The sequence below is a fragment of the Xenopus laevis genome, chromosome 3S (genome assembly GCF_017654675.1).
Source record: "Xenopus laevis strain J_2021 chromosome 3S, Xenopus_laevis_v10.1, whole genome shotgun sequence".
In the NCBI taxonomy this organism is placed as follows: Eukaryota; Metazoa; Chordata; class Amphibia; order Anura; family Pipidae; genus Xenopus; species Xenopus laevis.
This window is the reverse complement of record NC_054376.1, coordinates 24,121,068-24,193,156: the sequence shown is the minus strand read 5'-3', so window position 1 is coordinate 24,193,156 and position 72,089 is coordinate 24,121,068. Positions and strand designations below refer to the sequence as shown.

Below are 72,089 nucleotides of genomic sequence, written 5' to 3'. Positions count from 1 at the left end.
ACCATAGGTCGGCCATTAGCAGAGCCCTTAAAGAGAAACAATCCACACAACCTGTAGCTAGACATTTCCTCACTAAAGGCCATGGGTTGCCCACCATCAGATGTATGCCAATCGACCACCAGGCGCCCCTAAGGGGCGGCGACAGAGACCCTGCCCTTTTATTGAGAGAATCCCGGTGGATTCATAGATTAAATACTTTGTCCCTACCCTTGGGTATTAAGCCTTTCACTGGACTATTTTTCTGGATATATGGGTGGATCTTCCCCTTTCGGCCAAATGTCCCCTTCTATGCCTATAGCTCTCTGAACTTTTCATATTGTTTTTAATTTATATGTTTACCGATACTGCACTAATACATAGTCTTAATGCTACCCTATGTCTTTAAAAGCCTACATTGCTTTGTTCTCTGGTTGCTGGGCACAAGCCCATGTATCTAATTTTGCTTATTAGGATAATATGTACAGTGTATCATTGGCCCAAAGGCTGATGACAAGTTCCTGCCACACGTCAGTTTAGTGCTGGACAAAGGGCGGAGCTTCCTATTTCTCCTGCCACTCCAGGAGGGAGTGGATGCACTAGAAGCCTGGAGCTTAGGCCATAGTAAAGGGAAAGCCCAATGGTGGCGAGGCCCTTGGTAAAATCTGGGATACAGGGACCCTGTGAAAGAGGAGTAGTCAGGACAGGGTAGTCCTCTGGAGAATGCAGCAGATAGAACTAGTGAGCAAGAGCAGCCTGACTTCAGCTAGGAGGGATAGCAAGGGGGGTAGATCTCCCCTCAGGCAAGACTGGACTGTAGTGTAGGGATCACAGCATATATTTAGTGCTTTCCCTGATTCCTCGTGTGGGTATCCAAGTCACTGTACAGAGATCCTGAAGGTGCATCTATCCAATGTGGTACGCTATCTCCCCAAGGATGTCAGAAAGTGCTGGCTATGAAATGCCATGATTCTACCTGACATGTTTGTGATAAAACTCAAAGGATTATGAGTATAAAACCCTGAATAAAGCATGTTACTATTTGTTTTGTTCGAGAATCTTCTGGCATCCAAATCTTTTATTTAGTCATGCAGCACAAGTGGGGTGTAGTTGCACACCACCACCCTTTCATGTAGCAAAGGCCCATCCAGTGGAGAGAGGGTCAAATGTAACTGGTGCTCTGACTGTTTCCTAGCCAAACAAGGTCAAGGGGTTACATAATAATAAATTAAACATTCATATTAATGTATAGTCTTTAAGGCAGTGATCCCCAATCAGTGGCTCATGAGCAACATGTTGCTCATCAACCCTTTGAAAGTTGCTCCCAGTGGCCTTCAAGCATGTGCTTATTTTTTAATTACTGGCTTAAAAGCAAGTTATATAAAAAACAGGTGTACTGTCAAACAGAGTCTCCCGTAGGCTGCCAGTCCACATAGAAGCTACCAATCAAAGCCCTTATTTGGCACCCATGGAACTTTTTACATGCTTATGTTATGGTCCAACTTTTTATGGGTAAAAACAGTTGGTGACCCCTGTTTAAGGAAATCTATACCTTGATTTTTTATTTCCTTGCTGTAAATAACATGGAAGGCCAGAAGTTGTATTTACACAATTTCCAAGCTGGGATAATTTCCAGTTTAGGGGGAACAGGGGAAAAGGATAATTGATATGTCATTATGTTCAGCAGGATTTAAGACTCAATATAAAGGAAGAAGTGGCAGTGGAAAATGAGGAGGCTAAAGCCTTATGGGTCAGAATTTCACAGATTGCAAAGCATCAGACAAATTAATTGTAGTTGTATGCTATAGACAACATCATGTAAATAAAGGTTTGCAAGTCAATGAATTTTAGAGATAAGCTACATCTAGGATCTAGTGATTTTTAATGTCAACGGGGACAGACAATTCTTTTAAATAAATATACTGTAAATAATACAGCAAGTGCAAAGCAGCAATTAAGGAGGTAAAATAGAAAATGGATAGCTAATTAAATGGCAGGAAAAGATTAATCCACAAAATGTTTGGAAATATACCAATAGTAAAGAGATGCAGGTTGACAGTGTGGCTTCATTAAAAAATTAAATAATTTGGCTTTATAAAGGACAGATGCTGTCAAACAAATGTAATTGATTTTATAATAAATTAAGCAGCAAGTTAAACAGTGAGGTTGCAGGTGATATAGTTTGCAAATGTGTAATACAATGTGCATAATCAACTGGATTCTATAATAAGGTCTGTTGGTATTAGTACTGCTGTTTGTACATGGATAGGAATCTGGTCAATAAATTCCATCCAGGATGTAACGTCCTTGCAGCTGGATTTGGACAAAATCCGGGCAGCAAAGTGGCAGATGATGTTGATGAATGTAAGGTTATGCAAAGGGGTATAAAGATATGCAAGTCACTTATACCCTTAATGGGACTTCACTAGGCAAAACCATGATGAAGCATGACTTTTGAGTCCTTGTGAATAATAAACTTGGCTTTAGTAAGCAACGCCAGTCAGAAGTGGCAAGGGCTAACAACGTTTTTAATTTTATTTTTAGGAGTATCGATTAATCGGAGGAGAGGGCAATTTTCCCCTTTTACATATCACTAGTAGAATATGCAGTGCAGTTTTGCTCTGCAGTACTTCAACTGGATATTATTGAATTAGAGTACAAAGAAAAGTAACTAAGCTGGTAAAGGTTATGGAAAGTCCCAGTTATTAGGACAGACTGGTCAGGGGAGATATTATAAACAATGATTGAAATATATATATATATATATATATATATATATATATATATATATATATATATATATATATATATATTTATTTATTTATTTATATAATCTACAGTCTGGTCATTTCCCTATGGGACCAGACTGTAAATTATATCCTTATAAACGGCGCGTTCTGACATCAGAACGCGCTGTTTATATGGCAGAGACATTTCCGGCTGCTGCTCTTGCTCTGCAGCCTTCCCTTACACTTTTGCCTCCCTCCCGTTTCTTACTGCCAGGCTCACCGCTAGCACACTCCAGCTGTTGCGCTCCCTCTCAGCCCCTGCTTTAACTTAAAAGGTCTTTCTCTGTGCTGCTGACTGTTCGCTCCGTGCAGCTTCTTCCCTCACATGCTGCCTCTGCAGTCTTCCGGTTCCCTTTGCACGGTCTCTCGTCAGTCTTGCTCCTCCTCCCTTCCGGGCATCCAGATTCTCACATTTCACTCCAGCTCTGTCGGTTTCTTCCCGTCATGCTTCTTCTCCGGTCTCCCTCCCTTCCACCCACGTCTCAAGTTTCGCTCCCTCTTTCAATCCCCAGTTTTAATCTCACTCCAACTCCCCCTCCACCAATCTCAGCCTGCAACTTAAGTAAACCATGGCAAGCAAGAAGGAAAGGGGCAGAATACAGCAGAGAAATAAAGGTACTTAACTCCAAAAAAGAACTACAAGGAAACATAAGGAGGAAACTAAAATCAGCAAGGGAAGGGGGGCAAAAGCATAGCCTATTAATACGTGTCATTTAGAAGTTTGTAAGTGAAGCCATTGTAAAGCACATAAAAACTGTAGATTATAATGCATAATGTACCCCCCTACTAAAATTTATAAAGATATTAGTAGTCACCTCGGAGTTATGTGACCTGTATAAAAGCACTCGGCCTGCGGCCTCGTGCTTTTATATGGTCACATAACTCCTCGGTAACATAATATCTTTATAAATTACAGTAGGGGGTACATTATCCACTATATAATAAACAAAAGCTATGAATATCTTGTGAATTATATCCTTATAAATGGTCAGTTCTGATGTCATGAGTTATAAACTGTGAGTTCTGATGTCATATCTGTCACATGACTCACTGAAATTTGTGTATTATAATGAATAAAGTACCCCCAGTTGCAAAATATGAGGATATTAGAAGTTACCTCGGAGTTCCACGCCATATTCATATATTATAATCCTTACTTTATTTTCTAAGGCAATATGTAGCCTGTCAACTTTCCTGCATAGCTTTCTGGATTGTTAGTTATTGCTACTACTATTCTTAGCTTTGGCTGATGTCACTGAAGTTCAAAGTCCGTGTGCCTCCTGGAAAATGTTTTTTTGAAGAAGCGATGACACATGGGTCAGAAGATGATACATCTGGGGTCAGAACATCTAAAAAGGAATCGGCTGATGCCCACAAGAGTAAAGTGCTGGGGGAGTGATGTCACAAGAATGTGCAAGTATTTAGCAAGTACCACAAGATAATGTAACTATTCAGAGCAGAGAATATTTGGGGTTCTGGTGCAGAGGTACATTAGCGCTTGGGGGCATAACAGTTAGACACAACACAATGAAGAGCACCTTTAGTGATAATATCAAGGTAATACCTTTAAAGCTGGTTCATGGCTTTTGTGCATTATGATAAGGATTTACATTTCAAAACACTTTCAGGGAATCCTTATATTGTCAGGAATATAGTAGATCAAAGGCTTGGAGTCTACTGCAGTACAGGATGGATGAATGAAGGTTATGTAAGGAAAACTTGCATGAATCAAAGTTCAGTAAACTACAGTTTCTTTTTAATGTGAGATGTTCCAAAAAAACGTGTACTGGTCATTGACTCTGAATACCAAACACTGTTTGATGGAACATTTTATAGGGACATTTTCTTTAAAATAAGTGTAAAAATATCCAGAAACTCTTTTTCAATTGTTTTGGATATTTTTTGCATATAAATGTCGGATTTCAAGAAAAGCTTATAAAATACGTTCTTCATTAAAGAGTTCACTTTATGTTCTATGGGAGGACGAAAATTTACTTTGGCAAAAAAGTTATATGTACCAACTCATTGAAATAACACCAGTAAATGCCTCTAAAAAAATAGGATAGCAACATAATCTCATAAACATTTTACATTTATGATGTAATTTCTAGTGAGAAATGGATCGTGAATTCACTTCACAGCAATATCAACAACATTATTTTCCATTGCAGCAAAATTCATTGAAATGCAGTTTTTCATTTTGACCATTTACACAAGAGTTCTTGGTAATCTTGGAACTTGTGTCTTAAACCATAAAAAACACACTAAGGGGCGCATTTATCAACATTCGAACTCCAAATTTTAGCTCAATTCAAATATATGTTGCTCTTAAACTCACTAATAAGATTTAGTGAAAACTTGAACGTTTGCTAATTATAACGTGCAAAAAAAAACTTTTTTAAAAAATACATAAAAATATTAGGTGTTAGGTGGCAAGTTTTTTTTTTTTCGAAATAATGTTCAGGGGGAAAACCCCAGATCGGCAGGAAGCCAAGGTATTAGAATGAAAAAATCACAAAAGAGATTAAAAACTCTGACATGGTTTTAGTACCCGAAGGCTTGAGCATTCTTAAATCAGTCCCCAAAAGTCACAAATGTGATTTTTGATAAATAGACCTCTAGGGGGCATCGATTCTAGTTTTTTCATCAAAATTTTTTTTTAAAAAAATTCCTTTTTTTTTTTTCAAAAGTCCACCAAACTACTCCAAATTGGATTGTAGGAGGTCCCACATTAAACACCAATTTGGCAGGTTTTAGATGGTGAATAGTAGAATTAGAATTCTTAAAGGGACAGTACATGATAAATTTAAAATTTCGATTTTTTTTTTTTTTTTTAAAACTTGAATCGAATTTGGTCTGTTCCCTAGTTGAATTACACTAAAATAAACTTGAAATTCAAATTTAAAAAATCTAATTTTCAATTTGACCCTTGATAAATCTGCCCCTAGAGGTGCTTGCATCCAAATGTGCTCCTTGCACGTGTTCAGCACCGCCCACTGTTCCAGGAACCTCGCCAACTCAGAACCAGACAGTAGCCCCAGGGTTCCTCAGTCACCACATTGTAGCTGTGCCAAAAGAATAGGGTGCACGTGTCATGCTCATGATGAACACTGGAAACATTTTCAACTGGACTGGAAATTTTCAGTGTGATTGCATCCAATTCAAAGTGCAAGTATTTAGCAAGTACCAGTGTCAATATCTGCCATTTTCATTTGATTTCCTTCTGCCTCTATCTACTCTTTGGATCTTTATCCATCAATTCTAGGTGGTCCCTCCTCAACTTCCACAGTGGACTGCATCATGCTAATGTAATTCATATACTATGGGGCAGATTTATTAAATATTGTGGTGAAATGGAACCATGATTTTACTGCAAAAAACAGCAAAGACAGGATTTGCATATTTACCATTCAAGCAAGCTAAAAATTGTGGGTTTTTTCATTAAAGTCTCATGATTTGGGATTCATCAGATTCACTGGGGCAATGTCACCCTTGGCCATTTCACCCACCAATAAATTTGCCACCCCTTCCAAGTTACTTGAAACCACTTGCCATCCAATAGCCATCAAACACAAATTACAATGAAAATAGACTTTTATTACATTAACAAAAAAGATTGACTATTTTGTAAAATAGTACAACAAGCTTAGTGTAACGAACATACCTGGTGGTCTAGGGGGGGGACGACAGGGACGCCTGTCGCCCCCTCGGCGGGGACGGCAGCCTCGACGAGCGGCTCTGTAGGCCGCAGGCGCCGGCGTTCTAGGGCGCGCGCGGCACGCTCTGGATTTTCTTAAAGGCGCGCAATTCAAACACTATTTAAAGCCCATTTGGGCTGTGGGATTTTGCCCGTGATAGGATTTCGTTCCTGGTGCTTTCTGAGCTTTTGCTGTATTCTGAATCTGTTTGATCCCTGTTTTGACCCCTGCCTGGCTATTTTGACTATTCTGAATTCTGGATCCTGACCTTGCCTGCTTTCGACTACTCTACTGTTTAACCCTTCAATTGACCACCCGGTTTTGACCCTTTTGCCTGTTTGACTATTCTTGTTATCTGCCTGCCTCGACCCAGCCTGTCTGACGATTCTGTTGCCTGTTCCATTTGTACCGTGACCTTCGGCCCAAAAGACTCTGCTACCTGCCGTGCCCCTCTGCTAGCCAGAACATCTTGCCTTGTACCCCTCGTTAAGTCCAGGTGGCACCCAAGTAAGCTGAGGGCTCCTCCCGAAGCCCAACGGTGGTCACACTACTGGTGAAGCCGAGCCGAGACCAGGGTACTTGGCACCTGTTCTGGTATTGGGTGCCGGCCGTGACACTTAGGCCTTACCCCACCATGGTGCTGCTTCCTGCTGACTGCCTATAAATGCTCTCTTCCTTGGGCTTACTAACTTTCCATGAAACTCCAATAATCACAATCATAACATACCTACTTTCCTGAGCCCTAAATCTCTAAGTCAGGAGAAGCCCACCCCCACTGTGACTATATAACCTCAACACAGTTAAACCATTCCTACCACCACATCTCAAGGAGTGGAAGTGCTGTTCCAAAGCTGAAATGTAGCCCACTCATTAATTTCCATACCCTTAAATCTACCATCTTTTCCCCCAACTTATGTCCAGCCTAAGTTTGGCTGGCTGACTCCTAACCCCGTCATGGCTCTCTCTCCCTGGGGCCTCCTTCTTGAAAATGCATAGAAACATTTTCTCTCATTCTTTACTTTGAATTTACGTGATCGTCATATACTCAATTGCCATAGTTTATGATTGTGCACAAAATACATGCACTTTTTTGAAATCTGCAATCACAATTTTTTACTAAATTTCACTCATTGATAAATAAAGTATAAAGTGGGTGAGTTTTTAGGTGAGCTCTAATCTCACTTCAATACATTTGTCTCATAAAAAAATCAGATGTTTGCTTATTTCTTATAAAATAGGAATATAAAATGTTGAATTAATTAAAATCATGATAAATAACTCAAATAATTTAAATATGTAATTTATTTATCATTTTTAATGGGTTGCAAAATTCAAAAACTTACATTGAAGAAAAACACTTTCAATTTGCCATAGACAGCAACAATTGATTTTGATATAATCTTGTTACATCCTGAAATGTTACATTAACATTTTTCATATTTTTGCACTTAATAAATATCATATATTAGCCTTTTTTTTTAAAAAAAAAAGTCGAATTTGGGAGTTCTGGTGCACAATAATTTAAATCATGGCAAACATTTGAATTTTAATACTGATACCCCCCCCACCTTATTTTTGTTTATTCTATAGCTGGATATTATGACAGGTGGAGAATATCTGGCACGTTGAAACAAATACAGTATTTTACGATTTTTTTGATGTAAAGCCATTTGTCAATTAGCATAAGTCAATTAGCAAGTACTTTACCAATGAATTGGGAGGTTCAATAATTGCTCTCTCTGTGCTGTTTATTTGTTTATAACGTGGTTAAACCACAGATCCCCATCTCTGACTCTCCTTTAACAAGGTTTCTGTGTTATTTGCATAAGACACAGCTTCCTATTTGTTCACTTCCAAGTAGTCGATTTACACCACAAATTTGCTAAGAAATCTCAGTTGCATCTCCAGAGGTTTGAGCAATGCAACAAAGATGTCCTGACATCTGCTGGCTGTTTGCTTTGGACTTGAAATAACCTCCCGTGCCTGAAATATTAAGTGGGAACTATTCTTAGAAAGCCATGGCTGGTATCAATAAGAGAAATGATGAGAAAAATGTTTCAATCTATAAATGTATTTTAACAGGTTCTCACATGCAAATGTTTTCTCGAAGTTGTTTACAAGGCGGATGATTGATGGGAGGTCGTATAATATGACATTTAATATCATCCGGTTACCAATTATTTCTGGGGAAAACAAAACTGGAATTCTAATCATTCTCTAAAAAAATCCTCAATACTGTACATGGTAACATAGTAATAACATCATTGCTATTTTACTACTGACTATAAATGTTGATTTTTTTATGTTATACTTGCCTAGAATGGGGTTTATTTAATTAGCTTTTTATTGGAAAGTTTATGTGCCATTACTAGGAAGCATGAAATCCTTGTAATGGCATTAACATAGTAAGTAACATAGTAAGTAAGGTTGAAAAAAGACAAACATCCATCAAGTTCAACCTATTTTATATTTAATTATTATTATTATTTCTGCCTAACTGCCAGTTGATCCAGAGGAAGGCAAAAAAAACCCCATCTGAAGCCTCATTAGCTATACTGTTTTATTAAGGGTAAAAACTGTGTTTGCAGAGACCATTGCTTCTCTTCATGTATATAATTACATGTATATAAGTGCCATAATGCACACTTAATCTGATCTATAGGTGGCAGATATATAGGTATGGAATGCTCAGGACCTGGGGTTTTCTGGATAAGGGATCTTTCCCTAATTTGAATATCCATATTTTTTGTGGAATGTAATATTGTCGCTAAATAATTTGCATTTAGTTTGCAATGTGAATAAATGTTCACAAAGTGAACAATTTTGCCTTTGCGAACACTTTGCCCCTCACGTGACAGTAGAATAGTGATTGCAAATTTTTATAGTTTGCGATAGTGCAAAGTGTATGAAATAAAACTTCTTAATGATAATGTTATTACATTTCCTCTAAAAGTTTACGCCACCTTCAAGCAGGTGTTAAAGGTTTGCAATGTGAAATTCAGATTCGCAAATGCAATAAAACCTAATGAAGATTACATTGCGACATGCAAATTTTTATTCTTATTTGTGTGCAAATTTGTTCTCTTTATGAATTTTTTACAGTTCCCACTTTGTCTACTAAAAAATAATTTATACATTGAATAAACCCAACAGTATTGTGTTCCCTTTAATAAGAATTCATTATCTCTTAATTGGGATCAAGTACACGGTACTGTTTAATTATTACAGAGAAAAAGGAAATACGTTTTAGAAATCTGAATTATTTTTTTAAAATGGAGTCTATGGGAGATGGCCTTCCTGTAATTTGGAGCTTTCTGGATAATGAATCCTATACGTTGTATGTTGCTATTGGTGTTTATGGAAAAGATTTGCCTTGAGAATCCTTCTCAATAATTATGGCAGTAACCCAAATGATTACTGATGAGTAGTGATGCGCACATTTTTTCACCTGGGATGGATTTGCAACGAATTTCTACATTTCAGCATTGCAGCAAAAATCCACAGCAAAATTTTTTGCCATAACATAGTTGTCACGACAAAAGTTGCCACTAGCAAAATTCCCATTGACTTTAATGCATTTGGAGAGAGAAAAAAGTATTGGTTGCTTAAAAATTTTGACATCCATTGACTTCAATGCGGTTCGTATTTCGTTTTTTTTATCAGTTTCACATTTTTATAGGAAAGCGGGACAAATTCACTCATTCACTACTGATGAGCAAAACTGAACTGAAACAATTTGCAGACAAACTGCAGAAAAACTTGCAAAATGGCAAAATTTACCAAAAGTTTGCCAAATGCATTGGAGTCAAGGGGAAGGAGTATTTTCCTGGCATGAAAAAAATCCTTCTTTTTCCAGCAAAACAAAGTGAATGGACAAAGTCTAATAATTACAAATTAGGGGTTTTTTTCTGCACAAATTTTTTTTCCCCCCCCAACAAAATAAAAATGAAGGGACAAACTCTAATAAAAGCACTGCATGGTGTGCCCCTCACAGCTCTACCCCATAGTCATATATAATTATGGCTAGGGTTTAATGGTTTTAAATACTTTTAAATGCACTTTTGTACACAGAAGGCAGTGTAGGACTGACAAAATGTTTCTACAATCTTTGAAAAGTGTGTGGGGACTGGCAAATGAGTCTCCCAGTATTATTTAGCAGACAGTCCCCTAGTGTTATAGACGCCTAACTGGGTCCTAAAATACAGTTAGGAGGGGGACCTATTTCCTTATCCTGCTGTAAGCTATGCCCCTTGGTGTTCTCACAGTGCCCAGTAGATGGCACTGTGCTAAAGTATAATATCCTGGGCAGCTATGTGCTCATGATCCATTTTGTGCTAGCTCTAGCCTGAGCAGGCAGGCAGAGCTCGAGTGGAACCTAGACAGGTCAGGTCTAGTAAGGATAGGCTACTCATCTTAAGAGGTCACTCTAGGAGTGACAGATGGACAGGCTATTTAGTTGAGCAGTTTGAAGCTTCTTTGAGGATTATGAGTGGGATAATGATCCTGGGTACCAATTACCCAGAAGTAGGGACTAAGTGTACAGACCTTGGGATGTGAGGTTCCCCTCAGGTTCCACTTAGGGAAAAGTCTGAAAGCTGGTTGTACCCCGAGCATTGCTGCTGTACATTTTCTCTTTCCTGCAGGGACTGATACTGAACAAAGGTGCTGTGAGTATATGCCAATCCACTTTTGCTGTATGATCTTGCTTGTTCTGTATGTACACTCCTTTGTGGATCTTCCTGTTCAATAAATATGTTCTTTGGTTAAGTTATAAGAACCACTGGCGCCCAATTATTGCACCCTGCACCCAGTTACACTTGTACTACACCCTGCCTCCACACCATTTGCTTACCCCTGAATAATTAAGGTCTCATCTAGAGCACAGTATAGTGGTGAAGTCTATAAGGAGAGAACTGTGCACTCAATATACTATAGTGCTACAAGTGTATTTAAAGGAATTCAAATGGGCTTAATTTCAGCACTAGAGTTTTTTTCCTTTTTTGTATGTCGAAATACTGTAATGACTGTATTTTGGGTTTATCAGCTGGTCAACACCAGAATGTAGGTTAGTCTGAGCATTGTAAAAAACTGGTTGCCTTTACAGCAAGGGTTAGACTGAGTGCTCGCGATTATTCTTTGTTTTTTTCTGGCAAAACAGTTGAAGCGTGCAACATGAAACTGCGCCCCCATGCGGTGTAACAGGGGAGAAAGCACAGAGGGGAGGGGGGGGGAGTGGAAGAGGGTAAGGGAAAGTGTCAGAGGGGAGCAAAAATGTTCTATTGCTAGGAAGAAGACCCTTTAACAGGTACCTGCCCAGCACCCCAATCCCCTCCCCCATTGCTGCACCCTAAGTAGGTGCCTCTTATACCTAATCCAATTCTGGCCCTCACTGTTGCCATTCTTGACATACTGAAGTATTTTTTCAAAAGTTTCACAGTGGCATAATTACACCATAAAACTTTCATCAATGCAAATTTAATACACCAAAATTGTGCCGTATAAGCTGCTGATGATGTGGCATAGTTTCGTTTTTGGCATAAGTTTGGCAAATTTGACATTTTGCACTTTGGCAAATATGCTACACCGATTCAGACAAACTGCATGAAGAATAAATATTGTTTTTAATAGCAATACCATTCATAATTTTATGGTATGAAATAAGATTTTGCTTGTTATTGAACAAAATATTTCTCATTATTTGGGTGGAGCTCCTCTAATATAAATGTGCTGTAAAATAACTTATGGGGCATTATAGCGCTTAATACAGTAAAGACCTTTTAAAAGAAACTGAGTCAGTATAAGCCATTGTGTCATCTGCCAAATTTCAGAAATTTCAAAAAAGCAAAGGTGATTAGCTACTGAAAAATTAGCAATTATCAGTAAACTTCTCAAACATTGGAAGGATCAATAAACTGCATCTGCATGGAGTAAGTGCTCAGTTCTAGAATAATGAAGTAAGAGCATTATATTGCAGGGTCTGATGTGGTCATGACCTTTACTTCATGGTCACGGTAAATTAGAGAGACACAGTGGCATTTTTGCCCTATGTAACCTGAGCCGGAGCCTGATTATGTTTGCCTTATGATTAATGGCATCTGTAAAAAGCACCAATATTTGGAGAATACAAAGGGCTACAGTGGCAAGTTGGGACAGGTCTGGTAATGTAAAGCCTTCAGTCAACATTATGTTACTCTTTGCTGATGTATCCTTTTTTTTTTCTTTACCCCAATGATATTTTGAAAATGGATTCAAAGTTATTAGGAGTCAATTAAGACTAGCATAGTTGTGATCCTTGCAGTGAGTACCAAAAATCCCATGCATTAGGTACTGGACTTCCATATAATTGAGCTCAGTCCATCTTGCCTCTTGTTCTTAATTGAGCACAGTTGTGCCTCTACCTAAGAACCCCGAGTCAATCAGCACAGCAGAGTTGCACCAACAGAATACCAAGCATGTGTCACTTGCGCATTGATTTCCAGAAATGATGCCAGTCTTGATGCCAGTCTTAAAAAAAAGTTCAGGCCTGTTGTGATATATTACATTTTTACACTTTGATTTTAAATTACACTGGTGACCATAACAACAGTGGAATTCAGGGAATAAAAGCTGTGGGAAAAATCAGTGTTGGGTCCTGATACTGTTTATGGAGGATAGCCATGATGGATATCAACACATTTGAATTGTTTAAACTTACCTTTTTTGGTTGTAACTTTTTATAACCTTTATTTTAACCTTTTAAGGACTTGCATTTTTCAAGGTTTGTGAACCACCAAGGTCATTGTTTTTGTCCATTGGCCTCCAAACTGTGGGCTAGCACCCTACAGTTTGCCATGGAGTCCATTTAAAGTGGGAATAGCCTGAAGGAATGATATGCTGTTAATGATTATTTGCAGTCTTAGATGCTCCTGGAAACGGGGTGTGAAGTCCAACAAAAATTATGGTATGGTAAAGTCTTAAAATAAAATGCAGGTTCATTATTAAATTCATTACTTGAGATAGTTAGTTAGATAGATAGATAGATAGATAGATAGATAATATAGAGTATAAAACGTTTAGGTGTAGTATGATGAAATAGGTGGGTCAGTGTAAGTAGCAATAGCCAACGGGCATCCTTCTATGCCACAAAAAATTTACTAACCACCTCATCAGTTTTCCAGAGTGGCATGGTCCATGATATGGCCCATTTTCTAGCATCATCTCCAGGTGCCCAGCTTTCAGGGCTCTACTCCAACTGTCCCAGTTCTCTCCTGTAATCACAACAGCCACATTTGCCACCTTCACCAGCTTTGCGCCCTGCTCCCCCATTGGCCTTTCATCACTGTTATATATCTAAACATTTTTTCCAATGTATCTAAGATGGCAGCTACATTATCATTGAACAGTTATATCAATGCTTATTGGTGTATGTTTGGAGAATTGTTTGGTATCTTTATGTTATAGTATTTCTATGATACTAAAATAGATTAATGCCATAGACAACTATTAAAGGCAAAATTTGGTCTTACAATAGACTTAGGCTTTTTATAGGCTTTGAAGACAATAAAGCCATTAGAACACGTTGGTTCTGGAGAATCTGGTGCCTTAAATATGATTTTATTGGTGCACTTAGTGCAATGTTTTCTTAAGGACATCTGCATAGTGCTGAGGTGACCTCAAACATTGGCTCATTGCAGTGATTATTGTTGCATAGGATTTTCTGAGGTCCATTAAAGTTCAGGTGTCTATGGAAGAGAGAAACAAAGGTTGTTTGACTCTTTGTCATGTCTCCAGACATTCCTGGATACTTCTAATCTATCAATGAAAGGTGTTATGTCTCTCGTCTAATCACTCAATGCCTGTCTGAAACCTGCTGCCTTATTCTGCCACAACATGTCTTCAGTACTTCCCTTGGCTTTGGTCCTGGAGTAAATTGTGTTTGTATGAATTATATTTATATTTCTGTATGTTTTGGTATATCCAGATAACTATGACCTTTGAGTATGACAGTTTTTTAAAATGCATTATGTTAATTTTAAGTAGTTTTTCGAAGGGCAGTTCATAAAATTATCTGTAATTGCCCATTAATTGTTGGGGACATAACCTGTGGGAAAAGGAAAAAAAACAGGCATTTCATATTTAACTATTTCTTTTCTAATGTGTTCCAGCATGGAAATAAATTGGGTACCATAATCCATATAACTTTTTTGTTTTGAAGCTCTACAGTCTAGAATTTAAATGTTAATCTGGTCGCTAGGCTCTCATTTACCCCAGCAACCAACCAGCGGTTTGAATGGAAAACTATGAGATAAATAGGAGAGGGTCTGAATAGATCAGTAGTAGTAGTAGCCATTTCTTTACCAATGAAAATATGCCCAAGGGGAACACTCCATGTGTGACACCGAGAGGAGGACAATGTTCTACAGAGCAATTGAGGAAGACTTACCAACCTCAATAGTTGCTCAGGTGGCCTGGCAGGGTCCCGGCTGATCTTCTGCCAGGTTCAGTTCTTTGTGGGCCCCAGCCAAGGATGATTCTCATCAGCCATTTCTTAATTCATCCATAAGTTTAAGATCTATAACATTTACCATTGTCTATGCCCAACCGGTGTGAGAGTGGGCCCCAGACGTTGGGTTCTCTGGTAGACCCAAAGAGGCCCAATCCAACATGGAATGAACATGCTGAAATAGCAACCGCTCTGTTCCTTGCAATGTCTATTTTTGTGCAACCTATAAGAAATGAAAACTCAGCATCCAATTGTTCTTTATGAATATATTGCCTAGAATGAATGAATGAATACTGTGATACTGTTAGGTAAACAAAAAACAGCTATGTATATATTGCTATATTTATTAATGATATCAGCTTTCATGTCCCATTATTATCCCTAATATTCAAATGTTATGGAGCTGTCTTACCATTTTTTGTTAACCAGATTATGGACAGTGTATAATTTCCTACTGAGCAGAAAGGTGGCCTTGGTTTGTCTAACTGAAGCTGCACCTTCACCTATGGGATAACTGACTGCAACTAAGTAGCGGAAAGTGTAATCTGTCATCTGCTCTGGCCCTGTATCTGCTTTTTGTGCAGGAAAATATGAAATATCCCTGGGGTGAGAGCAGTAGCAGTCATGACCTCATACAGTTTGGTATTTGAGTTCAGTGGCAAATTCCAGGGTCAAGATCATGAATCACTCCTAAATGCCACCGACAGAGACTCTATGGAGTCCTATTACACAGCACGCTGTGCCCAATCCCTAATGCACTTTGGATGATTTCACTTTTACATGTGTTTCATGGACGGTGCTATGTTGTAGACTACAAAAAGATGATATGGAATATATCCAAAAAATGAAAAGCAAGAAGATCAAGGAGGCAGTTGTATGGGATTTCTAGAGTAGAATAGAGTAGTGTAGCCAAGAGACAGCAGGTGTCTAAAGGTAAACTAAGAGTAGACTGGAAAAAGGAAAAATGGGTGATGATCTGAAGAGACTGGAACAAGATGGAGAAGTCATAGAACAGGACAGATTGGAGCAGAAGGTACAGGCAGACCCCTAATGCTGCCCATTTGTACCCGTTAGGACTCACTTGCATCCTGAGTCTCAGTAAATTTCCACTTAGGTGGACTTTCTCTTTTGAAAATATTTCAATTATTATGAATGAATATGTTCTTTGTGCTAAGGTTCTTCCATTCAGGGCTGCTCTAATGCAGGTGCCCCAGAGGCAATGCCAGTACCATAATCAGAACACACTGAGCCCCAGAGCAATCATTTAAGGTCCCTTTAAACTTTGAGATAAATACATTTTTTCAGAGCTGTTTATCACAGCCCCCCTGGGCACCAGTAACTCCTGAGTCCTCTAAGAGGAAAGATATGTCCACAACCACTGTTGAAACTATTTAAAGGGCCATGCAGAAATGTTGCCTTTGTAGCCTCATATGGGCAAAAAATCTTAAATGAGGGATATCCTATCCCGTTGTATAACTACTAAGGTGCACCCTGTCCCTCACCCCCTTGCTGCCCACAGAAGCTTTTCGCATGCACATGTTCAGAGGGGAAGGCAAGGACCTGGGCAAGGGATGCCCATAGGGGGATGAGGGACGCTGATTGGCTCAATCTGGGGCTAACCAGAGCTTTACATTAGACAGGGCCAAACTGGGCCCTCTATTTGCCTTTAGGACTCCAGTCTTACCCTCCCCCCCAATCTTAACTCTGCTGCACCCCTTGACAATGGTCTATGCACCGAGTACCAGATTTCCGCTGGGGCGCATGAGCTCGGTACATGAGGCATGCTTTTGCACCCCTAATATGCTCACCTGACCCTGCTATAAGGTAGAGGGACTAAGGGGCCCTTTCATAATATCAGACCTCTATGATACATTCCTAACACCACAGCATCAGTGTAGCTATAATTCAATATTTATTACAATATATCATTAAATAATAATGTTGCTTAATTGTGTCATTAGTTAAATATTATGACTGAAACTGTGTATTAATTAATGAAATTGTAAATCAATGTACCCCCCCACACACATTGTTGTAAAATATAAAAAATAAATGTATAATGGCTAATAACATTACATATTACATTAAAAAGTGCATAATTCCTATATAATTTAACACCTTTTTGTGATAAAGGAGCAAGTTTAGGGGTCAACATTATTTTTCCTTATTTTTCTCCGCAGTTGATAAATATGTTTCCTTAGCGATTTAAATAAACACTGGGTACAGGGCATTATTCCAGTGGACTTTCTCAGAGAGATCACAAGCTCGGCGCTGGCGACTGGATGCCAGGAAGCAAATGTATATGGTGGCACCATTCCCACCGGCCTTACAGTTTACAAAGCACTTCCTGGGCAGCAGCTAATGGGTTAAACACAGTATTCTGTTTGTTTATAGCCAAACTGGAAGGGGGTGTCATATTGAATTCATGTCTCAAGAACATCAAAGGCAGATTCCTAAGGCAGATACTAAAACTATTGGGAAAATCAAGAATTTTAAATGGACTAATTACCCATAGAAGTTAAAAGCAGCATCGTGTGAATGATCCAAAACTACTGCTGCTGCTAAGTGCAACTTCTCTTTTTAGTTGCTTTTTTTTATTTAAGTATATTATATGATATACAGTATTGTATCGTGGGCTGGAAGGAGAAATAACAGGGGCCCCAGTTTCCCAACAGCTTTTGAACTACCTCCCAGTGTCCCACCAATAACAGTAAAAGGTGAGTAAAAGGCAGCAGACTCTACTGTCCTAATACAGGTATGGGATCCATTATCCGTTATTTGGAAAGCTCGGAATTACGGGAAGGTTGTCTCCCATAGACCCCATTTTATCCAAATAATCAAATTTTTTAAAAACTTTTTCTATGTTCTCTGTAATAATCACCTTGTACATGATCCCAACTAAGAAATAATTAATCCTAATTGGAGGCAAAACCAGCCTATTGGGTTTATTTAATGTTTAAATTATTCTTTAGTTGACTTAAGGTATCAAGATCCCTTCTCCTGAAAACCCAGGTCCTGAGCATTCTAGATAAGAAGTCCCATAGCTGTATATACAGAAATCATTTAGACCAACCCTCTGTAAGGCTGACCACCACACCCATCAGGTTACATTCCAGATCTACCTTAAACTACATCCATTTATCAAACGGCATCCATATGTAGTCTTCTTGCCAAGACTGTCCCAACAAATCGTGGGTGGTTGGCTAGGACGGCTCTACAAAGTTTAATTCCAAAGCAAATGTTGAAAACACCATTTGCATCCAATTCACAGGGCATGAGTCTGATGTGCCTATTAACACAACCCCCTGTGAGAACCTACAACTGCCGCCGAGACCAGGGTGCTGCTGCTAGCTCAAGGGTTTCCCAACAATAGGTATAGTTGCACACTGTTCATAAGCAGAAGGGTGTGCAAGAGCGTGTTTGGTTGTACCAAAGGGATTATGTCATGATTTTTATGATGTCGTTTTTATTTCTAAATTACACTGTTTACACTGTAAATAATTTACTCTACAATATAAAATTCCTGAACCAGCAAGTGTATTTTTTTTGTTGTAATATTGTTGTATAGGAGCCATCTCCGGTCATTTTGCCTGATCATGTGCTTTCAGAAAGAACCAGCACTTTAGGATGGAACTGCTTTCTGGCAGGCAGTTGCTTCTTATACTCAATGTAGCTGAATGTGTCTCAGTGGGACCTGGATTTTACTATTGAGTGCTTTTGTTAGATCTACCAGGCAGCTGTTATTTTGTGTTAGGGAGCGGTTATCTGGTTGCCATCCCATTGTTCTGCTGATGGGCTGCTGGGGGGGTTATATCACTCTAACTTGCAGTACAGCAGTAAAGAGTGACTGAAGTTTATCAGAGCACAAGTCACATAACTGGGTGCAGCTGGCAAACTGACACTATGTCTAGCCCCATGTCAGATTTTAAAATTGAATATGAAAAAATCTGTTTGCTCTTTTGTGAAACGGATTTCAGTGCAGAATTCTGCTGGAGCAGCACTATTAACTGATACGTTTTGGGAAAAAAACTTTTTTCCCATGACAGTATCCCTTTAATGAATTATTCTTTCTATTGGGTGCATTTTGGAGCTCCCTCACTGAGTGTTCGTAAATGAACCCTATAGGTTTTTTCTTACAGATTCCAAAATATATAAGAGTCATTTATAAAGACCCTCGACAGTTGTGTAAAAGTTTTCCCCTTAGTCAGAGAAAATTTCTTTCCAGTATCTGGCTGCATATAAAATATGCAGCAGAAGGTGCAGAGCGGTGCATCGGCAACCCACCTGGCATAGGGAAGGGTTTACCCTGTTGTGGACTGTGATCCACCATCACTCACTAGCTTGCCCATCTGGATAACATGATTATTAGAAGACAGGTGGGGGGCAAGAAGGAGGACACCTAGGCCCCCCCCGCTCCTGTCCCTCATGAATACAGTACAGCAAAACACAAGGCGAAATAGAGTCCAGGTGGATATGGGTTGGGAAAGGGCAAGTTATGGTTGGGTACAGGTCAACTTTTTGTTGACCTATGCATCACTAATGCCTAGAAACTGCAACTGGTGAACTTAAATTTCCACCTGGTTGGGTACTGTGGTCTTGTATGCACTGTATTCCCACTGACCACTACTGAGGTTTCATTTATGCCTTTTTTTAAAAAAACGTTCTTGCTATCTAATCTTGTTAAACAATCAGATCATAGCAATATACTGATGACCTTTATAGCCAGCTGAGAGCCATATTGGGCCCATAGGCGTCACATTACATGCCCCAACACAAGTTAAGAATCTAGCATCAGATATTAAATCAAAACACCTAGATATTGCTCCAGGTATATAGGTATACAGGTCTATTATCTGGAATGCTTGGGGCCTGGGGTTTTCTTGACAAGGACTCCATAATTTGGATCTCCTTAAATCTACTAAAAATAATTTAAACATGAAATACACCCAATAGAATTGTGTTGCCATCAATAAACAAGGTACTCTTTTATTTTTACAAAGAAAAAGGAAATTGTTTTTGAAAATTAGAATTATCTGTGTAAAATAAAGTCTATGGGAGTTGACCATCCCGTAATCTAGAGTGTTCTGGATATGGGTACCCCATAACTGTATAATTATTAGGAGCATCAATCACAGTTGATCCACCAGTCTTATTACAATAGTGCCACTGCCCGGGACTGTAAACAAGAGGAAACTATTTAATGTGCAGAATATGCCAAAGGAAGGAAACCGCAATGTTTTTATTTTGTTATACTCTGACCTTTGTATTCACTGACTAGGAACAAAAAAAAAAAAGAAAGAAAAGCAACCCTTTGGGATACTGCGTTGCCCCCTTGTTAAGGGAAAGGATTTATGCAGAATCTGAGATCACCATTTTGCAATCCACATCAAAGTCATAATTCCGTGTGACGAAGGGATGTTTTTAAAAGCAATTCCTACAACACAATGAAAGCTGGTTCTCCTGAGAGGGTGTCACATGCCACTAATTACTGGGACTATATGAAGCCCAACAAAGGAGATGAAGATGCAGATAAGATGCGGTTACATAAGGGATGTATACAAACAAACACACCTACGACACAAAGAACGTCTGATCTATGTAATCGCCTTTATATCTCTAGGGGGGGGAGTACTGCAGTGAACATCACTGCCAGGTGATGTTGTGATGGCTGATTCAGTTAATGCCTTTAAGAATGGCTTGGATGATTTTTTTGGGCAGACAGAATATCAAAAGCTATTGTGATACTAAGCTCTATAGTTAGTATAGGTATGGGTATATAGAATTTAATTAAAAGTAAAAGAGGGGTGTGTGTATGGATGCTGGGTTTTCATTTGGAGGGGTTGAACTTGATGGACTTTGTCTTTTTTCAACCCAATTTAACTATGTAATTATGTAACTACCGTATGTAACTATGTAACTACGAAAGCTCTGAATAGATTGTAAGTTCTACTGAGCAGAGCCACCTTTGCCTCCTGTATCAGTCAATGCTTGTATCGAATCTCTGATTGATTTCAACACTCTTATATTGGACAGCGCTGAAGTACATGTTGGTGCTTTATAAATACATGTTAATACTTATAACCCCTATACAAACATCCCAGAATACAAATGACTTAAAGGAGAACTAAACCCTAAAATAAAGATGGCTAAAAATGCCATGTTTTATTTAATGAATTTATTGCACCAGCGTAAAGGTTCAGCTTCTCAATAGCAGCAATGATCCAGGACTTCAAACTTGTCACTGGGGGTCACCATCTTGGAAAATGTCTGCGACACTCACATGCTCAGTGGGCTCTGAGCAGCTGTTGAGAAGCTAAGCTTAGGGGTCATCACTAATTATCAAGCAGAAAATGAGGTTGGCCTGTAATATTGTGTATGGCAAAAGGAGAGTATCTACAAGATTTTAACTTCTGGTACTACACCACAGACAGACTACACAAATTATTCCAGAATCATTCCCCCACTTGCTGGAAGAACTGTGGTGCCTGAGGCACTCTTCCACACATCTTCTGGGATTGTCCACAAATACAATCACTTTGGACAGAGGTGGCTGATCTCATAAGCCAACTTATAGCCCGTCCAGTACCTTTGGACTCCATTATCCTCCTTCTAAGTAAGCCGATACCTAAACTACACAAAAGTGGCCAAACTCTGGTCAATCAGGTCCTAACGGCCATCCGCCTAGCCATAGCATCTAAATGGAAAGACCCTACACCACCCACGAAAGGCCGAGATAATTAAGAGAGTAAACAGCAATAGAACATTTGAGTCGGGTATTGCCTTTATACAAAACAGAATGGACCACTATCTCAAGGTTTGGTCCATGTGGGAACTGCAGGGCCTGGCCTCGTCGCATTAAAGAAGCTAACCTTAGATGATCTTCCAGCGGCACACCCCAAGACTGTCTGCCCCTAGCTGCAGATCACGTTTTAATTGCACTCACATGCATAGTTTTTTTTCTTAGTTTGTTTGTTTATTTGCAAATATAAACCTATAATACTGATACATTTTGATTGTAAAATATGACCACCCTCAGTTCATTCAAAAATTTACCTCGACCTTTGATAAATCTGCCCCTAAAAGTTAACTTAAAAGTGAACCACCCCTTAAAGGAACAGTAACAGTGTTTCAAAGGAATGACAATATAATGTACTGCTGCCCTTCACTGGTAAAACTGGTGTGTTTGTTTCAGAAAAACAACTATAGTTTATATAAACAAGCTGCTGTGTAGCCATGGGGGCAGCCATTCAAGCACAGGATACACAGTAGATAACAGATAAGTTTTGAGGAATCCCATTCTATACTACAGATCGTATCTTTCTTCTGCTATGTATCCTGTGTATTTTCTCCTTTTTCAGCTTTGAATGGCTGCCCCATGGCTTGTTTATATAAACTATAGTAGAGTTTCTGAAGCAAACACCTCAGTTTCACCAGTGCAGAGCATCAGCACTATTTTTTAATATTTTCATTACGTTAAAAAATTCTAATTTTTTGGTGTTACTGTTCCTTTAATGTTACACACTTTACCTTTGCCATATTCGAATATGTAACAGATCCTGATAAGGCTCCAGACCTCAAAGAAAATGCCACCTAAGAGCAAATTTTCATCATTGGGTTCTTACCCAGTTTGGGTTGGGGAAACCTGGCCAGTTTCAACGATACTGCTCAATGATGTGTGCATGTCTGGCTATTCGGGAATCACATCAAGAAGAATTTAAAAATGTTAATATATGTTATAATATATGTTATGCTAAATGAAACTCAAAACAGCCTAGAATCACTGTAAATAAGATATACAGAGAGTATAGGTATGATGGAGTCAAGTTCTTTTTATCTTTGGTTATATAACGTAGGTAAAACTCATCGGCAGGTGAATCCGAGGGAAGGCTTTCAAAGCACTTGAACAAGTTACTGATATGAAATCTCCTTTTATATGCTCTGCTGTTAGATATATGATAGCATGCATTACATACATTATAACCATTATTAAAATTCCTGACATCACTGGATATTATTTATATTAGGAGACAAAGAAGAGGCCTCCAGATCACAAGACTGTTGGATGCTTGGTGCATTCTGTTCAACCAATTCCATCCAGAATGACAAACTGGCGTTCTGGGCAGCTAAGTGGCAGATGAGATTCAATGCTGATAAATGTAAAGTCATTAACCTGGCATGTAAAAATATCCAAGCCTCTTATACCCTGAATGGGACTGCACTAGGCAAATTATGGAAAAGGACCTTGGAGTCATTGTAGATAACAAACTTGGCTGTAGCAAGCAATGCCAGTCAGCAGCATCAAAGGCAAATAAGGGCTTGAGCTGTATTAAAAGGGACATTGATTCAAAGGAGGAAGTGGTCATTCTTCCACTGTATAGAGCACTGGTAAGGCCCCATCTAGAATATGCCGTACAGTTTTGGTCTCCAGTACCAAAACAGGACATTGTTTTATTAGACAGTCACAGGGTACAGAGATGGACAACTAAGCTGGTAAAAGGTATGGAAAATCTTAGCTATGAGGAAAGACTGACCAAGTTAGGGTTGTTCACAATAGAGAAGATGATAACTATGTATAAATATATAAGGGGATCATATAATAATCTCTTTAATGCTTTATTTACCAGTAGGACTTTCCAGCTGACATGAGGTCACCCATTACGATTAGAAGAAAGGAGGTTCCAGCTAAATATTTGGAAGGGTTTTTTTTTTAATGGCGAGAGCTGTGAAGATGTGGAATTCTCTTCCTGAATCAGTTGTACAGGCTGATACATTAGATAGCTTTAAGAAGAGGTTGGATGGTGTTTAGTAAGTAAGGGAATAAAGGGGTATGGAAGACAGCTCATAGTACAGGTTGATCCAGGGACTGGTCCGATTGCCATCTTGGAGTCAGAAAGGAAAATAGAGTTAAAATGTTGAACTTACTGGACGTGTGTCTTTTTTCAACCTAATTTACTATGTTATGTAACCACTGGCTCATTTCTCAGTAATGTAACCTCAGACCATTGATGCTCTCGCTCATCAGTTTTCTGCTTATCATTTGTTCCAACTTATTCCAAGAATCTAAGATGTGCTCAATTCTGCCTTGTATATGGAATTACAAATTTCAGCCTCAACACTGGATTTTTTTTTCTTTTGTAATGGAAAATCAAATCACTTCCTACTGGATCCATTAGGTTCAAGTGTTATTTTTCATGGCCCGGAGGGAACATGAATCTGTGTACAAAAGGCAGATGTCAAAATTTTGCCAACACACAGCTCCACTACCATCCAATATATTTTTGAAATAAATTAATATACACAATGTTTCTTATTTATAGATTACTTGTACATTAGTACAGTTATTTGTGAATTCTTTGAATCATGATTATTCTATAAAAAAAAAAGCACTGGCAAGAGCAACCTACAGTAAAGGGCGCGCAATGGAGGAAATCCCAACCAAAACACAGAAAACACAACAAATCTCCAAAGGAAGGAATTCCAGTAATGAGAGTTTTGTAAAGGGATGCCTCCTTTGCGTAAGTGTGAACATGTTATTAGGAAGGAAATGGTTCCTACTTGCTAGAACATTAAATATTTCTCTGTAGAGCAATCCACACAGACTGGGAAGATTTCTCTCAAACACAAAATCAATTGTTTTCAGCTAAACAGGTTGAAAGAATAATAAAAAAGGTTTCTAGATTTCAATAGCAACAGTGAGGTAAAAAAAAGATAGTATTTTCTAGTATACATGAAACAGCAGAATTATCAAAATTGGAAGAATTCTTCTTAATTTTAGTGTGAAAAATGCTCCTTATGTTTTTGCTTCATGGGTATAAAACCCCTTCCCTACACCCTTTCTTGGGACTGTTTGTTTCCAGGAATTCATTATGCAGGGGGATTATCTGTAGCACAACCATAGGTGGAACTGAAATAATTTGTGATTATAGTGTGCCTTGCTGCCAGTGTTTCCCAGATACCCTTGTGCCATGGGCACTCCAAGACACCTTATGGTGAATTTTGTAAGTCTCCTGGTGCAGAGATCAACCAGGATGAAATTAGCAGCAGTCCAGCGTGTTTCAAACAAATAACTTCTTTACTGGACAATGGCAATTAAGGCAATATAGCGCTTCAAGTATAATCACAGTGGAAAACCTTCACACTTCAAGATATTGCCAGTAGATCCCTCTCTGGGGTAGTGCAGTCTGTTTTGTTGATGTTCCCAAGCACTAGGGATGCAACAGGGTATCTTGCTCCTTGGCACTTTCCCTGCTCCTGTAGTAGTAACCTTGGAGTTCCATGACTCGGCCTTCGGCCTCGTGCTTTTATATAGTGATGGAACTCCTCGTGACTTATAATATCCTTAAATTTTACAATAGGGGGTACTTTATTCGCTATATATACTGTCATTCTTTTAAAACACTTTTTGGTGTTACTGTTCCTTTAACCCTCAGGGTCTCTACATATCTATTTGAATATACTCCATGCAAAGAAGGAGGTACCAGAGGGGCAGCATCAGCAAGATCTGTTTAAAGCCTACACCTTGGGGTTGATAAGCTATTTTGCAGCAATATTTAAATTTATGCCACAATTAGTGATGGGTGTATTCGTGGCGAATTTGCACGATTCACAGACAAAATTCGTGAAGCGGTCGCGAAAATTCCCCAGCGTCAAAAAAAATGGCGCCGGGAGCCGTTTTGAGAATTTTGCAGGAAATTCACGAATTTTTCAGCGAATCGCAAATTCGCCCATCATTAGATATGATCGCCACTGGGGCCTTTCTCCTTCTGGTTCCAAAGCAATTTCTGGGTCTGCTATACCTTCTGTTAAACCCCTAATTATATTTACCAATGAATCACTAGTGATGGGCGAATTTATTCGCCAGGCGCGAATTCGCGGCGAATTTGCGCGATTTATGAGATTCGCCGCCAGCAAATAAATTTGCGAAACGCCAGCGAAAATTCACGGCAAAAAATGCGCCGGCGTCAAAAACGGGCGCCGGCGTCAAAAACGAGACGCCGGCGCTGTTTTGCAAATTTTTCGCCGTTTCGTGAATTTCGCTAATTTTTCCGCGAAAAGGCGCAAATTCGCCCATCACTATGAATCACCAATATATTACATTTCATGCATTACAGATTTACAGTATATAGTAAGATTAATGTGTGTGATTAATGCAAGTCCAATACTGGCAGTGCATAATTACTACGGGAATCTGCAAAAAGGAAAATAGATGTATTTATGTTCTCTAGATTCCAGTTGTTTCTTAATTACTGAAAAATAGCCATCAGGGCAATTTTGATATTTTTCGTGGGAAAAGTTCTTTTTGAATTCCTATAATTATATGACATTTATGACAACACTAACAATAGCATTTTTATAGGGAGTAGACAAAAAAATACACTCTGGTGTCTAGTTTTAGAGGCATATAAACTACATCTCTGAGGTATTCTGGGATGTCTCAATGACAAAGAAAAACTACCAAAGCTAATGATGAAAGGTAATGAGAAATGATTTTGCCGGACAGACTTTCTGTCAGATATGATAATTTTGGCCATCAGGTTGAACAGAACAATTTAGCTAGGATAAATTATACATCTGGCCAACCAGTGTAGGGATATCCCCAAAAAAATAAAAAATTAAAAACAATAGAGATCTATCTTCAGCAAGGGCCTTCTTCAGTTTCAGCTGCCCCCCAGAATGGTATAATAGAGTTTTGTCACCGGGATGTTTAAGCTTCATGTTTTGATCTCCATTGCCCTCTTGTTAGAATGAGTTGCCTACATTAGACAGATGCAGACAGTACCACTTAAATGCCACAGTGTGAGGAACATTCTGAGTGTAACTAGATATTACTGGGCCCCACAGCAAATTATTTTTCAGGCCCCCAAAATGTTTAGCAGTTGACTTGTTTTAACAATATTTATTGAAACTGTATATGAATTATGGACTCTGGTGGCCCCTATACCTCCAGGGCCCCCCTGCAGCTGCAGGGTCTGCTTCCTCTATAGTTACGCCGCTGATCGTGAGTCATGGCATCTGTTTTACAGTAGAAAGAGGTTATCCAATGAGATAAAAGCAAAGTCGATTGTATATTTATAAATAGGAAGTATTGTTTTTAAAAAGACTGACAAAATGCTAGAATTCTCAGCCAGGAATTCTCTTGCCACATTAATATTGGATGGCAATGATCACTGGGGCTTTGATATTTAATCATAACAGAATGCCCAGCATGGAGTGTTTAGGCAGAGGAAGGAGAACCATTTCGGCTAAAAGTATGATTAATTATTTCTGAGCATCACACTGGGACATAGAAGACCCTCTTTTCATTTTTTTTAATACCCAAAAAACTGGTCCTCACCCATAATGTTTTATTGGCCGCCCTGTAGTACTGAGCCCCAATAATGGCAATACGGTTACATTGTTTGTGTTTAAAAACCCAGAGGGTGAGCATAAGGTTTTAGTGTAGTCTATGAAAATGAAGAACCTGAGGCAAATCTTGAACATGTTGATTCTAGCTGTACATGTTTAAAATAACAGAAAGACTTCCAATACCGCTGGAATTCAAGCCAAATGTGGCTATTATTAGCTAAACAAACTTTGTAAAAAAAATTATTTCTTTTCTTTCATCTGGAAATAGTATCAACCAGTGTGGCTGCTTTCTGTTTTACCATGGGAACCAGCTATTGATATAGACTATTGCCCACTACAACGAAGATGATAGATTTTACATGCAGTGCAAATAAGGATACCATGGAAGAGATGCTGTTTTATTTATTTTAGTCAAGAAATATAATATTTGCATTCTACATATAAAAACTAGAAGATTGAATCCCAACAGAAGCTACTCTTTTATTAACCCTGCCCAGATTTGCCTGGAAAAGGTAACTCATAGCAATCAATTGCCATACTCCAGGCAAATCCTTATTGGTTGTTGTGGCAAAATTACCCAGTGTAAATCAATGAGATTGTATGAATGTTTTACACTTTCAGTTCCCAAACATAAGGACTTGGAAGGTCTGAGACTAAGGGCAGGTTAGGAGAGCTTATCTTCTCCCTTAGATGTTCCTAGAAGGAAAAAATGGGGATGAATTATTTTAATAACTCTTATCTGGTATCTGAATAGCTGAAACAGTTATGTATACATATTTCAAAATCAGCAACTTGCTGGATTAGAACCAGGGACCTGCTATGTAATGTCCATTCTTGCACCTTGCTTGAGCCACAGGAGGCAGTGTGGCTTGAATCCAGTGGAGATCATCTATGGCTGTTTCTGCTGTCTGTGTTCTCTAGTAACTGCCTATAGTTCACAGCTGCAGGCAATAGCCCAGTGAAGGGTGTATTTAAGCCTGCCTCTTCCAGCTACTTGAGCTGGATCTTTAACCTCTCTGTTTTGCCCAAGCCTTCAGAATCCCAAGTTCCTGTCCTGTAAATCGGTTACTGGCCTTGTCTGCTATTCTAATTTCCTGGTTCTATCTGCTTGACCATGTTTTATAGATACATATAAATAACTGTTTTTCTAGGGTTCTTGCTCACTAATGCCCAGGCTTATTCAGGAACATTTCCGGGAGACACAAGAGACTCACAACACATGCTGCAAGACAAAGCTCAGGTAGTAAGTGTTGGACTGTTCTAAAGTGGAGGGAAGAACATGTTTCTAAAGGTGACCATAGACCCACCGTTGATGTTTTACAAAATAAATTTTCATACGATATTTGGTGCATGTATGGTGTGAGACGAGTCAACCGATATTGGCAGAAGATTTAGATATCAGTCAACTCATTGATCAGCTGGCTGGAAAATTGTGATTGGGTGCCTTTGAAGACACCCAGACATCGGCCATTGTTAGCTCTGAATATCAGATATAGGTTGCATTCTATTGTTTCTACCTGTATATCTGGTGATTCAGCTCAAAACGTGTGTATTGAAACAAACAATCTTTCTTGGTAAGATCTATTCCAGGAAAGATCATAATTGCAATGTCAATGGCCACCTTCAGAGTGTTATCGCTGGGGTGTATGTTAGCAAGAAAGGAATTTCAATTCTACCTGTCTTTGGCCAATTTTGCAAATGTGCCCCATGCTTGCTGCAAGGACTTAAGTTCTGCCTCAACTGAATGCCACCATATCACTCTAGGCTGGCCTCTCCCCTTTCCATCCCATTCGGTGTCCAATAAAGGGCAATGATGGTGGTTGACTCTGCATTACAACTTTGTACATATCCAACCCACTCCCATCACCATTGCATTATGACTGTTACTATGTCGCCTAGATGTCACTGAGTTAGTCATCATTGGAAACCTTCTGTGGACAGGAAATGTGAAGATTCCTTCTGAGAGTTGTAGTATGAAAGGCTGCCGGCTTGGCCAAGTCCCTTTCTATCATACACCAGCACTTTGAGCCATAAACCAATGTTGAAAAGAGACAGCTCTAGCAGAGGAATGTTTGGTGTTAAACTTCCAAACATTGTTCATAGCACTCATGATGTTTCTAGCTTTGTTGAGCCTGCTTTTGATGCCATCTTCAGTGCTCCATCTTTTTGTAATACTGGCAAGGTAAATAAAACTGTCTGTACATTATATGAGTGTCGGACTGGGGTGTCCATGGCCCACTGGGGCTGTCACCACAAGGGACCTCCACCACAGTCTCAAAACTTGCTACAAGTCTACACCTCCCCCCCAGCGTACCTTGTACCACTTATTTGTGGCCATGAAGCCATGTGGGAGAGGAGCACTCAAATATCCTGGCTCAGAGACACAAGTAGGCCAGTGCCAGTCTGAACCAGATGGTAGGTTTTCAACATAAATCAAAAATATGTGTAAAACAGCCTAAAGACCATTTCTTCAATTTGTATGCAACGACCAAACAATGAAAGAGCCTCTTTAAAAGTGTATCTTAGTAGTATTACACATATATTATAGATGAAAATTACAAATATTATAAATTATTATCATACTAAGCATGGCCTTGTGTTTGTTTGTGTGGTGGCTTTCCTTTTCACTGTTTCCCTCCAGATTTTTGTTTTGGCCTACAGGGTCATGTCTCACTTTTTATTAGTGATCCTGTTAATCTTGGAATGTCACACTAAACAATTGTCCCCATGACTTTCTCCTAACACCAGTCTTGTCTGGAATTAGTACAAACTTAGTTTAAGGGATGTGTAATGAATGTATTTAGCTCTCCAATATATGCATATTTTACATTAGTGTGATATTAAACAATAGTTATCCATAAGAACCCATAAGGTCCCTGAAAGTTCTTCAATGGCTACAGCAAGGCTATATTTGGACAGCAAACGTCAACTAAGAAACTATTCATACAGTATACCTCATGTGGTTCTTGTAATTCAATGAATGGCGAGCAACCATTTTCCAATGCTAGCCAAAGGCAAGACCTTAAAATGTCAACGGCAGTGGGATGGTATGCAAAAGTTTGATGCAGCCTAGAGAAGTCAACCTGGTCAGGACACACCAAAAGCTCCCATGCTAATACTTCCTGCCCACGCCCAGTCACACCATTACCTTCCCTATGCAGCTCTTGCATATTTGGGCTTGTAGCAATTCAACTCATAAACTAGAATATTTTATCTTGGAGCAAGTGGTTTTCTCACAAATGTTGCTTGTTGGCAGCTCCACGAGTTTTATTTCGGCAACAATTATTTCTAGAAAATTATTTAAAATATTGCTAATGATACAATCTTGACAAGGGGAATTTTAGTGGAAAACCGGAGGCTGTGCCCTCTTATCCCTGTCCTACAACAGTTATTCAGCTGGCCAAACAGGAAGTGGAGTGACAAGTTTCACAATGGCCAATGCCTTTAAGTGGGTTTAAAGAAAGAGGAAAATAAGCAAGCTAAATTATTTCTTTCATTATATCTACAGTCCTATTACTCATTTCTATGTGAGTATCAATCATTAAACTCCAACGCAAGTTCTCAGGAAGACACAGTTATGTGTTTCTATTGCTTAATAGATTGATCTATAATCACAGATTATAAAGTAATTTTAAAGCCCAGACTCGATAAAACTGCATAAAATTGAAGGACAGTATGTCAAAGTTAAACTAATTTTAAAATAATTAGCTGTCTGGTCTTCTCTGTCGTGAAAGCTTTTTTTTTGTTAGGCTCTGATAAAACCGAGTGATAATCGCGGCGGCAAGAATGAAAAAGGCTAGAAAATGACTTTTTAAGGGCTTGCTTCCTACCTCATTAGTCAAAACCTGCAGGAAGATGAGTGATGTCGGCTTGGAAATTGCATATTGGATTACATTCCGCTGCTGTGGTGAACCAGAAGTTGGCACAGCTGCTAGTTAATGGCTGTTGGGTGCTGCTTCAATTGCTTTGAAGGGAAGCCACATTATAGGATACAGAACACTAAGGATAAACAAATGGCTTGATATATCACAAGTATGAGCTCATTCAGGAATCATTCCTTGGATTCTTGTAGAGCATTTTCTGTTGCTTATCTGCCATAGCTCTTTCATCAGATCAGGCTAATCACAGACCCACTTACAAAGGATAAATATACTCTGTATTGTAAAGGAGACTATCAATTGACTTTATTGATATATATGTATGTTCAATTATGCTCCTACTAGAAGCAATATTCCTCTCCTGCCATGGCACCTGTCATTGTTATGCATGGGAATGGGTGAGCAAGAAGAAGTGACAGGTCTGTACCTGGAACTGTGATGAATTTCCAGCTTAACTTTAGGAATGTGTTCTTCCTTTTACCCTAGTGCAGTCTGCTGCTACCTTCACTACATTTTCTTGCACAATGTTGCCTCTTGAAAATGTTTCTAAATAACATGGACTGACTAGACTGCTTATGGTGTTGTGATGAATCCCCAGCTTACTGTAAAAGCTAGGGATTCATCACAACACCATAAGCAGTCTATGGTAGCAGCAGACTGCACTAGGGTAGAAGGAAGAAGTTAAGCTGGAAATTCATCACAGTTCCAGGTACAGACCTGTCACTTCTTCTTGCTCACCCATTCCCATACATCACTCACAATGACAGGCGCCATGGCAGGAGAGGAATATTGCTTCTAGTAGGAGCATAATTGAACATACATATATATCAATAAAGTCAATTGATAGTCTCCTTTACAATACAGAGTATATTTATCCTTTGTAAGTGGGTCTATGATTAGCCTGATCTGATAACAGAAAACAGAAAATGCTCTACAAGAATCCTCATGAGGCAACTTCGGGCAACTTTGGAAATCGAAGCACCGCAAGTGCATTGGCGCTAGCGTTTTGTCATTATAGCAGGAGGCAGGCACGGGGAAGGCAGTTCGGGAAGATTGTCACCCCGCAGAAGAGGCGATTAGTCGCCAGGTGACTAAATTTCCCCGAATCTGCCCGTGTGCTAGCTCCCTTAGAAACATAAAAATAGGTTTGATCCATTACTGGAATTTGATCTTAAAGCTGACCCACAGCTGATCTTGATAATAGATGGTACACAGTCAATATTTCCATATGATACATGCAACACCAGCAATAGAAACAGTCAGTGGTAGTACTTAGTCCCTATTGCCAAAATCCTCCAAATTTTCTCAAAATAACTAACTTCTACCTTGAGCCATTTTAGTTGCCACACCGTGAGATAACACCAACATCTTTCTGTTCTCCTCATTGGAGCCTCTCTTACCTAAGTTAGTCTATCTCTCACTTCTAGAGACAGCTAGAACATGTCATCTAACCTGTCCTTCTTCTCAGGGTTACTTCTGCCCAACTACCTTCTTACCCCAATGTCTTCTCTTCCCTGTGTTCTCCATTACATGAAAATGTACCACCTCCCACAGGCCATTCCTACACCTTTACTAGGAAAACCTCCACAAACCAATATGACCCAGTCATTTCAATATAGCTATACCTCATATTAGTAATTTCTTTACAGGATACTGACTTTGTTGTAAGGCTATAAATGTAGACCGACAGATGGTTCAGCAGGGATGCTATAATTCAGCAGAGACTGCAAGGTTCTAGTTTGCAGAATCCAGGATTAGACTATAGCAATAAAGCATTAGAAGCATTGGCATTGTCATATCATAAAGTATCCTGCATCCGCACAAGGCATTTACATAACATTCCATTTAGCAGAAATGGTTTCCATATGGGCAGATCATGGAGAGGGATATATCTCTAATTGTTTATTACAATCCCATCACATGGGAAAGAAATTAGTGCACTTCCTTTTTTTGTGTCTTGTTCCCTTGCATATTACCACCCGCTACGGAAAGCAATAGGACTTCATTTCCCAGAGTCCATCAATTCACAATTGAACAATGAGAGTCAAGTATGTCTGTATAAAAAATATATATATATACATATTTTTGGCAGTTCAGATAGCTTTATAAGCCCAGTCAAATAAGGTTATGTTACTAAGGGGGGTATGTTCTTCCTTTATCCTAAGTATCCTTCCCAGAATCACAGTAAGATGTGGGTAGCCAATCAGAGCTCTTCCTTCACATAGGGAAACAGATATGGCAGGTCTGCCTAGCTGTTGATTGGCTGTCATTTTCCACCAACTCTCGTGTACAGCCTAGGAAAGCAGTCAATATAACGGCTTGATGGTACTAGCAAAGTTATGGGATAAATAGTACAATACAAAAATGTTAAAGACACATTCCACCAATTTTACAAGTGTGCAAACAAAGACAAATACTTGTATTTGATTCTCTATGTCCCCTTTAAGACGGACAACGTGTATTTAACATATGCGTGAATAGCTATATTGACAACACTGAGAAATCATATGAGAAAGCGATTTAGAAGCATTGCACAACTCTGAGTGTTGGCTGCCTGCAGAGTTGTTGATTAGGATACAGAAGGCAATATCGTTTATATCCTATTAAGCCAAAATGTTTACCTCATTATCAGATCTTGATCTATAACCAAGGGATAGAGAGCTACAAAGTGTTTGTTTCAAAGTCCCATCTGATCTTTAAATGGGAAACCATTTAGTGTGTTGCCTTCTCTGTCCCACTCTCTTTCCTGCCTATAACACACATGGCAAAACTATTTTTAACATAAATGCCTCCTCATTATATTTCTATGAGAAAGGAATTGGAAGGAGAATCACAAAATATATTATTTTCCCCCGTTTCACAAAATAATCATAAAAAACAGACCCACCATTTACTTTATTTACATTTAGACTTTATGGATCATGTAAGAGAATATTAGTCAACTTAAAAGGAGGAGCTATACTACACAACATGGCAGGATATATTGAGCAAGAGTAGGAGTTATGTGAAGGGAAGGCTTATATTGTGCAGTAGAAGGTGTTATCCAAGTATTAGGAAGTGATTGGGGATGGTTACATTGAGCAACAAAAGGAGTTACAAGGAAATACTATATCCCCCAAAAGCATTGCCTTAAGGAAGATGTTATATGGAGAAATTGAAAGAGATACAAAGAGTAATTATAGGGCATGGGAAATGGAGAAAAAGCTAGGGTTATATCGAATTCTAATGAGAGATGTAAGGAAACAGTGTAATTATCAGTAATAGACATTTTAGGGAAAGGTTTTATAAGGGAAACTCTAAGCAGGAATTATTTGGAGCAATAGGAGTTTGCAAATAAACAAAGAACAAAGTATTATATAAGTCTGATGAGGGACGCTAATTACTCTATGTATTTACATTCCTCCCATATGATGCATCCAGATAAGATGATGCTGATATCCCCTTTGGAATTCTCTCTTGCCAACTGCTCTCAAAGATTAAAGACATTCCCTCGTAAACAAATCCATCCTGCTCTTGTGAAGCACACTCTTGTCCTGGCCCTCTTACCCTCGCCACTTCAGGGACGGGAAATGCTTGGAAAACTGTTTCAGAAGGAGGGGCGGTGTTCCTGGGCACTCTAATTGTGCCAACCTAGGGTTTCATTGCCGAGACACCAGGGAAAGAATAGTGAAATATGTGTAAATTGTATACCAGGCATAAAGGCAAAGTCATAATTGATATTAAAGTGTAAAGTGAGGTTTATTTTTCAGTCCAGTCAATGTTAAGCAAAGCCACCTTATATGGGGTCAAAATTTAAAATTGATATTAACTTACTGAGAGTGCTCTTCTGAGCACTTTTGCACATTAATTTTAAACATTGAGCCATTTTAGCTTTCTAATATCAGGCTTTTGTCTTAGCAGTGTAAGTAAATGTAAGTGACTAGGCTGGCTGCTCATAGTCAGTCAAGGTCACTGATGGTTAGAAGAGCACTAAGCTTATATTCATTTCTTTTTGGGTTTAGCTTCCCTTTGGAGGTCCTAGAGCTTAATAGACTTTGCAGGTCCCATTATTTGTAATAGGAAGTAGGACTGTCCAACCTATGGCCATACAGATGTTGTTAAAAAACTCCCATCTTCAGCTGTCAGATGGTTAGTTGTATGTATAACATCAGAAGGGCCATGGGATCAGTTGCTCAACATAAAAACTAAGTGTTACCAATTTTTGCTCTGTTTTATCTGTCCTACCTATAACTGCTGTTCAGTACGGCAGCACTATGCCGGGGGCTCAGGGAAATCTATCCCCTACATCGCCCCCTGATCTGACATTCATAGTGAAGTGGATGGTACTTGAGCATTTTAAACTTTTTTATACCCTGATCTCAAGGGTCTGTGAGCTGAGAACTCTGGAATGCTGAGTATGATAAGTGCAGACAGTGAAAAATGTAGCAAGAGGGTTATGGTTGATGCACAATTGAAGTCTGCTACATTTTGGTGTCCAACACCTGCCATGGCAACTTTTGTATTCAAGATAAAGTGGAAAATATGGCAGGTTTCTGCACAGTATTCAGCCAAATTAAATATAGATGCTGCTGGGCTCTTGGTGATTCTTCTGGGTGCCATGATGTGCTTCAACTAAATATACAGAGAATGCAGATTCATGTGTGCCATTTAGTATTTGCACAGGAGTTCCACAGTTGCATAAGAGGCTTAGCTTACCCAACTTCAATGTATCTTCTAGCTCAGAGATCCCCAACCAGTGACTCATGAGCAACATGTTGCCCCCCAACCTCTTAGATGTTGCTTCCAATGGCCTCAAAGCAGGTGCTTATTTTCAATTCCTGGTTTAAAGGCAAGTTTTAGTTGCATAAAAACCAGGTGCACTGCCAAACAGAGCCTCTCATAGGGTGCCAGTCCACATTAGGTTACAAATAGGCAATTACAGCCCATATTTGGCATTCCTTGGAATTTTTTGTGCGTTTATGTTGCGCTCAAACTTCTTTTTACATTTGAATGTGGTTCACGGGTAAAAAAGGTTGGGGACCCCTGTTGTAGCTCATCCAAAGCAAAGCAAAAAGGGACATCTGCAGTATGGCTCAAATAAAATGAGCCAACAAACAAAAAAGGATTAACAACAGGACACTGTAGAGACTGAAGTGTTGCAGAGCAATTTTTTGAGCTTGAAAAAACATACAAGAAAGGCAACGCTTCAGGCCTCTTTATCAAGGCTTGATAAAGGTCATTGAATCAAGCCTTGATAAAGGGCCTTGAAGGCCTGAAATGTTGCCTTTCTGGTGTGTTTTTGGGCAGAATAAAATAATTTGGCAACACTTCAGTCTCTACAGTGTCCTAGTGGTAATCTTTTTTTTTTTTTTTTTTTTTTTTTTAGGATTACCTGCTGGTGATACTTTTTTATGTATATTTATGACCCCTCTCGTAGGAGTAGCACCTGACATCTTAAAAAATATTCCTTTTTTAGAGGTTTTCAACTCTCCACAAATATGTGTTTCCAGTGCCCCTGGATCAGCATTTTACTGCAGTTGTGAACCATTTATTGTCATGCATTTGTCCTACAGTTGGCTCATGTAGGGGTCATAAACCTTTATAGAAACTGGCCATGTGAATATCTGAATGTGAAATGAGTGGCATTCACATGTGGGAAACAAACTGCTTGATATACAGGTAATTCCACACTCATTTAAATCAGGACTACTGGGGGCCCTCGCATTTATGCAACTGATGTTCAAAACAACTTGCAGACCTACAACTGCCTGACCCACAATGGTACCCTTGAGTCTAAGTGATGGTCATTCAAATCAACAACAACTAACAACAATGTCTATAAATGTGGCATTGATGTTATTGTTCAGCCAAAAGCAATGACAAGTCAATTCATATTTATTTGAAATAATGAGAACTTGCCTAATGACATCACGAATTTTAATACAATTATATATTTTTATTCTCTTCTAAATGTGTTTAATGAGAAGGCAAACTGCAGCCACGTCTCATTGATGAACGTTAAGTTCCTCAGATGCACTGCTTTTTGATTGATTAATTAATTAGTTAGTGAGAAAAAGATGTTGTTCTGCTTAGAAAATGAAGTTCGAGAGCAGAGAAGAAATATCTGATGCTTCTCTGGCCAGTTCTACAAATAGGGAATTACAGCCCATATTTGGCATTGAATTATATTATATGAAAATATGTTTTGAGAGTTTACACTGCCAGGGAGCACCCCAAAAGCCAGTGGCGTTACTAGAGTGCACTGGGTACCCCTGCAAAAAAACATTTCAGAGCGGCCCGGTACACTCCAAACCCATCCTCCCGCCCACTTCCTGTCCCACTCACCACGACTCCGCCCACTCCTGCCCAACTTGCATCCCCCTTCCTCACTCTAGCTATAGAGGAAGCAGGCCCCACAGTCTGCCCCCTCCCCTGTTCACCAGGGCCCCTGCAACTACAGGGTCTGTTGACTGGCACTCAGGTCAAATCCAAGCAGGGACAAGCCCTTGTTGCATTTATTTGCGAAGGTGCAACATTTCGGAGTGAACCCCTTTGTCAGGGGTGTAATATTCAGGGGTTTACCCAGAAATGTTGTACCTTCACAAATAAATGCAGCAAGGGCATGTCCCTGCTTGGATTTGACCTGAGTGCCAGTGATTTGTACTTACGAATTTGGAGGTTACCGAAGCCTTCTTCACCAGGCATCAGACATTCACTTCATGGAGAGCCATCGTGTGCAAGCTGGTAATACTATATTATTCCTCTATAGTTACGCCACTCACAACAGCTCATGTCCTGGGTGCACCTCCATCTTCACACCTCTGTTTAGTGTTTGTATTGATGCAAAATAATTTCTTTGGGGGAATTGTATGCTACAGGAGGGCTCACTGCACAGGGATTCAAAGCATTTTTCCAGGTGCCTGGAGACATATGAGGGTTCTAGGCAGGCTGTATGAGTTGGCCATGACAGTTCACAGCTTGCACCGAGGGTTAGAGGTTGAGGCAATTGTGGAAAGAATGCTGCTATCAGTGAGCCTGCCTAGCTCTGAAATTGTTTAGGTACCTCCAGGTGTTATGACAGCACCCACATGTAACAAGCATGCATTAAATAAACACACACAGATACTAAATTAAGTATACATATATATATATATATATATTTAAAAGCTTATAATTAGACATAAATATAGATGTGGTGAAGAAATATATATTTTAATGCTCACATACCTCCCAACATTTTGAAAACAAAAGGTTGTGGGAGAAATGTTTTTGACCACGCCCATTTTATGGCCACACACCCTAATTACCAAGTATATTTTATAAAATTTGGCAGGTTATGGATCGTTTAAACACATTTCTGGAGGTCAGGTTTTATGTGTTTTACAGTTTTGCTAATGAAGGTGAACTTGCCCTTGAAGCTGCAAGTCACAGTTTCCCCAGTAGACCTGCTTATCTTAAATTGTTACAATTGTTTCTTGCTTGTCTTAAATTGTTACAATTGTTCTTTGCTTGTCTTATATTGTTACAATTGTTTCTTTGCTTAACTTAAATTGTTACAAAAGTTTCCAATTGCACCTGCCACATATTCTAGGCTCTCTGCCAAAAGCCAATTACGTTTTAGAAACTTTGTATCTTTTTCTGGCTGTTCAGTGCAGGAGATCAAAGAGAAAGTCAAGATTTTTCAGTAACAATCTGGGACTGCAGGTTGAGCTGTCAAAATCGGAACAGTCCCGCGAAAAACAGGACTGTTGAGTTGAGTTATGCACTCATAATAGGTCCATTTCCATGACGATCACTCGCCCATAGTCAGAAAAGCTGTACAGTTGCCAAATTATGCTGCACTCCTCTAACTGGAAGGCCCCAAGCTAAGGATACAGGAGCTGTGACAGGACAGGAAAGGGTTAATACAGTATACAGAACCTGCATATTGATTCCCTGCAGTGCCCATTACAAAATGTTCTCTCCCTGGGCCAGTCACAATGGCAGATGTGTTATGTCACCCTGTAACGTATGTCCCTGTCTGTCATTCCTGCCGTGTGGGAAGTGCAAAGAGACAGTGCCAAGCTTAAAGGAAGAGCTATTGTTAGAAGAGATGGGCGTTGCGTTCCTGTACCAGCTTCTAATTGCACTGGGCAAGCTTTTGCTTTGAGGTCTGGTACATACAGACGTCTGGATATACGCAGTACCCCACTCCTTAACATAAACAAAAATATGAGCCAACCCATCGGCTCGCTCCTTATCTCTTCATCTCTGCCATTGGCATCTTGATTGCAAATGGCTCTATTTTTTCCCTTTGTACTATTTGTCTTTAAGGACCCTCTGACATAATCGCAGCTCCCATCATGTTGTACGGAAGTGCCACAAACCCATACCAGGCATGGTGCCACATCTAAAACTTCTTTTTTCATGATATCACAATCCAAAACTAATAAACAACAGATACATTGTTTACTTTCTTTTTCAGGTATGGGGCCTGTTATGCAGAATCCTCGGGACCTGGAGTTTTCCAGATAACAGATCTTTCTGTAATTCCGATCTTCCTACCTTAAGTCTACTAGAAAATAATTTAAACATTAAATAAACCCAATAGGCTTCTTTTGCTTCCAATAAGGATTATTTTGTATTTTAGTTTGGATCAAGTAGGAGCTACTCTTTTATTATTTCAGAGAATGTTTGCATAAAAAGGAGTCAATGGGGGACAGCTAGGGATGGGCGAATCCGTGCTGAAAAATTTGCGAGACACATTAAAGTCAATGGGCGTCAAAATTTTTTTGATGTGGTAGATTTTTTGCTGGTGAATTATTGCTTCAGTTTCGCTAATTAATTTGCATGCAACGAAATGTGGAAATTCGCTGCAAATTAGTTTCTGGCAAATTTATTCGCCCATCACTAGAGATAGCCTTTCTGTAATTCGGAGCTTTCTGAATAATGGGTTTCTGGATAATGGATCCCATACCGGTAACAAACTCTGGATTCCCTCTATGTTCTAGTCTTTAATAAACAATTAAGTGCACCAGCGTAGGTTTATGTGCACACACATTCTTGCTCGGTAAATATGCGTGAACACGTAGGAGTGGGATGTCAGCATTCTGCATTTTCAGTTCCTTAAATTATGCTGTATGGACCATGGGGTTTCCTGGATAATGGGACTTTCTGTAATTTAGATCTTAAGTCTACTGGAAAAGCATGTAAACTTTAAATAAATGTTGGTTTTGCTTCCAATAAGGATTAATTATATCCTAGTTTGAATTAGGTACAAGGTACTGTCAGTGGTGTAACTATAGAGGAAGCAGACCCCACAGTCACAGGGGGGTCCGGGGAAAAGGGGGGCCTGACTGCATTGTCTGCTACCTCTATAGTTAACAAGAAACCCCCCTTCTCAAGCCACTTTCTTACTGCAGCGGGGAAGCAGAGACACGGGGCGGAGAGTGGGTGGAGTCCAGGTATGAGAGAGAGAGTGGGTGGGTCTTGGTGGAAAGTGGGCAGGGTTGGGTGTGAAGTGGGTGGGGTCAGAGCAGGAAGTGGGCGGAGGTGGGAAGTGGGCGGGAGGATGGGTATCAGAGTGTGTGGGGGGGCCCAGCGCACTATAACTACACCACTAGTTACTGTGTTTTATTATTACAGAGAAAAAGGAAATCAATTTTAAAAATTTGGTTTATTTGGCTAAAAAGGAGCCTATGGAGTCCCATAATTGGGAGCTTTCTGGGTAACGGGTTTCCACATAACAGATACCATCCCTGCACTCAAACCGCTTACAACTGTTTGCAGACCTTCCAGTGCTGGAAGATACCCCCTTTCCTTCTATAATCACTATGTTTTCTATTTTAATTATTTGCAAAAATTTGGAAAGAAAAATTTAAAAAAGATTATTATTCTATACTGTAGTACTGACATATTCCTCAGTTCATGAGCAGTCAAAGGTCCCTATTACATTCACACACAGGGTCAGTTGTATAAGGAGCCAATTGCCCTGCCTATGTTTGGAGAGTGGAAGGAAACTCATACAAGCTTCTTGCATTTAGTGCCCTGGCTGGAATCAGGACCCAACATGCCCTGCTAACTATTGTTGCCCCATATACAACTGCCTTATAACTTTCCTTAGTTGAAGCATTTCCCCATAGAAAGTGACACCACCCCTAGTGGCCATAAACAGATTGCAGCTATTATAAGAGAATTTACAGATTTGTCTCTGATAGGTCAAGCGCTATACATATATATAAGCCAGCCCTTTATATCTAACAGGCCTAAATGCTACAGATGGACAAACATTTTATATTTTATATTAAAATGGTGCAGAATCCCTTGTTTGGGAATAGGTTCTAGCACAGCCGTGCCGTTATTCTTTTTGGTTTGGTAAATGGTCAGTAGGAAGCAATTACTGGCCTTTAAAAATGAGAATATAAATCTAAATAAACTGTGTTGAATATGTGGCAGGCCGGCTGACAGCATGGCATGAAGTATCAGATGCAGGCACTGGGGAACTGGAAAGAGGCTGGAAAGTGCTTTGGAAAGACGTCACAAACTGTGTGCATGGGCCAATCAGATTAGAGAGGGATGCTTTAATTATCATATATATTAAAATTAAAACAGTGGCTGTTTTGTAATTATTCTAGTGTTCAATGTTGGTCATGGTCAGAAAAAAACAAAGAAACTGGGGATTCCTAAATATTCAGCATTTGTTGTGGCATTTTTGTTTGATATTATCTGCACCATCTAGTGGTTAGGATATAAAATTCAGTATCTTTTTTTTTTTTTTTTTTTTTTTACAATGGGACTAACATACTGTAGAGTGAGTGTTCATAGACATACATACAGTACATACATACATACATGAGCTTCTTCAGCAGGAGCATTCTTATCTCTCAGATACAACCCATACAAGTGACCTCCTTCGAACCAGTTACATAAATCAATAACGTTGACTAGAATTCACAAAATTAAATAAATAACTTTTGTTCGGTATTCTTGTCTTGTGAAGGCAAATAAAGATACAACAATCTTCTCTATAATAACTATTATCCTTTACAGCAATTTACAGAGATTATGCTATGTCAAGACCATTAATACTACTCAGCTCTAGACCACTAGTTTTTATAAAGCAGTAGTAGTAGTAATTCTGCCATTCAAAATGTGCAAACACTCCCTTTCCAGAGACTATTATCCCACTACTACTATAGGCACCATCTCTCCATACAATACCTGCTATTCCACAATCCCAGTCCCTTCCCAGAGACTATTATCCCACTGTTACTATAGGCACCATCTCTCCCTACTATACCTGTTATCCCACAGCCACACTCCCTTCCCAGAGACTATTATCCCACTGTTACTATAGGCACCATCTCTCCTTACTCCCACAGTCACATTCCCTTCACAGAGACTATTATCCCACTGCTACTATAGGCACCATCTCTCCCTACTATACCTGCTATTCCACAGCAACCGTCCCTTCCCAGAGACTATTATCCCCACTGCTACTATAGGCACCATCTCTCCCTACTATACCTGCTATCCCACAGCCACAGTCCCTTCCCAGAGACTATTATCCCACTGCTACTATAGATACCATCTCTCCCTACTATACCTGCTATCCCACAGCCACAGTCCCTTCCCAGAGACTATTATCCCACTGTTACTATAGGCACCATCTCTCCCTACTATACCTGTTATCCCAAATCCACAGTCCTTTCCCAGAGACTATTATCCCACTGTTACTATAGGCACCGTCTCTCCCTACTATACCTGCTATTCCACAGCCACCGTCTCTTCCCAGAGACTATTATCCCCACTGCTACTATAGGCACCATCTCTCCCTACTATATCTGCTATCCCACAGTCACACTCCCTTCCCAGAGACTATTATCCCCACTGCTACTATAGGCACCATCTCTCCCTACTATATCTGCTATCCCACAGTCACACTCCCTTCCCAGAGACTATTATCCCACTGTTACTATAGGCACCATCTCTCCATACTATACCTGCTATCCCACAGTCACACTCCCTTCCCAGAGACTATTATCCCCACTGCTACTATAGGCACCATCTCTCCCTACTATATCTGCTATCCCACAGTCACACTCCCTTCCCAGAGACTATTATCCCACTGTTACTATAGGCACCATCTCTCCCTACTATACCTGCTATCCCACAGTCACACTCCCTTCCCAGAGACTATCATCCCACTGCTACTATAGGCACCATCTCTCCCTACTATACCTGCTATCCCACAGCCACACTCCATTCCCAGAGGCTATTTAAATTCATAGTGTATTCTGCATCTAAGGCAATGTATAGAGCAATATATCTGTGTCTCTTTGCCTGCAGCATGTCACATGATCCCTTCCCACTCAGGACATAACACAGATTATTATGATGACTATCTAAATATCTTATTAAGCTTTTATAAACAATCCCCATGGTGTGGTTCATTTAAGGAACGCTGGATTGTAGCTGATTATTGGCCTCCCTCTGTGCTGATTATTGGACTCCCCCTGTGTGCAAATCAAAGGGAGCTGTCAGCAGGCTAAATATAATGTGCTGACTGTGCGCTGTGTATGAGAGCTGTACAATGCTTAATGTTAGACCTATGGCCATGATGTCAACTGCAAGGAATCTGCACAAGGCATTTCAGTTCATCTGTAGACATGTGCATTAACCACATACGTTTACACAGTCCAGTATATAAAAGCTTGACCTTAAACAACTCAGCTTCAACATGAAGTCTGTAGGGCAAACATGCACATATGCAGTCCTTTTCCATATCAGCTACTTTGCCACTATATCTCACACCACAGTTTTTCAAAAAATTAAATTTTTTTCACCAATTCGGCTTTTCACACAACTTGCATGTGCAAGGATCACATGCTCACATACTTTTTGGACACATTGCTGAACTGAAATGGTCTCCATTCCTGCAACTAAGAGAAAAGATTCCATAATGGTTGCAGAAAATGACCATGGAATTCTGGTTATAAAAAAAAACAAAAAAACATTGCTTTTGGGGTAAGCACAAGGTTTTTTCATGAAAAAAGGCTTCCCATGGCACTACATATACTTGGGGCAAATTTACTAAAGGGCGAAGTGACTAACGCTGGTGAAAATTCGACAGCGTGACGTCATTTCGTTACTTCGCCGATTTACTAACGGGCACAGGCGTAACTTCGCTAGCGAAAGAGACTGAAGCTGGCGCTCATTCACACTAAATCACCAGGCGAAGTTGCTCTCTGGCGAAGGGACGTAACTGCGCAAATTCACTAAGATACGGATTTTACTGAACGTTACCTCTTGCACCAGACTTGCCTTCACCACCTAAGACCAGGCAAAGTGTAATAGAGTAGATAGGGCTTCCTCAAAATTTAGTTTTTTTAGTAAACATTTTTCTAAGTCTCGAAAAAATGCTGGTGTCTTTTCCTTTTTCCAGGGTGATAGGCTGCAAAAGAGTGTAAATTGTTTTTGGGGGGTTACTGGCTTTCCCCCTACATTTCCTAACATATGGCAAATAACTATACACTGGGCTCATGTGTAGGGCAATATAACAACTCTATTTTATTATATTAAGGTTCCCTGGGCTTGTGTAGTGTAATGTATTACAGTGGGAACGCTGGTGGCTGAGCAACCGATACATCTAAATGGAGCTGCACTAATTTAAACACACAGGGGGTAAGTCTGGAGAGGCCAAACCCTTTTTCTACTTTGTAATGTAATGCATTTGCTGCAACATATACGTCCATTCAACTTTAATTTCCAGCCGTATGCAAATTAGCCAACGCTAGCGCAACTTCGCTCTGCTTGCCGAATTAACGCTAGCGCATCTTTGCCAGTGTTCAACTCCTTGGACGCAACTTCGCATGTTAGTGAATTAGTGTTGTCTGTGCGAATTTTCGCCTGTGTTACGCTGCCTGCGAAGCGTTGCTGGCAAATTTTCGGTGCTTAGTAAATTTGCCCCTTTCTGTCTGTATTTCTGTTGCCCTATTCCCTTAAATATGCTAAGAACAATAAGAACAATTTTTTTTGTTTACCATGTGAAAAGAGTTACTGTCCTGTGGATGCTGACACCTGCTGGTGATAAAGAGATACTGCACCTATACTCTCATAGTAAGTTAGGTTGAAAAATAGACACACGTCCATCAAGTTCAACCTTTTTAGTCTATATATAACCTGCCTAACTGCTAGTTGATCCAGTGGAAACACAATCAGCAATGAAAGGCAACAAATCTTTAGGACTCAAGCAGATGTGTAACTGGATAAAAAAGAATTTACAATATATTTTGAATTTTATACTTGACCTTCTTTAAATTAGCATAGGTCTCTGCACTCCAAAACATACTGCATAGATCTTGAGAAAAGAGACTCAATCAAGCTTCATTCCTGCTCAGACAGAAAATATTTTTACATCAAAAGACCAAGAACAAATTGTATTGTGGCACAACCAAGTGCATTGGAAAGAGCTTCTTTCCTCACTGCCCACCCATCGCATCAATTTCTGTAACCGGGGAGAGGATTTCTGGGGGAGACCCCCCCCTTAGGCCCAGCTCCCCCCCACACACAATTCCAACGCATATTTACACATCCAAATTATGTGTTTTTAAAGGAACAGTTCAGTGTAAAAATAAAAACTGAGTAAATAGATAGTATGTGCAAAATAAAAAAAAAATCAATAAAGTTAATTAGCCATAAATGTAATGTATAGAGGCTGAAGTGACTGGATGTGTAACATAACAGAACTGCAGGGATGAAGCTTGATCTTCTGGCTTGGGGCCATATCTCTATGGAAGCCCGGGGTGTTGTGTCAACATGCTTGGGGGTGCGCTGCTCACGGAGGCATTTGCGATTTACGGTTTTTAAATTGCTTTTATTCTTTGCTCCATCATTTCGGCCTAGCAATAAATTTTTTTTTATATTTGGCTGCTGGCCGGAGCCCTATATGGCACTTAATTATTGCACTTTATGGTACTTATTTATTTTCATTTTATGTGTGCTTTTTACATGGACCTTTTTGCAGGCTTTTGGTGCACTGGGGAAGTTTCGGTGGAACCCAGGGTTAAAGGGACTCTCCCTATCTGAGGCAAAGGAGAGTCTGAAGACGCCTGTGCCTTTTGTGCCCAGCGGATTAGAATAATATGGCTCAACGTAGCTTCAGCAAACGTAAGCCCACAGACTCTTCAAGCTTTCAGGTGCTTTGGCCTAGGGCTCTTGAGTACAGTATTTGGAGCCTATGCCTTCAGGTAGGACTCACTGGGGCACCCACATTCTATACACTGTGCACTTAAGGGTGTTAGAAAGCATGACCTCAGGCTCAGTGCTATAAAACCAGCAGTTCTAGATGCATAGTTGGCCAAAGGGACATAAAGGAGTGATTTGCATGTCTCCACCCATAATGCCTTATGTGAGAGTTAAACTTTCATTTTTGGTATTAAGGCAGTGCTGTGTATATGGTACGAGGCAAGTAAATACCTTCTCTTTTCAGAAGGCTTTATGCTGCATGTTTTGAACGTGAGCCTATCTCACCCTAACCAGGCTAGGTTCTCTGCTAATTTTTAGTAGAAAGACATATTAAAGGGGTTTTCACCTTTAAGTTATTATTAGTATTTTATAGACTGGTCAATACTGAGTAACTTTTCAATTGGTCTTTATTATTTTATTTGTATATGTTTTTTGAATGATTTACCGTCTGACTCTTTAAAGCTTTCAAATGGTGGTCACTGACCCCATCTAAAAATAAAATGTTCTGTAAGGCTACAAATTTATTGTTATTGATACTTTCTATTGATCTTTTTATTCAGGTCCTCTCCTATTCATATTCCAGTCTCGTATTCAAATCAATGCATGGTTAATAAGGTAATCTAGAGCCTAGCAACCAGATTGCCAAAATTACAAACTAAATAGTTGCTGAATAAAAAGCTAAACCATTGATAAAATTGATAAACCATTGATAAACCATTGATAAAATGCTGGCAAAGTTTCATGGCCATTTGCACTTGCAGCTCATCACTATCAAGGGCTAAAATTGCAAATTTTCCGCTGCGAATTTTCTCAGCAGTTTCGCACAAGGTGCAATTCGTAAATTCGTTGTGAATCTATGGCTAGCGAATAAATTGACTCATCACTAGTGTTCCCCCCATCATCAGTATGGGACTGGGGGGTCTGGGCCCCACTGGGGCTGCTGCCTCAGGGGCCCGAACACACTCACCAGGGCTGGAACAATGGGTAGGCAAAGTAGGCACATGCCTAATGCGCAAAGCTGGGGGGCGCCAGGCACTTTTCTGCCTCCTAGCCCTACTCCGGTCCCTTCTCTATTGGGCACTAGAACCGGCCAGGTTGCCTAGGATGCCTGGCCCGGCACTGACACCCACAGGGCCCCCCAGCCACAACCTCCCTGTGTGTATCTTATTTTTAGTGATAGGCAAATAGATTCGCCTGGCACGAATTTGTGATGAATTTCCAAATTTCACCGCTGGTGAATAAATTTGAGACTCTCCTGTGAAAATTTGCTGGTGAAAATTCGCCTGCGTCAATTTCCGATTTTTTTTGTGAAAACGTTCAAATTGCTTAATTTCATTGTGAAAACGTTCGAATTGCTCGATTTTTATTTGTGAAAACGTTTGAATAGCTCGGTTTTTTGTGAAAACGTTCGAGTTGCTCGATTTTAGTGAAAATGTCCGAATTGCACGATTTTCCAGTGAAAACATTTAAATTTCTCGATTTTCCAGTGAAAACGTTCGAATTGCTAGATTTTTACGTGAAACCGTTGGAATTTCACGTTTTTTCCGTGAACTTTCCGATTTCACGATTTTTCATGAATTTTTCGCTGTTTCGCCAATTTTGCAGGAAATTTGCCAATTTTTCTGGGAAATGGGAAAAATTCACCCATCTCTACTTATTTTATCTTCTTGTGGACGCGATTAGAGCTGGGAGGGAAGTAAGAGTGCAGTGCCCAAAGCAGGGATCAGGTGTATGTCAGAAGGGCTCACTAGGTTTTTTTTCCCGGTGTCCCGTCTGCCTAATAAAACTGCCAGTGCTACCGTAACACTCTAGACACGCGCCTCTTCTACCTACCCTAGGTTATGGCCCCTCTGGTCATGTGTCATTTGCACATTCTGAGGCCGTTTGCAGATATTTCATGATAAATCATTCATGTTTTAGCCACATTTTGCTATTTGGAATAGAAATTATCTTTACCCATACCTCCCAACTGTCCCATTTTTGCAGGACAGTCCCGATTATTACAGCTCAGCCGCAGTCGAGGATTGGTTACTGAAATGTCCCAACTTTTTCTTTGATCTCCTGCACTGAACAGCCAGAAAAAGATACAAAGTTTCTAAAACTTCATTGGCTTTTGGCAGAGAGCCCAGAATAAGTGGTAGGCTCACTTAGATACATTGGAAACAATTATATATAAGCAAAGAAACAACTGTAACTATTAAAGATAAGCAGGGACACTGTGACTTGCAATGCAAGGGCAATTCACCTTCATTAGCAAAATTGTAATAACACATAAACGCCACAGAAATGTGTTCAAACTATCATAACCTGCCAGATTTTGTAAAATGAACAATGGTAATTAGGGGGTGTGGCCACAAAAATGGGCGTAGTAAAAAAAACTTGCTACACCCCCATAAAGCAAATCCAAACTATTGAGAGGAGTGTTACCCAAATGAAACTTTGTAAGAAGATTTTATAGTTATAGAAACCATACTGTGGTCAGCTCACTGTTTGGGGCACTTTCATTCCAATAAATGTTCCACTCCGACTTTACTTCGATAGCTTCTCCACATTATCTATTTTCTTACTAACTTCAAGGAAGCGCTGGTTCTTAATCAGAAGGGTACTGTGCCGAGTCGTAACAATGTGGGAAGGCACATCTCACGCACAAAGCGTGAACACCCGCTCATCACGTGTAAGAACCAGAAGGATCGACATATTAGTTCTGCTTCAAGGACCAAGTTTCTGTGAGTTGCTGACAACATCATAGCGACTCACTTTATTAACTCGCTCACAACCGCTGCATCTATTAAAATAAAACCTTTATTTCTAATGTTTTTCTTTTACAATGCTACGAAAGTGACGAAAATGTTCCCAAAGTAGCGCCTAATTAAGCACGAAGTATGCAAATATATCCACCAACCAGCGCTCTCTAACCTCGAGCCTGTCAGGTCCCCTTTATCGAGGACACGTCGGACATGTTACATATGGGCATTTCACCATACATGACTGTGTTACCTTTCTTACCCGTGCGGCGAGTCTCGCGAGATTCTGTTCTGGCTGATGGCCGCGCACTGAGAGTGTACACGCGTTACCGGCTCTAGGGTGAGACACGTGATATAATCAGCCGCCGAGATGCAGCATGATGATGTAAGTAGAGTCGGGTTGGTGAAGGGAACAGGCTGCCGGCTCAGACGAGTTATCCGGGTTTTGCAGGCTTAGCGGCTGTTATATTATATCATGGTGTTGGTGGCAGCTTTGGCAAATACAAATGATTGACCTGAGCTGCTGCAGTACTTCTTTGGGATCCTGTATTGCCCCGTTCTACTGCAGGCATTGGCTTGTGGTGTATTCTGTATGGCTGCAACTCTTCTAATGCTGGATCTATATGGGACCCTCTTATCCTGTATGTGGTTGGGGCCAGATCTTTATGAAATTGGACCTTTCATAGATATCAATGGATGGCTGCTGTCACTTACTGAGCTTAGCGACCCCCTCACAATATACAGTACACATAGAATAGAAATGTCACAATATAAGGCTAATTAATAATTAATACAGATAATTAATACACGGCAGCACAGAAACCAGTGCAACTAGCATCAGAATTTAATAATCAGCCCTGTAGCATCAGTTTATATTACAGGCCAACCTCAGTTTCTGCTTAATCATTGTGACAACCCCTAAGCTTAGCTTCTCAACAGCTGCTCAGAGCCCACTGAGCATGCGAGTGTCACAGACACTTTCCAAGATGGTGACCCCCTGTGACAAGTTTGAAGTCCTTTGCTTCATTGCTGCTATTGACAAGCTGAAACCTTAGGCTAGTGCAATAAGTTACGTATGTAAAATATGACATTTTTAGCCGCATTCATTATTTATTATATTTAATGTAACTAAATCTCCACCGCCCCTGGCTCCCCATTCCAGTCACCATTGTGGAATCCTTGGCAGGTCTAATTTGGGGTGGGGGCAGCGAGGTTGGCAGTTGCACCAATTGCCCACTGCTAGTTCCATCGCTTCCAGTGCTAGGCATCAGGTGAAATTCTGGTCGGCCCCATGCAGTGGCAAGTGATGTGTGGCACAGCACCTGTCATAGTGGGCCCTTAAGATCAGGTTTTCTGCGTTCTAGGGTCTTACCCTGGCCACTGCTTGGAGGGCTGCATCTGGCCCATTTGGATTACCCTGTAGTTTTTTAACACAAACCAGCCAGAATTGTGCTGGAAATGTTATAAGTCTGGCGTATGGTGTGAGTGATGTGCACCCCTATTCATTGTCATACTGGGACACCAGGGGCCCACAAAATAGCCTTAAACCAGGGGCCCACTCTCAGTACTATTTTCTTCCTCTCTTCACTCAATCTCTATTCTCTTAGACTTTTCTTTACATACTATAATCTATTATTCCATTTATTTAGCCTCTTTATTCTCATAGAAATCATGAATGGCCATGAAATAGGCTAAATGGTTAGAAGCAGGAGGATCCACTGACACCTGGAGAGTTTTCCTGGTATCAATCTGACACTGCCCCTATTCTTTTGTGCAAGTGTGCTGCAAAGATTGCCGGCGGCCACTGTGAAACCCTGCAACTGCCAATTTGTTTGGAGGTGGCGTCAAAGCTCAGCTGCTGTCAGTTAGGAACAAGAGGCAGGGGGGGCACAGTGGCACTGAACTCAACTGTACGGAAATGCATGGGGCCCATTCAGTGAATGGGAGTCTTTTTGCAAAACTGACTTCGGCCAACTTGGTGCAACCGCAGCTGCACTTGCAGTTAGCAACAACCCCTTGTCACTTGACCAGCCTTTTAATAAGTACCGTCCCTGGCACAAATTTGCCCCTACTGTACCCTGTCTGCTGCTTTGGGTTCGACTATGTGCTGTTCTAAAATATGGTACTCTGCTTCTCAAAAACAGGAAGGAAAAATACGTTTTAAAAAAAAAAAACATTTTAAAGGGGACAACACCCCAAAAACGAAAACTCTGTCTGGAACAAAAATATAATTGTAAGCGATTTTCCTATATACATTCATTAGACATTATCCTTAGTTTTAAAGAATAAGTAAACCTTTAAAACAAGTGAATGTAAAACTGATGAGGGTGCATTTCTAAGCCCTTTTGTAATTTACATTCATTATTTATTATATTTTTATTCCAAGATATTAAGGGATTCATGTAATGTTAATATGAATGAATTTTGTTACAATAGAGCCACCTGTTGGTCAATTTCTGACCATCAAGTAGTCAAGGAAGTTGTCAGGAGAAAGAAAGAGGCTGCTCTGATGTTCTTCTGCTTAGGAAAAAAATTAGAAACTTTTTTAAAATCTTTCCTAAGCAGAAGAACATCAGAGCAGCCTCTTTCTTTCTCTTGACAACTTCGTTGACTACTTTGTGGTTAGACTGGTCAGAAACTGGCCAGCAGGTGGCGCAGTTACAAAATGTTTTAATATTAACAGCACATGTATCCCTTATAATCTTGGAATCAAAAGAAAATAAATAATGAATGTAAAGTGCTTAGAATAGCCCCCTCATCAATTTTACATAAACTTATTTTAAAGGTTTACTTATCCTTTAAGGTTATTAGTAAATGTATCTATAGACTGACTTTCCCTTCTGTAGTGCTGGTTCTGACTCTTGAAACAATATAGCAGAAACATGCTTGATGTTGTTTGATAATCCTCCAATAAACCGGGAATATTCTGTTTCTCTTTTAGGTAATCTGGGATGTTGTTGGGAACAAACAGTTCTGCTCCTTCAAAATAAAGTAAGTAATGTTGCCATTGAATGACATCAATACACTGAAACATTCTACTGTACCAGAATCCAGGATTCCATCCCTGTCAGTGCATACACGCATGGGGGGGAGGGGGGGAGTGTATCCTGTTTTACTAAATGGGACTAGGCTCAGAGTGTTATTATCTCAGTTTACATTGTTTCCCCCTTTTATATCATAAATGAGAGAGTCCTCTGCTGTTCTGTCCATGTGCACGCAAACTGCAGAAGCTTAAAGGAGACATTTTGTGTGAAAAACAGGAATGTTTCAGTGTATGATACTTTTTTAAATATTGAAGGAAAGTGATTAAAAGTAATGTTTTAAACTAATGTTTCAAACGAATTTATTGAAAATTTCTGCAAAAACCTTCCTAGTCCCGCCCCTCTGTTCCTCTTCCTGCTGCCTCCTTTCCCAGGCTGTGCAGAGGAGCCGGCGTTTACAAACATACAACTTTTACCAGGGCAATAGTACATTATATTTTAATTACTTTGATACACTTTCATTTTTTGTATTTACTGTTCCTTTAAATAGGCCTAGAGTGACCTTACTGATAATTCAATTATTTGCTAAAACTGTAATCTTGTTTTTGGGGTTTGTGTTTGGATGGGTGCTCAATTCTTAATGGATTTATTTCAGAACAAAGACACAGAACTTCTGTCGAAATGAATTCAACATAACTGGGCTGTGCAATCGCTCTGCCTGCCCCCTAGCCAACAGCCAGTATGCCACCATCAAAGAGGAGAAAGGTACGGGATGGTGACTAAATCCATTTCTATTGGGTGCTGCCCCAGCTCTTTCTATTTCCCGTATTGCTGCAGTAGGTTAAAGGCAGGGGCGTGTTTAACAGGGTATTATGTATGTGTGTGTGACTGCTGCAGTGTTACTTGCAGGATATCATGGAAAGAATCTACTGTGTCTGCCAGTAACCCCTTAAAGAAAATATAAAACCTCAAAAACGAATTAGTGTAAAATGTTCTTCTTTCTTACTTCTTGCACTTCTGCAGTTTACATTATTTTTATTTTCATGATATTATCTGTTGTTACGTTGCGCATATAACGACTTTGATACAACAGCGCCCCTGCTGCTCATTATGCATGACTGGCTACAGCGGCAGAATATTAGGGCAAGGCCAGACGTGGCGTTTTTGCGGCGTTTTTACGTTGCGTTTTTAAAAAAGAACAGCCAGGCGTAAATACGCATACTGTATATACTCGAGTATAAGCCGACCCGAGTATAAGCCGAGGTACCTAGTTTTACCTACGAAAACTGGGAAAACTTATTGACTCTAGTAACATAGTAACATAGTAAGTAAGGTTGAAAAAAGACACATGTCCATCGAGTTCAACCTTTTTTTTTTTTATTAACTACCTATCTGCCAGTTGATCTAGAGGAAGGCAAAAAAAACCCATCTGAAGCCTCTCCAATTTGCCTTAGAGGGGGAAAAATTCCTTCCTGACTCCAAAATGGCAATCGGACTAGTCCCTGGATCAACTTGGACTATGAGCTATTACCCATTACCCTGTATTCCCTTACTTGCTAAAAAGCCATCCAACCCCTTCTTAAAGCTATCTAATGTATCAGCCTGTACAACTGATTCAGGGAGAGAATTCCACATCTTCACAGCTCTCACTGTAAAAAACCCCTTCCGAATATTTAGGCGGAACCTCTTTTCTTCTAATCGGAATGGGTGACCTCGTGTCAGCTGGAAAGACCTACTGGTAAATAAAGCATTAGAGAGATTATTATATGATCCCCTTATATATTTATACATAGTCATCATATCACCCCTTAAGCGCCTCTTCTCCAGCGTGAACATCTCCAATTTGGCCAGCCTTTCCTCATAGCTAAGATTTTCAATACCTTTTACCAGCTTAGTTGCCCTTCTCTGTACCCTCTCTAATACAATAATGTCCTGTTTGAGTGATGGAGACCAAAACTGTACGGCATATTCTAGATGGGGCCTTACAAGTGCTCTATACAGTGGAAGAATGACCCCCTCCTCCCTTGACTCTATGCCCCTTTTAATACAGCTCAAGACCTTATTTGCCCTTGATGCTGCTGACTGGCATTGCTTGCTACAGCCAAGTTTATCATCTACAAGGACTCCAAGGTCCTTTTCCATAATGGATTTGCATAGTGCAGTCCCATTAAGGGTATAAGTGGCTTGGATATTTTTACATCCCAGTATAAGCCTAGACACAACTACAGCCCTGTATCCCAGCAGTGCACATTCTGCCAAAGCGACCCCCCCAGCGATCAACCGGACTTCTTTGCAAAGTTGATGGTGACAGAGAATTGCCAAACGGATTACTGTGTGCATTGTCCCACTGTCCCACTACCATGTGCAGAGGGTGCTGTGTGATATTGCCATCACTGTTAATCTTTCATATAACCAACAGAGGGCGCTGTGTGATATTGCAGTCACTGTTATTCTTTAATATAACCAACAGAGGGCGCTGTGTGATATTGCAGTCACTGTTATTCTTTCATATAACTAACAGAGGGCACTGTGTGATATTGCAGTCACTGTTAATCTTTCATATAACCAACAGAGGGCACTGTGTGATATTGCAGTCACTGTTATTCTTTCATATAACCAACAGAGGGCGCACTGTTATTCTTTCATATAACCAACAGGTGGCACTGTGTGATTTTGCAGTCACTGTTATTCTTTCATATAACCAACAGAGGGCGCACTGTTATTCTTTCATATAACCAACAGAGGGTGCTGTGTGATATTGCAGTCACTGTTATTCTTTCATATAACCAACAAATGGCGCTGTGTGATATTGCAGTCACTGTTATTCTTTCATATAACCAACAGAGGGCGCACTGTTATTCTTTCATTTAACCAACAGAGGGCATTGCGGGATATTGCAGTCTCTCCCCAAGTGATCTGTTGGTATAGGAATGATTAAAAGTAACTGCAATCTCAGCTACTGCCCGCTGACCAGAGTATAAGCCGAGGTAGACTTTTTCAGCACATTTTGGATGCTGAAAAACTCGGCTTATATTCGAGTATATACGGTAAACTGCACTACCACTGAAACTAATGGAAAATGCACTATGGCAATTCACACAGGGCGCTTGCAAGTTGAAATCCACCACAGGACGCCAGTATTGGCATTTTTTAGCAGAAACGCCAAAACGTCAAGAAACTACCAAATCAATAGACTCTATGGGATCTGCACGTTTGAAACCACACTTTACGCCATATTTTACATATGGCATCCAAATTCAATGAAAACAATGAGAAGTGAATCAGCTTATAAAGGGTGTAGCTACGTCTGTAGGGCAACAAAAGATAGGGCTATTTGCGGATGATATCCTACTGGTTGTCACTGAGCCTGTTGTTTCTTTGCCTAATTTGTTACAGGAATTAGAGCAGTTTCAGTCAATCTCATGGTATAAAATTAACACTAAGAAAACACAAGCTCTCCCCATTAACATTTCGAAACAGGTTATAGCAGGGGTCATGCAACACCATTCGTTTGAATGGAGGGATTCCCATATATTGTACCTGGGCATAAAACTACCTAAAAATCCTGAGCTGATTTATAAACTAAACTACTTGCCCTTACTCAAACTGGCCAAATCTGAATGCCACAGATGGCATAAAGAGTCAATCTCCTGGTATGGACGCATAATAGCCCTTCCCTTTCAATTTTTTGCTAAACTCCAGAAAGAGGTTAATAGGTTTATTTGGCAACAAAAGCCCCCGCGGTTATCGTTTGCGGTATCACAATAGGCTACATGCGGAGGGTGGTTATAAAATGTGGGTGGACATGGAGACTCACAGGGTCAGGGAGAAATCCCTTGCTCACTTTTTTTGGATGCCTAAGAAGCAAGACCAACAGTGGCTACCCTTTTGCCGACAACGTTACTCTCCATGAAAATTTGGGACAGTACGTCTTTGAAGTATAGGTTTGGACCTTTCCCATCACCACTGCTTCCCCTGACAGCACTCAAATATTATATTCCGCACATATCTTTGAACAAATGGATTGATGCAGGCATTATCAATCTCGGGGATCTCTACTTTGCAAAAAAATTTAGCCGATTTGAGGATCTGATGGAAAAGTATGGTCTTCACCAAAACCAACTCTATGCCTATCAACAAATAACCCATTTTTTGTAGTCACTAAACCAGGATTACAAATCTCTCCGCAACACTACTCTGATGGAACACCTCTGTGGCAAATTTTGGAGTGGCAAAGCGATCCTGTCAGACTGTTATAAAATGCTCACTCAGAGGGAGGAAACACGTACCTTGCCATATATGGAAAAGAGGGAGAACGGATTGCGTTTGTCATTCACACCTGCGCAATGGAATCAAAGTATAAATAGTTCCAAAGGTGCTACACACTGTACGAACCACATAGAGACCCACACGAAGCTACTAAGTAGATGGTACCTCACACCAAGCAGAATTGCAACTTTTTCTCCAACCTATCCCAGTGTATGTTGGAGACAGTGTGGTCTTCAGGGTACAGCGCTCCATATGTGGTGGGAATGTGCGAAAGTGGTACCATTTTGGAATGAAGTCTTCAGGATAATCAAAGAGGTACTCTGTCAGGATATACTGCAGCTGCCACAGGTCGCTCTGCTCCACATCTATCCAACCAAAATTTCCAAAGTGGAGAGATGCCTTTTGTTTCAAATCTTTAACACGGCAATAACCTTAATAGCTACTACCTGGAAACAGCCTGTGACTCCCACGACACAACAGTTGTATACTCAGCTCAACACAAGGAGGACAATGGAGATAATGTCTGAATCGGACACTGACGGGAGAGATAGATTTGTCAAAATTTGGGAACCCTGGACTACCCATCAGATCTCCATGTCCACCCACAATCATGGTCCCACCCCCATAGGCACGTAGTGAGGGAATTTGCATAGGAGGTTGTGAACTTGCTTTGAAAATGTTTTTGTAGCATTCTACATGTAATTACTACCACATGTTCTTGCACCAAATACCTTGTACTTACCTTTTATTTTCTTTTTCTTTCTGTTTGTTTATTTTTGCTTATATTTTACAATAAAAGCAGATTTGAATTAAATAAAACAATGAGAAGTGCATGTTGGGAAAAGAATCCTACGTGCTGAAAAACGCATGTTGATGGTCGCATGGTGTTTCAGTGGCGTATTTACGCCTGGCTGTTCTTTTTTAAAAACACAATGTAAAAACACCACAAAAACGCCATGTCTGGCCTTGCCCTTAAGCTTGTAAGTTGAGGAAAGTCTTATGATGTTGCTCTGCTTAGAATTGACCAAAGCAATGTCAGATGACTACTCTGTTCTCTAACTTCATTTTATAAGCAGCATCTCAAGACTTTCCTCTTAAAGAGATTCTGTCATGCTTTTTATGATGTAGTTTATATTTCTAAATTACACTGTTTACACTGCAAATAATTCACTCTACAATATAAAATGTAATTCCTAAACCAGCAAGTGTATTTTTTTTTAGTTCTAATGTTGGTGTGTCGAATGTGTCGTAGTGTGACTTGGATTTTGCTATTGAGTGCTGTTCTTAGATCTACCAGCCAGCTGTTATCTTGTGTTAGGGAGCTGCTATCTGGTTACCTTCCCATTGTTCTGTTGTTAGGCTGCTGGTGGGGGTGGTTATATCACTCAAACTTCAGTCACTCTTTACTGCTGTACTGCAAGTTGATCAGAGCACAAGTCACATGACTGGGGGCAGCTGGGAAACTGACAATATGTCTAGCCCCATGTCAGATTTCAAAATTAAATATAAAAACATCTGTTTGCTCTTTTGAGAAACAGATTTCACTGCAGAATTCTGCTGAAGCAGCACTATTAACTGATGCATTTTGAAATTATTTGAAAAAATTAATTTTTTACCATGACCATATCCCTTTAAGTGCCTCTTTATGTAGAGCAGAACAAAGGAGCAGAAAACCCAATCTGATTATTAATGTTATTAATGGTTTCTTCTCTCCTGTTCAAAACTTCACTTGCACCCAGGCATCTGCTATTTGTATATGAAGACAATCGAGAGAGCAGCCTTCCCAGCTCGGATGTGGGAGAGGGTAAGCCTTTAACAAACAATATGGCAGCTTCATGTTCCAGAGGAATGTAACAAGCAAGGACATTTCTTATGCAGGTACGACTGAGCAAGAATTATGAGCAGGCTCTGGAACAAATTGACGAGAACCTGATCTATTGGCCGCGCTTTATCAGACACAAGTGCAAGCAGAGATTCACAAAAATCACACAGTACTTGATCCGCATCCGCAAGCTCACTCTCAAGAGGCAGTAAGTTCCCAGTTTGCTGATTTTTAATTAGGGATTCACCAAATCCACCATTTTGGATTTGGCTGAACCCCCGAATCCTTCTCGAAAGATTCGGCCAAATACCGAACTGAATCCTAATTTGCATATGCAAATGAGGGTGGGAAGGGGACAATTGTTTACTTCCTTGTTTTGTGACAAAAAGTCACACGATTTCCCTCCCCACCCCTAATTTGCATAAGCAAATTTGTTTCAGCCAGGCAGAAGGATTCGGCCGAATCAGAATCCTGGCTGAATCCCGAAACCGAATTCGGTGCATCCCTATTTTTAATACTTGGGGATAATGTCATAATAGGCACAGTGCAACTGGTTGAGTAATCCGGAGCAGCCAATCCGCAGGTAGTATTTCCTAGTTCATTTATATAAAGGCTTCATAGGCAGTTTGCTGGCAATTAGTTATTGACCATTTAAATTTGCACCAAGTCAGCTCAATATATTTTTTTATTTACCTGGTTTCTTTTCATTCATGCAGACGCAAACTGGTTCCCCTGAGCAGGAAGGTGGAAAGGAGGGAAAAGCGGAGAGAGGTAAGTCATTCTGACGTGGCTCTAGATGATTCAGGATGTTTTGATAAGTGTCCTAGAGGTGCTGTGACTCTCTGATCATATTGCTCCTTTTACTCGCACAGGAAAAGGCCCTGGTGGCGGCCCAGCTGGACAATGCCATAGAGAAGGAATTACTGGAGCGGCTCAAACAGGGAGCGGTAAGTGGGTGGAGCAGGAAGACTATAACTGAGATTTAAGATGTGTATAGGGAAATACCACTTCCCATGTATAAAGTAGGTGGTCTACTTACTGTTAATGTACAGCAGGAGGCTGTACTATGCCATATGTAATCTAAAAAAAGTAATGTTGGCTAGTAGTGAGATACTCTATCATATATATATATATATATATATATATATATATATATATATATATATATATATATATATATATATATATATCAGATATATAATGTACAATAGTGGGGTGCCCTATCTTAATTATATAATGTATAGTAGTGAGATGTCCTATGCCAGATATATAATGCACACTAATGGGATGCTCTGTGCCATATTTAATGTACGGTAGGAAGATACTGTATCCTCCCTATAATGTACAGCAAGGGGACACCTTATCCCTTACATAATGTGCAGCAGAGTGTATAGGGAATTACCACTTCCCATATATAAAGTAGGGGATCTACTGTTGCATATGTAATATATAGCAGGAGGATGTACTATGCCATATGTAATGTAAAAAAAGTAACGTTAGCTAGTAGCGAGATGTCCTATCCCACATGTATAATGTACAGTAGTGGGATGCCCTGTGTTAAATAAATAATGTACAGTAGTGGGATACCCTGTCTTACATTTATAATGTACAGTAGTGGGATGCCCTGTCTTAAATATATAATGTACAGAAGTGGGATGCCCTGTCTTAAATATATAATGTACAGTAGTCTGATGCCCTGTCTTAAATATATAATGTACAGTAGTCTGATGCCCTGTCTCAAATATATAATGTACAGTCGTAGGATGCCCTGTCTTAAATATATAATGCACAGTAGTGGGATGCCCTATCTTAAATATATAATGTACAGTAGTCTGATGCCCTGTCTTAAAATTTAATGTACAGTAGTGGGATGCCCTGTCCCATATGTAATGTACAGTAGGAAGATACTGTATCCTCCCTTATAATGTACAGCAAGGGAACACCTTATCCCTTACATAATGCGCAGCAGAGGGTACCCTATGCCAGTAGGACTTTTTCAGCTTGAGCATCCCTTCAAGTTCTAACATTTTGTCCCGGCTCATAACAAGGTAACCGATCCATCACAACACAATTTCACCCATAGTTCCACAAGCATCTAGTGAAGTGGGAGAGCAAATAGTTGTGAGCCACTAACCACTGCTGTGGGCACATATATGATTTAGTACCACATATACAATGTAGAGAGGGGGCAGCAGCTGAGTGCAGTTAATGGAATATATAGGGACATTAGCAGTGAGAAATACAGCCAGGAAGTCAAAATGTTATCTTTTTCTTAACCCTTTACTGTGCAGCTGTTTGCCACTTGCTTTCCTAATGTGCTTTCCTTGTGTCACACTCTCACAGTATGGGGATATTTATAACTTTCCCATCCAAGCTTTTGATAAAGCACTGGAACAGCAGGACGAGGCAAGCGCCTCCGAGTCATCTGATGAAGAAGAGGAAGATGATGACGTAAGTATGCTTCAGTACATGAGTATATGGAGTAGAATGGATTGTGCTGTATTAATAACACTGGTGTTTATTTCCGCAGGAGAGCGGCAAGAGGGAGTTTGTGGAAGACGATGATGTTGAAGAAAGTGACTTGAGTGATTTTGAGGTATATGTGAGAAACCTGCAGGCGAGAGAAAATCAGCTTGTCACTGTAAATTGCTTGTTTTCTTTTAAAGTGAAAGTATGTGAGGGGCGCAGTCATATTCTGGAACAGTTTTATACCTGTCCTTAGTGGATTTTACTTCTTCCCCCCCCCCCCCCCATAAAGCTCACACTCCCATAGTTCAAAGTTACAGGTTCCTGTGGCACTGAAAAGGTTAAACATCAGACTTTATTGACTAGAATATTGAATATCTTGTAACCTGGCAGTTACTTAAATGTTACTTTGCTTCTTGTTTCTGGATAGACCCGGGGTGCTAAATCTACACCACCCTTCTCTTTACAGGACATGGATAAACTTGGGGCTAGCAGTGACGAGGACAAGCCTTCCAGTGAGAGCGAGGAAGAGTCATCCGGGGAAGAAGATGAAAAGGAAGAAAAGGCCCCCAAAGCAAAGTCGAAGGGCAAGGCCCCACTGAAAGGACATTTAATCAGGAAACGTCCGCATGTGGAGATAGAGTATGAACAAGAAACTGAGCCACAGCAAAAAGCCAAAGTGACATAACTCCTCTGCCTGAGGCTCTTGCCACTGTATTGAACTCTTCTTTTCTAAATAAACCCCTTTCCCCACCAGATAACTCTTCTGTAATACAAAGGTGGACAGTAAGAACCATCACTTATTCTGCCCTGCAACCACCATCTAAATTACTGGGTTTTGGAGGAAAGCGCCAACAAAAATAACAAAAAATAACGGTTGCGATGTATGTGTATGTATGTGTATATATATATATATATATATATATATATATATATATATATATATATTCACACCAATAGTTTCCAAACCACTCCCTTTTATGTAAAAGTATAATCTTTTATCGTTGCATCAATACCCAACGTTTCGGTCCCTATTGGGACCTTTTTCAAGGATGATACAAAATGTAATAAAACCAAACATTAAATAACCATGTGCTTCACACCAAACCAATCCGTGTCCTTTTGTCCAATCTACCCTTAATTGGTTAATTGGTTCCATACCAAATCCTTAGACATTCTTATTCAAGTGAAAAAAACATTTTTTTAAAAAGTTATGTGCAAGTGATATAACCAACATCTTAACCATTTTATCAATACAATATTTGTTATAAAAATATAAATATCCAATAAATAGTTTTCTCTTGCCTAGATTGGGGGACACAGGCAACATGGGGATGAAGATCCTGTTGCTTGGAGAAAGGACACTAAAAGGTTAAAGTGGCTCCTCCTCCTCCTGCTCTGGGCTTCATCCCCGCCTACCTCCTCAATCCTCAGTTTTATTTTAGTGTCCTCAGAAGGAGGATGGACACTTCGTGGCTGGGAGCAATGGTACAGATTTATTCAGTATCATGCCACTACTAGGGGTCAGTGTTTCTCTTCCAGAACCCCTCCAGCCAAGGACTTCTGATCTGAAGATGCTCTATAGCCTTCCCGCTCTACGGAGGCTGCAGGCTGGGGAGCTCCCCCCCACACTACCCTGGGCACTGGTTCCCGCTCTCCGGAGGCTGCACCAGTAGCCACGACGGAGGGTATATCTTTTATTGAGCATTCCTGGCTGGCACAAGGAGGTAAGTCAATTCCCTCCTCCCTTCCCCCATTACATGCTGCCTGTCAGCTCTGCAGAAAGGCATTTAGTTTCACTTTCACTGCTATTCTCTCACAGAGATTTTCCTAGGCATTTAGTTTCACTTTCACTGCTATTCTCTGACAAAGATTTCCCTAGGCCAGGGATGTCCAAAAGGTAGATGGGGATCTACCAGTAGACCTTTAGCTGGTCATCAGTAGATCTCAAGACACTGTCAACACACAGTTTGTCTAAATCACCCTTCTGTTTCATGCTTTTTATTTGATATTTATGTTAAGGTTACAATTTACATTTTCTCATGAATCAATATTAAGTAATATTTTCTATGGAACAGAATGCTTACAATGCTTTTATAGATGTAGATCATAATGGGACAACAGCACTAAAAGTAGTCCCCGCATTGGTAACTCAGTGCCATTCCCAGCGACCTTTCGCGCCACCATCTGGCGCTGGGTCTATTTCATTGTGCACGAGTCGCTGCACACGCGCCTCACGGGCGCCATCTTACTAAGGTACTATACCAAAGCCCGGGAAACCTCTCTGGCGGCCATTTTGGATCCGCATCTCTCTCCAGTACTGAGCGTTTCCAGCCTCACTGTCTCTCACAGAGAAGAACAAGGCACCATTCCTTCCTACCTTGGTGAATAGGTAGTTAGGCTTCCCTTACTCTTTCTCTAGGGGATTAACACTTCCCTCTCTCTATGGGACCTACTGTGGGGTTTTTCACTACTTCCCTCTGTCTCCACAGATCGCACTCTAAGGGAGGAGTGGTTCACTCCTCTGGACTCTCCTAATATTCCCCAATATCTTACTTACTGGGTTGCACTACATAGTATAGCCATGACAGGCAGGGCAGATGACCAGTCCCTTCCCAAGCAGGCAACTGCATGTACCACCAATGCAATTTAGTATTTGGCATGGGCTACTTGCAGACATAATTTGCTAGTGTTTTGGCTGAGCCAATATGTGAAGCCTGTAAGACTACAGCAGTCACTGCACAATTACAATCCCACACAGCCCTACCAGCCAGCTCTGCGACAGCTACGGCTAATCAAACGAGCTTGGATTCTGAATTGGTGTGCGTTCTATCTCTAGCGGGTCTACAAAACCTAGCCAGAATTCCAGAGACTCTAGATAAGGTCCTACAGCACCTATCTACAGAGCCTCACAGACCGGTCACTCAGCAGTCGGCCACAAAGCGACCTCCCCTTTCCCCACCTGTTTTGCCTGATGAACAGGAAGAGGCATTGGGAAGAGGGACAGATCCTATCCGCAGATGAATAGGATCAGGATACCCCTAGATCACAATGAGAGGTCGAGAGCCTGATTCAGGCACACCCCACCTTTAGCAGGGCAAACCAATAACATTTTCAAGAGGCAAAAGAAGTCTTCTTGTGTCTTTCCAGCCTATGAACAGCTGGGTGACATTGTTAAAGCACAATGGAAAACGCCAGACCATAGAGTCCAATTTTCCATCGCTTTACTCAAACTTATCCTTTTACTTTACAGACCTTGGTCTTCACCCCCAGCAGTGGACCCACCGGTCTCTAAATTGTCAAAGACCACCACCATTCCAGTAGTCGATGCGGCTTCCTTTAACGATCCTATCGAGAAACGTCTTGAGGGTTTCTGCAAGTCGATTTTTACAGCAGCAGGCAGAACTCTCCGACCTATTATTGCCACCCCATGGGTATCCAGGTCAATGGAAGTTTGGGTGGAACAGGTGGCCCAACTCATGGCTCAGAAGACCCCTCCACAGACCTCTTTCTAGCTCCGATAGCGGACACAAATATATATATAAATTTGCGTAGTAGTCCTGGACGCGGCTAAGCTCGTCACAAGGGCTTTGGCATAATCCATTGCAGCCAGACGTTTCCTTTGGCTAAAAAACTGGTCAACAGATCTTACCTTGAAGTGGTCTCTGCTTGGTCTCCCATTCTCGGGGGGAAAAAAAAAAAACAAAAAAAAAACAACAACTTTTTGGTGCTGAACAGAGAAGGTAAATTCTCAAGCTACAGAGCCAGAGGTCCCAACATGAAAAGCAACAAGCTCCGACCCGCCCCAGATTCCAGTCAAGGCAGAGCACTTCTTGGTCAGGAAGCAGAGCAGCACCTAAGCCCGCACAGGACAAAACAGCCTCCGCATGAGGAGGAGCCCACCCCTGAAAGCTAAACCCTTTGGCGGACGCTTAAGTCAATTTCGGGAGGTGTGACGGCATAGAGTACTGGAACCCTGGGTCCTACATATCATTTCTATCTCATAGAATTCGCTCAGCTACCTCCGAGGTGATTTTCCATCTCAAGGCTCCCTACCACAGAACCCAGGCACTCAGCGTGCCAAGGGGTTCCACACGCCCTGACTGCCTCCGCGGTAGTAATGGCGGTCCCTCAAAGGTAAAAGGGGCTTCGGTTTCTACTTAAACCTGTTTATAGTACCCAAAAAGGATGGATCTTTTCACCTGGTGCTAGACCTAAAGGCACTAAACGACCATGTAAAGAAGCACCACTTCAAAATGGAATCCATCCAGTCAGTCCTAATGTCCCTGGACATAGAGGATTTCAGGGCGGTGATCGACATCAAAGATGCATACCTGCATGTCCCCATACATCCCAACCACCACTGGGTCCTTCACTTTTCAGTGGCAGGAGAACATTGGCAATCCCTGGCACTCCCCTTCAGACTATCCTCCGCGCAAAGGCTATTCACAAAGGTCATGGCTGCGGCTCTAGAGGACCTGCGACTGCAGGGAGTGAGTGTCATATCATACCTGGACGACCAACTGGTAAAGGCCCGTTCCATGGCACTGGCCACAACTCATCTCCAGACACTAATGCTGTTAGGTTGGCAGATAAACTTCCAAAAATCTCGATTCATACCTTCTCAGAGGACAGAATATTTAGGGTTTGATCTAAATTCTTCATTGGGAAGAGCCTTCCTTCCCCAATCCAGGATCACCTCAATGCAGGGGCTCCTGTCATCTCTGCAGAAAATGGATCAGGTACCTTTAAGGTTGCCATGAGAGTGCTAGGGACTATAGTGTCATCCTGCGATTCCATATGCGCAGCTCCACACCAGAGCCTTGCAGAGCCTTACTCCAACACCAGAGGAGGAACTGAGCGAACCTAAACTGCAGGATTCCCCTATCAGAACTAGTTTGAACCTCTATCACTTGGTGGCTTTGACCAACAACACTTCCTTCAGGAAAACCCTTCCCCAATCACCAGTGGACAGTCATCACAACAGTTGCCAGTCTACAAGGTTGGGGAGAAGTATTGGGAGACCTAACCTTACAGGGACGTTGGTCACAGAAAGAACTACTCCCCATCAACATCCTGGAATTAAGAGCAATCTACCTGTCATTGCTCCAATGGTCAGGCAGACTTCAAGATCTACCTGTAAGAATACAGTCAGGCAATGTGACAGCGTTGGCTTACATCAACCACAAAGGAGGCACAAGGAGTCAAGCTGCCCTCTCAGAGGCACAGCAAATTCTTCTGTGGGTGTACAACACGGTAACAGCTATCTCCGCAGTTCATATCCCTGGAGTTGACAACTGGATAGCAGATTTTCTCAGCCGAGAGACCTTAGATCAGGGAGAGTGGAGCCTACACCCAGAGGTTTTTTCAACTGATTCTGGCAAAGTGGGGCACTCCGGCAGTAGACTTAATGGCATCCAGGTACAACAACAAGCTTACGAGGTTCTTCACAAGAAGCAATGACCCTCTGGCCCTAGCATTGGACACACTGGTCGTTCTGTGGCAGTTTCACCTAGCATATGTCTTCCCACCACTGGCACTTCTGCCAAGGGTAATCAAGAAGGGTAGAAACAGTTGTAGTGGCACCCTACTGGCCACACCACACTTGGTTCGAAGAGCTCATAAGTTCATCAGTGGACGCACCATTCCACCTTCCAGACAGAATGGATCTGTTATCTCAGGGACTGATCCTCCACCCGAGTTCACCATGGCTGGATTTAACGGCATGACACTTGAAGCCATACTCCTAGCCAGATCAGGAGTTCCAAAAAAGGCCATACCGACCTTACTAAGGGCCAGAAAGTCCGTCTTCGCACGCATCTACCACAGGGTATGGAGGACATTCATATCCTGGTGTAAATCTAAAGCCAAAGACCCACAGTCCTGGGACGAAAGTAGCCTATTGTTATTTCTTCAGGAGGGTTTAGAAATAAGGGCTGGCACTCAGCTCACTGAATGTTCAGGTATCAGCCTTATCTATCCTTTTTCAGCAGCAGCAGCTTGCAATGCTGCCCAACATCAAGACCTTCCTACAGGGAGCATTGAGGATGATACCTCCATACCGTCATACAATCCCTCCCTGGGATCTCAATATGGTACCTTCTGTATTGCAGGAGCAACCGTTCGAGCCATTGGCTCAATTCCATTACCTCTGCTGACTCTTCAGATAGTTTTCTATTAGCCATCACTTCGGCTAGACTAGTTTCAGAACTAGCAGCTCTATCCTGTCGTCCACCATTTTTGATTTTTTACAAGGACAAGGCGGTGTTGAGACCTACCTTGGATTTCTTCCTAAGGAGTTCCATCTTAACCAGGACCTGGTGGTTCCTTTATTTTGTCCTGAACAAAAGACAAATTTGGAACAGTTACATACGTAGATGTGGTTTGTTCTCTCAGAACATACACCAGGGCTACCAAGAGTAGAAGGAAGCTAGACAACCTCTTTGTCTTACCAGAAGGACCACGGAAAAGCCTTAAGGCATCTAAGGCCACCAATGCAAGATGGATTAGGTCAACAATCTTGAAGGCCTATGAGGTACGAGGTAAGGCCACACCCTTCCGGGTTCAGCTCATTCTACTTCTTCACTCAGCACTTCTTGGGTGGTTCGTCTCCAGGCTTCAGCAGAACAGGTCTGTAGGGCTGCAGTGTGGTCATCCACACACACCTTTTCCAAATTCTACAAGGTGCATACATTCGCCTCAGCCGAAGCGAGCTACGGCAGGAAAGTGTTGCAGGTGGTTATTCCCTGAACACTAGGGGTAAAAAGTCCCGCCCTCATGGGTAGCTTTGGGACGTCCCCATGTTGCCTGTGTCCCCCAATCTAGGCAAGAGAAAAATAGATTTTTGTACTTACCGTTAAATCCTTTTCTCTTGTCCTACATTGGGGGACACAGGCCTTCCCTCCCTGTTTTAGTTCATGTTAATATTGATCAGGTAATATCTTATACAATTTTTATTGTTCAAATACCAACAAGTTCAAACAGCAGGTGGTTCATACCGTGCTTAGTTTGCATTGGGGAGGTGCTCCTTCTCTTCACATGGGCAATTGGTAGGGCTCGTCATCTCTTCTTCGGTCAGAAAACTGAGGATTGAGGAGGTAGGCGGGGATGAAGCCCAGAGCAGGAGGAGGAGGAGCCACTTTAACCTTTTAGTGTCCTTTCTCCAAGCAACAGGATCTTCATCCCCATGTTGCCTGTGTCCCCCAATGTAGGACAAGAGAAAAGAATTTAACGGTAAGTACAAAAATCTATTTTTTAAACATCTGTGAAGCACATGGTTATTTAATGTTTGGTTTTACTACATTTTGTATCATCCGTGAAAAAGGTCCCAATAGGGACCGAAACGTTGGGTATTGATGCAAGAATAAACGATTATACTTTTTACATAAAAGGAAGTACTGGTTTTGAAATTATTGGTGTAGAATCGTGCACCCCTCCTTCTACTAAGATTGGCCTTGGAGTGCGAATACCCTTCTGAAAGTTAGATAGAGAGAGGCCAGATACTATGCCTTAGGGATGATGGCACTATTATATATTATGTCCAACTTCCGTTACATGGAGGTTATACATTTGTGAGACAGATTGCGTGTTAAAATGTACAGAATGGAGTTCGTAATATATTGACATCCTTTTGTGCAATAATCAGATTTTGTTCTCATTCTTTAATATAAATAAGTCTTTTGTATATTTTTTTTATCTCTGTATGGTGACAAATACTTATATACCATGAGAGACATTCATTCTGTGTATTAGGGATAGTTTTCTATACAGAATGTATTTGGGACAAACGGCACCCCATAGTCTCCAGCCTGGGAAAGCCATATAGAATTCAGCAATGTTCTACCTGAAACCCTTTAGTTATCGTTTGGTTGAAACCCCTGGCAACCTTAAGCTGTTAATGGGACATGGAAATACTCATCAGCACTACTTAAAGAACCAGTAACAAAAAAAAATTTGTTTCTACCTAATGTGAAAAAAAACCCACCAAGACACTTTTAACTTTAAATTCGCAAAGTCTTACCGATTCTCCGCTTGCACTCCTCTTTAGAAACGCAGACAGGGCGAAGGTCCATCTTGTGGCGCCCGATTTCTCCTCCCTCGCTATTTCCTATAGAAGGCAGGGAGGAGAAATCAATCGCCGCACAATGGATCGTCGCCCTGTCGCCGTTTCTGAAGAGGAGCGCATGCAGATCGGTAAGTTATTTCTTAATAGAGACTTTGCAAATTTAAAGTTAAAAGTGTCTTGGTGTTTTTTTTTTCGTTAAGTAGAAACAAATTTAGTGAGGGGTAAAAAGGCCTTGCCGATATTAATCTGGTTGGAATCAAACTCACATCTTTTTCTCTTGCAGATAGCTACATTAATTCATACATTCTATACTGTAGGCATACAGATAAAAGGATTTCACCAGTGATAAGTAGGAAAAGCCTATGGGGCATCTGATGAGCCAGTACTGATATGATTTGTTTCTAATTACCGTATATACTGAGTTTTTCAGCATCCAAAATGTGCTGAAAAAGTCTACATCGGCTTATACTCGGGTCAGCGGGCAGTAGCTGAGATTGCAGTCACTTTTAATCATTCCTATACCAACAGTTCGCTTGGGGAGAGACTGCAATATGAAAGAATAACAGTGCGCCCTCTGTTGGTTGTATGAAAGAATAACAGTGACTGCAATATCACACAGCGCCATCTGTTGGTTATATGAAAGAATAACAGTGCGCCCTCTGTTGGTTATATGAAAGAATAGCAGTGACTGCAATATCACACAGCGCCCTCTGTTGGTTATATGAAAGAATAACAGTGACTGCAATATCACACAGCGCCCTCTGTTGGTTATACGAAAGATTAACAGTGATGGCAATATCACACAGCACCCTCTGCACATGGTAGTGGGACAGTGGGACAATGCACACAGTAATCCGTTTGGCAATTCTCTGTCACCATCAACTTTGCAAAGAAGTCCGGTTGATCGATGGGAAGGTCGCTTTGGCGGAATGTGCGCTGCTGGGAGACAGGGCTGTAGTTGTGTCTAGGCTTATACTAGAGTCAATAAGTTTTCCCAGTTTTCGTAGGTAAAATTAGGTACCTCGACTTATACTCGGGTCGGCTTATACTTGAGTATATACGGTATAATACTCACACAGACGCATGTATGCGCCAAACGCAGGTGAAATGCAACATGCTGCACCCTAAACTGTGTTTAGCGCTTACATGCGGCTGCGTTAGTACAGCCCACTTGACTATAATTGAGTGCTACTTCTGTGCTGAACGGAAGAAAGCGCAACAAAGGGGAGCACAGGTAAAACCACCCATGTGTAAGAGCCCTAAGGCAGGAAAGATTCAGTAGGAGTCCTGACAGGTGGTGATGCATATCTTTATTGAAACAATTAGAATTGTTTTAATCTACCATCTAAGAGTAAATCCAGTATTTTCTACAACCTGCTGTCAGTATCATATAGATACGGTATTGAGGCAAATAGATAAAAGGCTGGGGCTTTAACTGCTAGAAATTATCTATAGAAAAATAGGGTGTAAGAGTGAAACACAATGGGGCTCATTTATAAACTTTGCGCATGGCAGAATGATTCGCATAGTAAAAATATTTGCCCAGGCGCATGGTTATATTTATAAAGCTGCATGAGAGGTGTACTTAATGTGCAAACAGAATTATAATTTTTTTTCACACTGTGAATGTCCATAAGAGTTCTTTAAATATGGCAAAAAAAGCAAATTGCGAATACTCTGCTTTTGAATTACGGTAACGCCACTACTTTGGTGGCAGAGAAAATATTTGCAAAACAGTTTGGCAAATTGCAAATTTAGGTTACTGTTAACGCTATTTTCACACACAACAACCTCGCACACTCAGGCAAACATCCGTCTCATTTGAGAGCCATTTGAAAAAATGCATTCACGATGCTATTTTGCAAAAACGGAAAGACGGGCGCAGCAGTGGCAATAATTTAGCGTTCAGGAAAAAGTATGTGCAATACAACCATTTGTGAATAAATATGTGCTGTGTAGTGATGGGCGAATTTATTCGCCAGGCGCAAATTCGCATCGAATAAATTGGCAAAACCGCAGCGAAAAATTTGCAAATTTCCCTCGAAATTCGCTAAACGCCGAAAAATGTTTGAAATGGCTCCGGCATCTTGGTGTTTTTTACGCCGGCGACATTTCGTGGGAAATTTGCACATTTTTCGGCGAAACGCCCCAAATTCACCCATCACTAGTGCTGCGCAAACTTTATAAATGACCCCTAGTGATAATGAAAGGGCACTGCATTGTTTAATAATTATCTTATTCCAGAACGAGGCTTGGGTGATGCCTATAGGTATTATAAGAGGAGCACGTTCAATAACTAAGGTGGATGTTGAGTAGAATAGAGGGATATATAAAGTAGGGATGCACCGAATCCACTATTTTGGAATATATAGATATATATATAGGTCATGGAATTCTGAAGTTACCTTTATTATATACTATTATATAAGTAATAGAACTGAAAGCTGACTTAATATACTCGTATTTTACAGCAAGTACACCAACTGGTTTTACAATAAACAAGTTATGGTGAGTCAAGTGGCATCACTATGCACCAATAATGACTAATGGAATCATTAATTACAATTATGAAGGACATATATGTATGGATAATAATATGACTGAACATGGTTTTAATGCAAGCCCCCCTACATAGAATTAGATGCAAGATACTGTACACATTTTGCCATTTTTCTGTGATAATAAGTGGTTGTAAATCAATTCATTAATGTAGGACTAAACACTTTTTTGGCTACAAATGTGGTACATTGAAGCAGCCGTTTCAATAAGCCCAGTGGTATGTAGCTCATCTGCTCCAGATTTAGCGGTTTCTCCCAAAAAGTGGTTTTTAATACAGTGGATTGCCACAAGGCCTTGACCATTGTTTCTGCAGACATTAATGGTTTGCTAGCCTGTGGGCTGGACTGGTAATGTTATCTGAAAGGGGATCTCTGCTGATGATTTCTGTCTAATAAAAGAAAATTCAGTAGCTGTCCCAGCAGATGATTAATATCAGGCATTCAGACCCTACTGTATGTGCTGCCTATCAGAGTGTAATGCATCTCAACCCTCTAAATCCAATATTGTCTGTTTATTGTCAAGATTAAACATGAGCCAAACAACACATCTGGGGGGGGGGGTTTGACTCTTTCACTATCAGAGAGCAACATCAATACACTAGCACTCAGCATATTGGCAGAAAGAAGAAGAAACAGTTCACTGTTCAATGCTAATGTCAATTCTATCCTTATGAACTAACTCAAAAATTTACTTTGCTCAAGTGAAGGATTAGAATAAAAAATACTTCGAATTTCGAAGTATTTTTTTGGCTACTTCGACCATCGAATTGGCTACTTTGACCTTCGACTACGACTTCAACTACGAATCGACC

The 72,089-nt window shown here is 40.5% G+C and overlaps 1 protein-coding gene and 1 non-coding gene across 2 annotated transcripts; one reads left to right on the top strand and one right to left on the bottom strand.

Annotated features, from left to right (window-relative positions):
- Positions 1 to 48,964: 48,964 nt before the first annotated feature.
- LOC121402332 lies at positions 48,965 to 49,063 on the bottom strand. The gene has a single exon (XR_005966763.1). It is a non-coding gene; the product is annotated as a small nucleolar RNA U13 (small nucleolar RNA).
- Positions 49,064 to 49,431: 368 nt separating this feature from the next.
- mak16.S (MAK16 homolog S homeolog) lies at positions 49,432 to 61,410 on the top strand. The gene is given in 10 exon segments (NM_001087006.1): positions 49,432 to 49,501; positions 52,058 to 52,107; positions 52,753 to 52,862; positions 58,106 to 58,170; positions 58,245 to 58,396; positions 58,905 to 58,959; positions 59,061 to 59,135; positions 60,532 to 60,639; positions 60,719 to 60,784; positions 61,124 to 61,410. Coding segments are annotated over 10 exon segments (915 nt in total). The 5' UTR covers positions 49,432 to 49,486; the 3' UTR covers positions 61,343 to 61,410.
- The last annotated feature ends 10,679 nt before the right edge of the window (positions 61,411 to 72,089 follow it).